Below are 72,089 nucleotides of genomic sequence, written 5' to 3'. Positions count from 1 at the left end.
AATTTGGATAATTTAGGGGACCAGTCGTCTCTCTAGATACACAAACCTTCCATTCATGATAATGAAAGTTACATCCCGGAAATTGAAGAATTACTGTAATGCTTAATTTACTGTGCATACAGTACACTATGATACAAAATCAAGGCTGATACGTGAAAATGGAGGCCCAGGGAGACAGATATTATGACAAGAAGGGTGAAATCTGGATAAAAGATGTATGTAAAGATATAGGACTATATGCTCAGCTAGAGTAAATTGGTGTAACTCCACTGACTTCAATAGAGCCATGCCAGGATCTAGCCCAAAGTTGTTAAGGGATATAACAATCTGACAAATTAAAATACTGCTACTGCTACATGCAAGTTTTTAAAAATAATATTTAATATTTCAAGCTATAGGAGCATTTAGTCTGAAAATCTTGTTTATTTTACAAAGGCCTGTTCATGGAGCCCTGACATGGATGAACACTCATGGAGGTGACTAATCCCACAGGGGAACCAGAGACTGGGATTGCTCATGTGAGTAAGTCACCAGCAATCCTGTTGCCTTTAACATTTAGTAAGGGTTTGCCAACTGCTATTATTCTTAATTTGTAATTGTTTATTTATTTATGTGTTTATTTGTACAACACCATTGAAGTGCCATTACTTAGCAGACAAAAATGACAGGTTCCTGCCTCAAGGAGTTTGCAGTTACAATTACTATTCAAAGCCTGAATCCTGAAACCCCTTCTTTCTTCCTGGGTATAATGCTATTATGAGTGGTCCCATTGGATTCATGGGAGTTAGCCCAAAGTGCTGTCCATGGGACAGTTCACAGTAACAAGCACTACACCCAGGGTTTACACAATCAGGCCCTGTGTGTGTGAAAACCAGCAAATTAATGATAATCATGATTTTTTATGAACAGGTACGAAATATGCGGAGACAGAGATATGGGACATGCAGTGTGTATCAAGGACAGGTTATCAAAAAGAAACTGTCTCTAGATTATGTACAGTTTCACTTGACTGACGCTTCATGGAAGATTAAGCTTCTTTTGTTCTCTGCTATTTCACATAGATCAGTTGATGATGTGCAGAATAATTTTAACCACATATTAAACAGTGGTTAATCTAAGCTAAGGATATGAGCAAATATGAATAGTAAATAGTGTTTATTAGTGTTAATGCTAATTAGAGGTAGAGTAAGCAGTTCATCAGAGATTTAAACCTTCAGAGTAGGAAGCCCTGCAAAAATTATTGGGCCCGTTTACTGTAGTACTGTTTACCAGCTAGTCTCCTGTGTGGTACATAATTTAAAAAGGAATCTGTAATTCCTGTCTGAATTGTAAAGAATAATTTCATAATTATGACTTCTCTGGTGACTGACTTCTGGAACTGCTGCGACATGGGAAAAAATGGGCAGAAAGTGTTAAAACCCCAGGATATTGTGTCAATGAGTTGCAAGTAATTGAGTCTGATTTTTAACAGGAGAGTGAGGTGGAGTTGTGCGGTTCTGTAGCACATAAAAATAACATTGTTTTGTCCTTAAATTATGGCATTTTCAAAATATCATACTTTAGACTTTTGTTGGCCTCAAAGGAATGCTTAAAGTGCCTTTTCTCTTGTTAAGATTTTATTGATCTCTTTTGAGACCAAGGGAGATCTAATATTTTGCAGATCTATTTTTATTTTCAGCTTTTGCCCTAATTTTTCCACTCACCTCTAATTTTCTTAATTTGCATTAATTAAACTCTCCTCAGACATGGGAGGATGATGGCATTTATACAGTCTTTTCACCAGGCAAGTTATTCATATTTCTCTTAGGCCTTATACCAATAGTTCTCAGCTAATGATGAAGGGGAACTGACAGTTACCTAAGTCTGAGCATTTTCTAAAATCGGGCACTCTGATTCGGAGGATGGACACCTGGGGGTGGCAGCTGGTTTTGCGTGAAATAAATACCAGTAGGTCAAAATACCTGTACACATAGCTTTGTTTTCTGGATGACAATGAGATCATTGGAGAAAGGAAAAATAGATTGTTATATTTAGAACCAATTAGATCAGTGGTGGACAACCTGTGGCCCGCGGGCCGCACACTGCCCGCCAGGGTAATCCACTCGTAGGCTGCGAGAAGGTTTGTTTACATTGACCATCCGCAGGAATGGCAAACCACAGCCACTGGGAGCTGTGGGTGGCCATGCTTGTGGATGGTCAATGTAAACAAACTGTCTTGCGGCCCGCCAGCAGATTACCCTGATGGGCCGCAGGTTGCCCACTACTGAATTAGATTATAAAAAGAGGAGAATCAGGAAATGGAAAAGCTTGTTCCCAGAAGAGATCTAATTCCTTCTTTACAATTGTACTATTTTTTTCCTTCATGGAAGGCTATGATAATGTACAGATTATATGACATAGTCTCTCTGACCACCTACTTATTTTTGTGTTCCCATCAGGCTAATGCAATTCTAGGATGCATCAGGTGAGGTACAGTATTTTCAGTAGCGATAGGGAAGTGTTATTGCCATTATACAAGGCACTGGTGAGACCTCATCTGGAATACTGTGTTCAGTTCCAGTCTTCCATATTTAAGAAAGATGAATACAGAATTGAACAGGTGCAGAGAAGGGCTACTAAGATGATCAGAGGAATGGAAAACCTACCTTACAAGAGGAGACTCAAGGAGCTTGTCTTGGTTAGCCTAACCAAATGAAGGCAGAGTGGAGATATGCTTGTCTCTATAAATATATCAGGGGGATAAATACCAGGGAGGGAGAGGAGTTATTTAAGTTAAAGGCCAATGCTGACACAAGAACAGATAGATATAAACTGGCCATCAACAAGTTTAGGCTTGAAATCAGACAAAGGTTTCTAACCATCAGAGGAGTGAATTCTGGAACAGCCTTCCAAGGGGAGCAATGAGGGCAAAAAACTTGACTGGCTTCAAGACTGAGCTTGATAAATTTATGGAGGGGATGGTATGTGGCTCATCTGCCACTGCTAGCAGCAAAAATCCCCAGTGACTAGAGCTGTGGCACTAGATGGGGAGGGTTCTGATTTACTACAGAAAATTCTTTCTCAGATGTCTGGCTGGTGGGTTTTGCCCATGTGCTCAGGGTTCAACTGATTACCATATTTGGGGGCATGAAGGAATTTTCCCCTAGGTCAGACTGGCAGAGACTGGGAGGTTTTCACCTTCCTCTGCAGCATGGGGCTTGGGTCGGAGTTCACTTGCTGGTTTAAACTAGAATAAAGGGTGGATTCTCTGTAACTTGAAGTCTTTTAAATCATGATTTGAGGACTTCAGTAACTCAGCCAGAGGTTATAGGTCAATTACAGGAAGAGGTGGGTGAGGTTTGGTGGCCTGTGATGTGCAGGAGGTCAGGCTAGATTATCATAATGGTCCCATCTGGGCTTAAAGTCTAAGAGTATAGGAATGGAGAATAGGCACAGCAACATTATTTTTAACTTAATGTAAGTTACCATCTGTATCCTTTAGAGACAATTTACTGTGTTTTATTGTTTGTTTTTTGTTTTCCCTGATGATATTTAATTACTGGTTTGGGTCAGATGGATTATGTCAAACTACTTCATACATGCCCATGTAAAACCCCCTTCTGTCCCCTTTCACCATCAAGAAACTACAGGAGAAAGAATGGTAAGTGGTGGGACACAGGGATTTGTTATGTGAATATGTAGCCACAGATCAGAGATCTTAGAACAATGGTGCTGCTACAGTACTATTTGCCCTGCCGTATTTCTTAGATTTACTCATATTACACTGCATGCTCAGATCTTGTTACCTCTAATGGGGATGTTTCTTTTATCTCCCCAGTTTTCTGTTCTCCACAAAACAAACAGCTTTGACCTTTGTACATTTCACTGTCTCTTTTTAAAAAAGCCCTGGTTTTACTACTTTTAAGGGCTTTAGTTAAACATCTGCGTAGCCAAACAAACTGCCCATATACCACTCACAAGCCAGGCATGTATTTAGAAGTGTATTTTCTATTTAGAGTCATTTGGGATCCTTTGTAAACTTTATTTATAACTGGTATAGAAGGCCAGATTCTGAGCTCAGTTACCTGAATGTAAATCTGAAGCCACTGAATTTACATCAGTATAACTGCAAACCTAATCACCCAGTGTCTTAATCAAATGTCAGCTGTCTCAGATGTCTCTGTGCAATTGGTACTGTGGCCTTAAGAGGAAATTGCCAGCACCCTGTAGTTGTGAGCTATATAGGTGAGTAAATCAGAAGATTCTGGAAGAACAGTCAGCTGAGAACAGTAAGCACTGGGACTTCTTGGTATTGATGAGGGAGACTTAACCAGCTTGTGATGTTACACCCTCATGCCAGCTTTCCTCAGGGCTCAGGTGAGAAACAAGACTTTCTTCCCTTCCTTTGTTAACCTGTCACGGCCAACTAGATCAAAGAGTTATGGGGTCAAGGCAGTACTGGGATTCCAAAACAAGATAATGTTGTTCTGATGCATATCCACAGGCACAGTAGGCCACAAATATTGTAGAACCACAGAATTGCAGTTACATCTAAAAGGCACGTAATCCCTTGTATTCATTCTATATTCATTCATTCTATGTATTCTATATATTAACCGTCCGTAAAGCATAATACAATAGCTATTGTCATATGCTCTAAGCCAGGGCCCAAAGACTCTGAGGGGAGTAAAAAAGTGTAACACAGACATGGGTGATAAAAACTAGAGATGGAAGGAAACTACAAACACAAGTTTCACAAACATGGGTTCTGATTCTGAATAACTATTTGTTTTGACCATATCTGTGCCCTGCATTAATTGTTATTCATCAACATCTGTATGAATAACTTTTTGTTCCTATGCTAGGAAGCGGCTGATTAATAACGTTCACTCATCCAATCAGAGAGCAGGAATGATACGACAGGATCTGAACCAACAGTCACATCCCTCAAATAAGAAATGCCAAATAGTTTAGGCAAAAGTTTGTGAATACCCTATAGGCTGAAATATATTTTGAAACATTCTTCAATACTTGTACATAACAAATACATTTGTGGAAATCTATCAGGATTGGCAAAAAATTCACAAACGGCTAATGTCATCTGATAATATATTCATAACTAATCATTTGACTGGTTCTAATAAGTACCATCATTCTTCTAGGTCACTTTCAAGGTGTGAAAATCTGAATAAGATGACCCTATCAACAGCATATATTGCTCTAAAACAACCAATAACATTTGTTATGTGTTTAAATGTACCAAAACACCTCAGTAACAAAAAATGCCACAGAATTCCAATGATGCTGTGTTGTATCGTTTCCCAGGGGTTAACTGTTCTGGATGAGGGGCTTCAGGGTATATAAACTGAAAGTAGGAGAGAGAATAAAGAAAAGAGGTGTTGTGGATCTAGGCTGTCAAGCAGATTCCTAGCCCACAGCAGGTCTTGTTGGCTCTATGAGCTATTGCTGTCATCGTAATGCTTTATAAAGCAGGCTAACCCTGAATGGATTTTGTGTGCCAGAGAGCATATAGTCTGTGTTTTGGGCTATCAAAAGCTATTCTTTAAAAAGTGATAGAAAATATTTTCTTGTCCTTTACTAGAAAACAGAAATCCTTGGTGTCTTTTATTTCTACTGATTTTCTCCATTGATTGAAAATAGATAGTAAAACTATACATTGCTCATAAAGGCACATTTCTAAAACATCAATTTTTGTTTTATAAATTATAAACAATCTCTGAAGTAGCAGAAAATATTTTTTCTATAAATATACATTATCCTATATAATTTCACTGAAAATTTGAACCCTTGATCATATATACTTGCTAATCCCTGTAGAATAAAATAAGCAAGGCTTTTGTGTGTTTTCTTAAATTTTCATGGAGAGATTATTATTAATTTCAGCCAGCCACATTTTCTGTAGAAATTTCTAAATCTAAATGTGCCTTGAAACGTCATAAATCCCCACACTGGATTGTACCTGGTGTAAATCAGGGCAGTATTTGGCCCCACGGTTTTGTTTATGCATCATAAATAAGGCCCTTCATAATTTGTGATATTGCAGGAATTGCTAATCCCGCAATATTAGGCTTCCACCAGAATTTTAATTTTAATTAGCTTACTTTGCACAGCCCACAATTTTGCATACCTTTTGAAGTTTGTTACACACACTTTTCCCCCATTAGTACAGAAGAACTCCATTTATGCAAGCTGACAGTAGTGGGGCTCCGGCTGTCAGCTGCGGGGCAGCGGGGCTCCTGCTGTCAGCCTCACACATTAATGACTGCAATAGAGTTGCAGCAAAATGTCTGTTTATCAAAACAATTAGCAGGCATAACATAATACTTGAGTGTTTAGAGTGGTCCCACAATTTTTTCTTAAACAAATAGGTCTTCTCTGGCTTTTCCAAATTTAGGTCCATTATTATTTTTCCACAGTTTTACATGTCTTGTCCGCAACTCATCTGCAATTATTTGACAATCATCCCGCCATTCAAGTTGGGCCTCAATCATAAAGAAAATGATACAAAAAATGAGGTCAGGGTGTGATCTGTTTAAAATCGGTCTTCCAGACTGACCCAAAACAGAGAAAGTTCTGCTCCAGAATGAGGAAAACTGCTACTTGCATATCATAAATACACCAGTATTTCATATTTTCCAGCAGTTATAGGCTTGTTTAAGATAGTCATGTACTGTTTTGGCAGATACTTATTAATGCATTTTAAGCCTTTTGTTAGCTATAGTCTTCAGTCATTTTAGTACATTGAGAACTAATCTTCAACTCTGTCAGTCCCATTTTGCATTACAAATCATTTGTAGTTTTATAACTGTCATTTCCAAGGACATCTGGAAAAGATGGATTTATGAAAGGTTACCGTGCATTCTAAGAAGGCCAGGAATTAGCATGACTTTGTAAAGGTTCTTGTAAATTGAGCAGCAGCCATCACTGGCAATAAGCTGTTTTCTGCTCTAGTCAAGTATCTTTATTTAAATATTAAGGGAGAGATATGACCTTTGACCTCAAAGATCACTATGATACAGCAATAGCACAATCTATTAGCTGTCAATGAAGTATTATGGCCCGGGCTCTCTCAAGACACCTATTTGCGGACAGTGTTATAATAACCCTTCCATTAGGCATCCCCAAGGCAAATAACCTTGGCTTTAACAGAGTCAGTTTAAAATTCCTTGGAGTAACATTAAGAGAATATCTGGTTTGTGTCAGTTTAGGATCAACTGCCAGCATTAGTCCCATTCTGTAAACTGTAAGTAGCTGCAGTTTTATTAGAATTATTTCATACATGACCACAGCTAAATATTAAATACAAAGAATGCAAAAACTCATATTGCTTTCTACTTCCTACACAGAATATATCTATAGTTTAATGGACACTTGACAGGTCTGAACATTTTAAAACACAACTCATTTTCTACTGTATACATTTCATTTCATTTGTTGATGGAAAATACACAATGTAATCAGAACTAAGTTCCACAAAAAAAGAATTTGTTAAATAAAATCCTGGGGCAATATACAGTAAATGTGATAAAAGGCAGTATAGATAACATTCCCATGAGCTGGCAGGTTATCCTATATAAATAGTGAGGTGCATCTACAATAAGATTAGTATAAGAACTGTATAAAAAGCCTATAAATTTTCAAGTGCGGTGTCTCATTTGTCTCAAAGTTACATTTTCTTACAATATGACCAAGACCAAAAGTTTAGGTCCACATCCAATTGTTTTTCAAAGTTGTGGGATGTTTAGAACAAGCCTTTTAGATTTTTTCAGGTAAGTAAATCTGCTCAGACAATACCAATTGCACAGATTTTGAAACTACAACAGGTTCCCTAGATCTATAACATAAATTGCAATTGTTTTTGCTCCTTTTACAAGAGAAAAGCTCAAGTCTAAAGTCATTTTCCCTCAGCGGTAACAATCAAGGTCAAACTCCATTAAAATGCTTTGAAAAATCATAGCTGTCACTATCAACTACTAAGGATCCTATTAACATTTCAAATATTTTGGCCAGTATAGTGGGTTTAGTGTCTCTTCTGAATCCCACTTTGATACCTTAATACACATGACTTTCATCATTGAAATATAGCAAACAATCAAATGCACTAACTGTCAGGAAATTATCACAACATAAAATTAAACATGGTCATTGAGGAGTTCTGGTGGCTTTGCAAGTGCAATTTGTGCCACACAATCCTACACATTATTTCCTAATGCTTTTAATAATTGAAGGCTAGCCATCCCTTATGCGGGACAAAACCAGCCATGGGATACAAAACTGCATGAGTTTCCGGACCTCCACACTGCTTCCCAGTCCATCAGGCAGAACCCTCACTGCAGAATGGCTTTGATGGAGCCAACATGCCAGGACATCCCCCTCCAGCTACTGCTGCCAGGACTCCCCCCAAAGGAGGGCTTACACACTGCAGAGGAAGAAAGCACCTGAATTAAAGCTAACACAGTCAGTATAACTTGGGGAGTTTTCTCTGCAGAGTTGCGAAGAGTCCATTGCCCACCTCCTCACCATCTGGAACTCTTGACCTTCTTACAGGGGGTTCTAGGTGACAGGTGACATGAAGAAGTGCTGCCAACCCTTCTGTGGTCCACCCCCAACTGGATTCACTAGGATTTGCCCTCTGCACCTACAAAACCAGAAGAAACAAATTCAGTTTGTTTCAGTTAGAGATATTCAAAACAACTGGCATAAAAATCTGAATTAGATTATAACATCATCTCATCTGTTATCAGGATCTTCCGTCATACTATGGTCCCTGCATGATGCCCCAGCATACAGGCGCCATGAAAGCCCCATCACCACTGGAGAGAGACTATTCCTGGTGCAGGCATTTTGTAGGGCCACCATAAGGGTCCTTCTGCTGACCCCCCACTAGCCCCAGCACAGGGACCACACCAGTGACAGCAAGTGGCAGGCCTGTACCCCATCTAGGGATGCTGGGCAGGAACTCCCGCAGAGGCAGTCAGCTATTACTTAGGGTATGTCTGCATTTCACCCTACATGTGCTTGCCAATGGTGTATGTGAGCTACATGCTGCAGTGAAAGACAAGCTATGTCCACACTGTAGTGAAAGGCTCTGGCATAGGGGAGGTAGCAGGGAAAATCTCTGGTAGTGGGATGCTAAAAAAGCAGCGTAGACAGGGGGAGGCACTGCTTGGGCATGTAATGAACTGTGTAGGATATATACCCTAAGGTTCTGGCATGTCTATACTCACCTAAACACTGCCTCACCATTTACACTGCTATTTGTACCTGTGCTACAGGGCCATGCAGAGTATGTACTCTACACACCACTTATAAGGAGTGTGCAGTGTAGATATACCCTTAACACAGCCCCCTATTTTATCCCCTGGAACAGCTAGAGTTAGGAGTGTACAAAGAGGTGCACAGTCTCTCACCCAGAGTTACATAATCCTTGCAAGCTTATCTGGAAAACAAAATGTACTTCAGAAGCAAATCATTAAGTTGTGTATTATATTTACTTTTTTCAAGCTTACAGTTGCCTTATACCCTATCATGAGCGGTAACTTGCATCCTCAATAAAGGACACTTGACTCTTGGCTCATTCTGCCTTTAATGCTGCTCTTACAATCATATTGGATACAACCCATTTTGTTTCATAGGGCAATACATGGTAGAATATAGGATGTAATTTAAGGGGTTCTATTGATATAATAAATTACAAGAGGTCTGCTGAAGCAGTTTATGAATGGTAGTAAAAACCTGAAACTCAATTACATCATTAGAATCATGTACCACATACACGTATTATTATTTATAATACAGACTGAGGGTCCCAAGATGGGGAAGATGCCCTAGGACTTGGTACTAAAAGCTGCTAAAACTTCCTCATCTCCCTTGCTCGCAGATGTGCCTCTGGAATGGAATAGGAGAACAATGCTTACAAATTTTCTGACACAAAGGAGGAAAATATTACTGGACTCTGTAATATGCCTGTCATGTTTTATTTAGGGCTAGATCCTTATACTCTTATACATTTTGAAGAGCACCTTATTCCACATATAGACCCATTTGTGGACAAAGGCACTGCTCAGTGTGAATAAAGGAAGCTGAATCTGGCACTTAGATTTCAAAATACAGCCATGAAAAGAATCTGTCCCAAACTATAGGACCTGACCAGATAATCAGAGAGAGAAATAGCAGACCTATTGCTTTTTTCTTCACAAAACCAGCTCATCTACAACCCCCAACTTCTTTGCCCACAGTTCTCACCAAATTCTAGCCCTCCCCCTGCCAAAAAATAAAAAATAGCTCACATCCCCTATTCAGACCCCAAAACACCTGCCCAAATAAATGGGTTTTACGGAGGCAAAAGCCCAAAGAAAGGCAAAAGCATTTTGCATTCTGGAAAAGCATTTTGCTGCAAAATGTACTAGTTTGTTTGTATACTACATTTATAGAAATGTGAAATAAGCAGTTATCTGCACAGAAAAACTTATTTTTACTGTCCTGCGGATAGGTACCAGGCAGGAGCCAATTGCTTGGGGTGGTTAGCATGACAATTTCTCTCCAGTCTATCTTTCCCTGCTCTTCCACTTTTTGAACCCTTCCAAGTGTCTGAGTGGGGGTACATGTACATTCAAATATGTGTATGTCCAACCATCATGTTAATTTTATAAGGGCCAAATTCTCCTCTCCTTTACAACTTAGTTAATCTCAATAGAGTCAATATACATACTGCTAAGGATGAGATAATTGCTTTGCATAACATAAGAACTGACCCTACTTCTTGCTGAATTGAGAAGAAGGTTGAATGGTTTTTAACACAATACATTTTTCATTTTCACATTCTTCTCCTCTACCCGTTGAATCTGAAAACTTGACTTTGCAAAACCTTACTGCAAGAGAAGGCACTGTAAAGTCAATAGGGCTGCTCCCATAATCAGGGAGAGTAAATTTATTCAATGACATCTAAGATGTCTGGAGCTAACATAATGGAGTCCTGGTCCATGACTGGGGCTGCTAAGCACTATGGTAATACAAATATATACAGGTCTGTCGCATCTTACGCACATTTAACATGTGCAAATTCAGCTTTACGCGGTCGGCAAAAACAAAAAACAAAAAAAAGAGAAAAATAACAATTTAAATACTGTTCCTGTAGTGCAGGCGATTGCGCCCGCCATTACACTCAATGTAATTTTGAGTATACACGGTTTTTGCTTTATGCGCTGACCATGGAACGGAACCCCCGCGTAAGATGAGACAGACCTGTAATACTAATACAGTGGGTTTTTCAGAGGGCTAAGGGAGTGAGGTAGCCAATTCCCATTGGATCCCAGTGAAATGTGGGTACCCCAAGGACCCTTGGAAAATCACAGCTTTAAAGTGAGTGTATATATATATATAAACTGTCTATGACATTTCATAAAAATGAGAGCCAGGATGAGTAAATAGCCCATCTTGATCTTTTAAAAATATGAATAATTATTATTTATGCAGTGGTACTAATTTACCTTTAGTAGCCCTCTCTGCCAGGCCAGCTGGGACAGCAGCCCCCAAACAACTGCAAATGAGGGGAAGTGGGAAAAAGTACATCTTTACTCCCTCCATCTGGGAGCAGCTTCCCCCTGGGGAGGAACAGCTCAGACACACAGAACAGGGGGGGCGGAGAGAGAGACAACAGAGCGGTGTCTGGGATCGAATGCACCTTCCTCCTCCAGGAATGCAGTTCTATTTGAAAAGGATAAGAGGAGAGACAGCTGTAGGGGTTTGGGAAGAAGCACTTGTAACCCCACCCTATGGAAGCTGAGGAAGTCCTGAGAGTAGAAGGAAATGAGCCCCCGTCTTTCTCTTTCAAAAAAAATGAAGACAAAAAGAACGTTGGATTGTGGATCCATTTTGGGAACCTGGTTACCAAGCCCAGCCATGAGCTCTCAGCTCCCTATTCTTCCGATCTCTGTCTGATCGAGAGCTGCCATTGGCCCCTCAGTGCCCCTTTCCTAGCAGCCCTTTCAGTTGCCACTGAGCAAGGTATCCCCCCTCCCCTTTAAAAGTGCAACAGATTCCAATTTGGCAGTTGGGGGAACAAAAATGCACCTTCTTCCACACTCCTTGCCCTCAGATGTTTTGGGCTTTGTCTTCACTGATGCCAAGGTTTTTTGTTTGTTTGTTTTTTACACTGAGTTAACAAACCCCGATAGTTATCGCACTGTAAAATCCTAATTGTAGCCAAGGCACTTGTAGTGCATACTGTGAGGAAGCAAGGTGGGGTTTGCACTATACTCCCCGCCAGTTGTTGGCTGCGCCTAGCTTACCTCACAGCAAAACTAAGTGCCTTGTCTCTACTATGATTTTACAGTGGGATGGCTAATGTGTTAATTACCCCTCACAGCTTTTTTGTCAACACATTTGAATGGTGTTGTTGCAGCTTTCTCAGACGCCTGTTGCTGTCCCAGTTTACCACAGCCCTGCAGTGATGTAGGAATCTACCTAGGTGGGGCTTCTACTCACAGTCAGGAGGAAAAAAGCAAGACCGTAAGAACAGCCATACAGGGTCAGACCAATGGTCCACCTAGCCCAGTATCCTGTCTTCCGACAATAGGGTGACCAGATGTCCCGATTTTATAGGGACAGTCCTGATTTTTGCGTCTTTTTCTTATTTAGGCTCCTATTACCCTCCACCCCCTATCCCGATTTTTCACACTTGCTATCTGGTCACCCTATCCGACAATGGCCAAAGCCAGGTGCCCCAGAAGGAATGAACAGAACAGGTAAACATCAAGTGATCCATCCGCTGTCGCCTGTCAGAATACATCTACACTGCAATGTAAGCCCAGGGTTAGTAGAACTCAAGTTAGCAGACCTTAGGTTTGTTAACATAGAGCCTGAGCATCTACACTCATTTGTAACCCCAGGTTAGGAATTGTTTAACTCTGGGTCCCAATTTGGGGCTCCAGCATCTACACTGCATTATATGTGCCCAAGTCCAACCACCCATATCCACTTCTTAGCGCCCTTCCAAAATGCGGCCGCTCTAGGCCTTTGTTCATGGTACAGTGTGGGTAAACTTGACTGTCCACCAAACCTGACTGTGCAGAGCACAAAAAGTCAGCCCATGGGATTGTGGTAAACTTTTGGCGGACTCCCAGAGCACAAGTCCAGTGGGGCTGCATCTACATTGCAAAGCAATAGAGCTTGAACCCCTGACTCTGAGGTTGAGCCCTCGGTTAGCATGATTTGTCTGTAGAAGGAAGGGGGAGACGGATTGAGCCTGAGTTTGAACACTGGGATTACATTGGAGTGTAGACATACCCTCAGGAGCCACTATGGGTATGTCTACTCTGCAATTAAAACCTGTGGCTGGCCCATATCAGTGGGCTCAGGCTGCGGGGCTGTAGATGTCCGGGCTCTGGGACCCTCCCCCCCAATGGGGTCCCACAGCCTAGGCTTCAGCCCAGGCCAGGGGTGAAAGTATTTTAAAGGACTTACTGGTACGCTGGAGTCCTGAGTGGGGGCGTGGCCTCAACCAGAAGAGGTGTGGCCTCAACCAGAAGGTTCGGGGCCTTTAAATCACCCCAGAGCTACCAGCTGCAGAGGCAGCTGGGAGCCCCAGGGCTCAGGGGCAAATTAAAGGGCCCAGGGCTCCAGCCACCGCGGAGCTCCAGGCCTTTTAAATCACCTCGGGAGCCCTGCCGCTGCTACCCGGGTGGCAGGGCTTGGGCGGAGATGTAAAGGCCCCGATGCTTCTGTCACTGCAGGGAGCCCCGGGCCCTTTAAAGCGCTGCCGGAGCTCCGGGCCTTTTAAATCCCCGCCCAAACCCGGCTGCCAGAGCTCCAGCGGTGATTTAAAGGGCTCGGGGCTCCACGTTGTGGCGGGAGCCCTGGGCCCTTTAAATCACCCCCGGAGAAGCCAGTCCAGTCTGGCACGGCATACCGGACCATACCGGCTTACTTTCACCTCTGGGCCAAGCCCAGACATCTACACTGCAATTTTATAGTTCTACAGCCGAAGCCAAGTGTGCCCGAGTCAGCTGATGTGGGCCAGCTCTGCATGTTTAATTGAAATGTAGACATATTTAATATTTTTTTACATCTAGTGTAACAATAAGTAACAGTAAAAAAGACTAATGTTGGCCATTCACTCACCCTGATGCTTAGTTTTATGGTCAGTTGTATCAGTGAGTTGTACCACACTTTCAAGCACATCTAGCTGGTATGGATAACATGCTGAACCAAATCATCGGCCAAAAACTTCCTCTAAAGTACCCACCACAATTGTGCTTCTTTGGTAGTTCCAATGCACTTTCCATTGGATCTACACTGTCACAAGCAAACAACTTTAAAGATTAAAGTGAATGCATAGTTGTAAACAAAATAACATCTGAATGATAGATAGCTAAACACCGTATAACAACTTCCCATTCATGCAGTGAATGGGAATGATGGTTTCATTCAGAGGAAGCATGACATTCTTATACCAAAACACGGAGCTGAAGAAAAGGTGGCATTAAAAGCCACTTACATCTTCTCTTCAATAGGCAGTTTATTGGCGTGCGTCCCCCAATCCATCTGATTCCACCAGACACTGCCAGTCTCCTCGACTGGGACTCATTACACTTTTTGCTATAGAATAGGACTGGTGGAAACATATCAATCAATTTCAGTGAAAAATTGGAAAGGAAATTAACATTTTTCATTTGGTTCAAATTTTATGGCAATTTTCAATGAACGTTTTTTAAATTAAATGAAAATTTGTTTTGTATGTAAGAAATTTTTCATAACCATTGAAAATTACTAATTATTTCTTAAGATTTTGGACATTTTCCCCTCTCCTACAAACATAGAGTTACTCATCACATAGACAAGCATAGGAGTCTGCAACGTTGACTACAGTATTGTTTTCAGCAATCTGCCTTTTCCTAACATAGCCTCTTATTCCATTATAATGCTTGAATGATTCACAGGCAATGTTTCCAATCCACTTTTCCTAGCTCATGAAACTTTTTAACGAAATGTTAGCATTAGCAGGCACCAGATGTTTTGACATAAGGAGAAGCAATATGTAAATTTTAATCCATGCTAGGAACAATAGCCCGCAGGCACCTTTTTCTTATTACATGAATCATATACTTAACCACAATGTGGTGGATTATATCAAAATCATCATCATCCGGAATACAGTACCCTTGTCTTGTGGTTGCCAATTAATGAAACTGATATATATTTAACTTGATGGGTATCAGTGATTTAACCAATAAGCCTTAGCATACTTCACTATTGTACCTCCCCCCCCATAATTAGATTTTTGGCCCTGCAACTGATTAGTATCAAAACTTCTGGGTTTTCCTTTAATCTCCCATCGGTTGTCAATACAAGTGATGCTTACATCGAACCTGATTGGCTATCATTTGCTAACATCGCCATTTTTAATCAAGCAGTCTAACACACAGTGTCTTTCCTAATCGTTTTAATAACTTCTGATTGGATTTCCTGATGCTATTTATTTAACCATTAGGAGATTGATTCTGCAAGATGCACCTCCATTCTTCAAATGGAATTGAGAGCTCTCAGCACTGCACAGAGAATCTTTCACAATCAGATCTGTGTATAATGTATGCACAAGCAAAGTTTCCTTCCTTTTAGCTAATCACAGAACTTTAGTATGCAAGTAATAATTAGCCTGTTCAGTTTTTAACATTAATTAGGGAAATCTTAATGAATGGACTAATGGAATAATAATAATAAAGATGACAATACTATCTTCATTTTAAATAAAATGTTTATCTAGTGCTGTATAAAACAACGAAAATCCTTATTTTCAAAGAAATAAACAAAAATGCTACCAAAATCCTAGAAATATATATTCCTATTTAACAATATTTGTACTATTCATGTACATAAATGCCAGCTATATTCTTGAGATGGCACTTCTGATATTAGTAATTCAAAATGTTCAACCCAAATCCTAACCTAATTAAAAATGTTGCCTAATTATCAGCTTTAAAAATGTTTTACATCTTAAAACACAACATTCTGTTTATCCTAGGTTGTCTGGGGAACTTCTAGTATAGTAAAAGATTTTTGTAGAGCATCTTAGTGATTTAACAGATACCATCATGCCTGCTAGCAATTTTGCAACATTCTGAAAACACTTTCCATAAATCAAAGCCTTAGCAGCAGGAATAAGCAGACGGCAGGAGAACATATTAAAGAATATATCAATTATATTCATTAATGGATCATGATGTATCCTAATGGACTAAATGTTTAGCAGTTGTGAAGTCTAGTAGGTATCTCCTCAGATGCTCTTGGCTGATGTTATTATATTGTTTTGCAGTGAGTTCTTAGTGAGTCTGGACAGTGAGATTTCACAAGGGATATATAAAAAAAATGTTTTAATTTTAGTTCTTTAATTGTATTAATATAATAAACATAAAATACCAGGACATATCAAGTGTATTTTTATAAAGATTGCATGTACAGTATGTAATAAAGTATATTCTGTCACATACATTTACTTAGAAAACAAGATACTGTATGGTTAACAATGAAAAATAGCAATTATTATAAAAATATTCTAGTCTCATGCTAGTAATGTAAATGCCTTTACTGATCTAACAGATTTAACATAATTTTAAATTACAATAATTTTACAACCTCCATTCATATATACAGCCCTATTAAAGTCAAAAGGAATTATAATAACAATGTTCTTATTAAGATTAAATGACTGAATTATATTTAGTCCTTTACCCTATAAAGCAACTGCAGTTCTGTTTGTTAAAATGTTTGCACTTACTGTACCTTTTCAAACAGTATCCCCAGTGTAGATAGTGAAATAATTTAGGTCTCATTTCTTAGTATAGTATCTATATCCATTTCATGAATTAAACAAGATGGTAATATTTCAACTCCCTTTCCTTTTGTATAATTATCAGTTCACTGGTTCATGTATACTGTAAGAATATGACAACCAGCTTTTAATATGAAAATGGGCAAAAGCTCCTCATTTAACATATCTGTAAAAAATGAAGATAGTGGCAGGGGTGCTGGAACAATTTGTGTAGTGGGGGTGCAGAGAGCCATTGAACCAACCTGTAAACCCTGTATATGATGGAAACCACTTCAAACCAGAGGGTGCTGCTGCACCCCCAGCACCCCTAGTTCCAGCACCTGTGGATAGTGGATATCCTAGAAGAATTGTAGGAGTTTTCTTTCTTAGGGCCTGAGTCATAGACACACTCCACACCTCTTGTATAGACTTCAACAAACAAGGCTGTATTAGAAATAATTTGGACATAGTGCTCATGCACCAAAAGCTGCAGTCCCAATACATAATTTACTCATTGACATCAATAGGAGTTTTGCTTCAGGATTTGTCCCCATATTCATCAAATCCCTTTCCTCTGCACAGGTGTGCAATGAAGAAAGTATTGTGCCCTGGTTTAAAAAGTACTAAGCTTTAGTACCATCTCCCTAAAGCTGAGCTGACACAGAGAATTTGTTATTCTAGGAAGTTTTGGATAGTGAGACCAACACAGAGATAGCTCTGGCCAGCTAGCCTTCTCTGAAGCTTCCTTAACTCAGTAGGGCACCTCTCCATTGCCTTTTTTGTAAGCATTAACGTGTTTGTATTAATAGATCAAACCAGGAAACTATAGACTCTGCCACTAAGCAGCCAACTTAATTTTCTTTTTCCCCCAAAGATTCATCCCCTAGCAGATGTGTCGGAGAAGTATTTTCCACTCTATATCACTGATTTCAGGGGTGACACTATATCTTTTATTAAGTTGTAGTAATTCATGAAAATACCTAATGATTATTTGAAATGATGAATTTCTACTGGAAAAATGATTTGATGGCATTGACATGGCATTATCATCATGTGCATTAACATAAGCATTTTCATGAATGACTACAGCTTGATGAGAGTGTAGTTGTTGTCAATATATTTATTTGCAGAGACAGCAGTCAGTATCTGGAAATAGAAGCACCGCCTGTTAGATTTCTCATGCAGAAAATACATCTGGTGTTTCATATTGAGGGCATTGTAAGATGAATAAAAATGAACTTTAAAAAAATTCATGGATGCACTGTAATACTTTTTTAGGGCAGCACTTGTAGAAGTGATTAAATTCAGAATCTTCCTTAAAGTCAATATGGTTCCTAGGTATGGTCTAAAAATTCAATGGGAAAATCATGTAACACATTCATATTTAATTTCTTTTTCTCCATTATGAGCAAACTCACATTGGTGTATTTAAAACTAATGTAGTAGAAACTACAGCACAAAGACAAATGAAAATACTTGACATTAGCCAACAATTCCCTCCCTTTGGCGGTTGAAATGGGCAATACACATCGTAAATTAGGAATCTGTGCATGAATGTTACTTTGGATATATCCTATTTTGTATTTGACTTTCACTACAAGTTAGTCCAGTGGTTCTCAACTTATTTATCATTGTGGGCTACATATGCGGCCCACAATGTATTACCTGGGCTGCAGGGGCCGAGTGGCAGCCCAGACCCCGACCCCAGACCCCTGGAGCTCACGGGACTGGCTGGCTGCCCGACCCTCAGAGCTCGCAGGGCCAGCCGGTGCCTGACCCCAGAGCTCACAGGCCCTGGCGGCTGCTCCACCCCAGACCTCCAGAGCTTGTGGGGCTGGGCGGCAGCCCCAGACCCTGTCACTGCAGGCAGCCGGGAACCCAGATCCCACCACATGGAGAAGCCGTTAGCACACAGCTGAGCTAGGCCGCAGCTGTGTGCTAATTGGGTCGCATGCAGCCTGCGGGTTGAAAACCGCTGAGCTAGTCCCTGACAAAACTGTGAACTCTAGTGAAGTAGGCTCTTCTCCTGATGATCCTAGTTTACTGAGCTATTCTAATTAAAATGGCTCTTCTTCCTATATTCAATTCCCTTCATGCTCCCCTTCCCTATGTTCTTTAAAAAAAATACTTAACATGTCAGTTGTTATTATTTATTATTTGCATTGTAGTAACAACTAGGGGCCTCAATCAAGGATCAGAGCCCCATTGTAATAGGCACTCATACACTCATATAACAAGAAGAGAGTCCCTGCCCCAAAGCACTAACAGTCTAAATCATTTGATTTATATGAGCTAATAGAACTCCTTGAGTTGACAGAAAAACTCAAATGTTTCCTTTAGACAGATAGAGATGGGTTTTACTACATGTCTGCAATGCTTTCTAGACCCTTGGATGCAATTATACAATTTATAAATCCTTGTCTTAAACCCCTAGCAATGCACTGAAGTCAGTCCAAGTGAAATGGAATGAGAAGATAAAATTCCATCAAGAGTACACCAGATAAGGAAACTATAGACCTCAAACTGTTTGGATATGCTGTAGCTCACTAGTCAGGCCTGGGCTATGGCCCCTGTAAAAACATTTACCTAAGGGAACTATCCATTTAGCAACCTGAATGGATATTCCAGGAGGTCTCATTTGACTTCTGGGCACAATTTGTTTTTTTTTAAAGAAAATGAATCTATCAGGGTAAAGACTTATTCTTGGACAATAAATGTCCATTCACTCAACTAGCAGCCCAATTGACTCTCCCTTAGCTACTCCACTACCCATATCTATAAGATACCTTTTTTAGGCAGGCTCTGGCAGAGCAAAGTGGAACACAACACTTTTACTTTTGAAACATTTTTTGACTTGCACCAAGACCCCCACAATGATCTTTTGACTCAGTTGAGGAAAGCTTTGAAGAACTTGGGCCCGCTCAATTTCCAGTGTATTATGATTAGAATTAGAATGATTGCACATCATCTATTCCAAGTATATACATCACTCTCCAAAATCCCACTATGTACAAAAATCATGTGTCTTCTACCTGCCCTCCAACTGCCAAACCTCATGTTTTGTGAGTGCCCAATACTAGCATGTTAGAAAGCAGTGGATCATATCAATAGGTATCAGGAATATCCCTTATGATTCCAAGGTCTGCCTACTTCATTTTTATAGTGAATCTAGAGACGAATTTAAAGTGAAATTCTCTCTGACAAAATGTATATAATGGGAATCCAATGCATTGCCTTCCATATCAACTGGCTCATAGACGTAGGTATCAAATTAGATATAGTCCATTTAGAAAAACCTTATTATGCCTTAACAGGAAACATGGTACAATTCACATCTGGAAAAAGCTTTCTCAAGAAAAACAGTAGAGAGAAGAGTTTGCGACAAAGAGCTGGTGTTAGCCAAATTAGCATTAATGGCTGTTTTTATTTGTACTAACTGTAACACTGAATATGTTAATTGTGTCTTGAACATACCTGCATTCTTAGTATGTTCTGTTGCCTGAACAGAATCTGCCTTGAAGCTGCTTAAACCTTGCATCTGTTTCTGTCTAATTAATTCTTTTAAATCACTATCATTATGTTAGTTTTTGTTTTTCTTCGGTTGCAGTAAAGTGTTAGAAAATAAACATAAAATATTGGATACTTTTCTAAATGGGAATAAAACGGAAATTATAAGGATTCTAAAAACAACTTTATGGACTTTGTGGTTTCATTATAAAAAGGAAGAGATGCAGTTCATGAAGCACTGAATTTATGCTGACTTTACTCTGACAAGAGCGCTGTGCTCCCTTTCTTTTGATGTTTGTAACCTCTCTATTGCAGGAACATCACATTCAAACATTTCCTCATTGTTGTGTTGCAATTGTATTCATTGAAATTTCTCCTTTTCACTTAAAAAGAAATTAACAAATATTTCTGACTAAAACATCGTTAAATTTGAGAGAAGCGAGTGGTAGATTCAACAGAGCATTTGAATATGTTTTTGCAACGTGGATGTTCATTTTCCTGGGAACCATCTTAATACTGCTGTGAGAATGCGGGGGGGAAATGGCTAAAGCCTTCCAAGTGAATAAGGAAGAGTTTGTGCAAATGCTAGCTCTGAACAGATGTAGTCAATTTTGGGCAAAGAGATATGAATCCATGTCCATCTTTCGTCTTTCTGTGAAATATGCACTCACCTACATCCTACCCATGCAGCAGCTTACGTGCACAACAGTTCTCCACCTTCTTTGAACTGAGTACAGACATCACACTTAAATTCATAACACAATCTCTTAGCACCAGCAAATGATTATAAAAATTAATTATGCCCTTTCTAGTTTTAGAAATCATCTCCATCATCTGTGCTAAAGCTACTTCTTCTGCTGCTCTCTTTTGATGCAGCAGGCGATATTGAAGACAAGAGTGGATCTGTTCCAAATGGCGATATTGTGTCATCCAGCAAGATTTCCTCCAACCTTTGTTCTTCTTTTGAAGCAGCGCTAAAAGACAAATCGGTGAAGTGCGAGAGAGGATCAGAAAAGGCTGTTGATCCATCACAAAGGTCAGCACTTGGTCCATGTACCAGAACCAGTTGCTGAGAATAGTCTATGGAATTCTCCTCTGGATATGTCTGTTGCTTGATGACCTGGGCAGCTACATCCACAGCACTGAATGAAGACATGAGTGGTAGCCCATGTGCACGAGCCTGTATTTCTAGTTCCTATGGTTTCAAACAAAAAAGATTTAAATAATGATTTTGGAAGGAAACTTGATTTCTTTAGAAGGTAAGAAATAGACATACATATTGTACATGCACATGCACTGTAATTTTTAATCCAGTTGTGGCAATATGTTTCAAAATACAATATATGGACAATCCATGATAAATAGCAATAAACAACATGGGCTGGTTTTCTTTTTAATTCTCAGCCTGTAGTTAAGTGGATGCCCTATGGGAATATAGGAGATATGACAGCCCCCATAATACCATTACCTACAGTACTGAACCACTTAAAAGTGATAGAAAAATGCTGCAGACATTTCTACTTATTAATTATCCACAAAAATTCAAGGCTGCTATCTGGAGAGATAGCAGGTACCTTACCTGATGATATATTTCTTTAAATCTTGCATTTCAAGCTATGGAGACCCAGATTCTGATACTTTATGTCACATGAACAGATGATGTGTGACTTAATATAACATGGCACAATGTACCCCAAGGCAATGCAATGCCGTGGAAATTTTACAAAGAGAAAAAGAAAATATGGAGGAGGATTTAGTGTTCAATATTGTTTTAGGGAAACAAATGATTTTTTTTCTGTAGTTATAATGTAGATATACTACATAAGAAGGCAACATTTCTTCAAAATATTGTATTAGTTCTCTATAGATATGTTACCTTGCATAAGGCCCAATTATCAAAGGATTTTTCTAGAAATCTAAAGAACTTGCATAGCAATAAATATGGACTCGTAAAATTATGTAAAATTGTACCATTCCTGAAATGGCCAATCCACTTTTAATAAATGGCATTTAGAAGAAAAAATGATATAGATGATGTAGATGATATAGATGAAAATATGGAGGAGGATTTAGTGTTCAATATTGTTTTAGGGAAACAAATGATTTTTTTTCTGTAGTTATAATGTAGATATACTACATAAGAAGGCAACATTTCTTCAAAATATTGTATTAGTTCTCTATAGATATGTTACCTTGCATAAGGCCCAATTATCAAAGGATTTTTCTAGAAATCTAAAGAACTTGCATAGCAATAAATATGGACTCGTAAAATTATGTAAAATTGTACCATTCCTGAAATGGCCAATCCACTTTTAATAAATGACATTTAGAAGAAAAAATGATATAGATGAATTAAATTTGATGATGGATAAGTAGTGAGAAATCTTTGTAGTTCATAGTGACATTCTTATACAAACCTGAATTCGAAGTAGAAGTCTTCTGTTAGTCTGCTCTAATTTCTTCTGTCTGTGTTCTAATTCTCTAGCTCTCTGTTGTTCTTTTTGTAGCCACTTGATGTACTCCACTGATGCTTTTAAAATAGTTCCTTTGTTCCAGCGCATATCACTGCAGAATGTAGAGATAACCTTTTCACAATTGTGCATGTCAGCAGAATTCATAAGAACTTACAAAATCTTTTACATTAATATGAAATAATGATTTACATGACTATTATTCACTCTTAGATATTATTGCTTCTGAATGGAAATTTTAATAGAATAGTTAAGAAGCCCTTATATAGTAAAATTAATCCCAGAATGAAAATAAGTGTCAAAAGAAAGTAATAAAGTGACTTTTTGTGGGAGAGCTAAAATGCAATATCATGATTCTACCATTACAGTTTTTATATTTTTAGTGAAAATTGCTTTTATTATTAACTCTAAGATTAAAATCTCTGTGCAGTATTTCTGCATTAATGAACTAGGAAATATACATTACTGAGGACTTAAGCCTAAATTTTTAAAGATCATTTCAAATATACTACTCCTTTTACCTGACTTTCTAATGAGGTAGCTTTTATGCTTGTCGGGAAAAAAATGGTCTGGACTGAATGCTGGTCCTCACTGATGGTGAAGCAGACAAATTATAGTTTAGCCATCACAATCAAACCCTTTGACCACACTTGAAACAATATATAGCTGGTTAAGCAGCACAAATAAAAATACACCCGAAATACTTCTTCTCCAAGTATCAGACTGACTGTGGGACTGATCAAACAAAGATCTTAAGCACATGCTTACTTATAAGCACACAAGTAGTCCCATTAAAGTCAATGTGCTTAAAGTTAACATTGCACTCAAGGACTTTGTGGATGTGTGGCCTTGAAAAGAAAAAGGGGTTTATGAAGCATCCAGATTTTTTTATATAGTTCTAAATCTTATAATACAGGTATGGGTACAGCCTGCATGACAGATACAGAATGCAAGATTTTAGCAAATCCGTGTTACCAATTTCAGACAGAATGCCTGTAGAAGTCCATACAGAGGAAAGAACTCACATGGCCCCGGGTCCTGTATATGTAATAGCTGATTGTGACAGATATGATAATTTCCTGTAATATTCTGAACAAACCTTATTGAATTAAGTTTTAGGAGCTCATTGTATTACATATGCAAATGATTACATATTATTGTGGGATTGTATGTAACATTTCTAGTAGGGAAACATGGCTAATGTAAACCCTGGGAAGTATTATGAGCTTCCAAGGACTATTTGAAACAATGGACCAGACAAGTATGAACTTTTAAAGTGGAGTCTCCCACGAAATCTCTAAGGGGTGGTATATACTAATATACCTCTGGTTATGTAAGAACTCAGCCTTTTGAAGCATTGCCCAGCCCCTGAGATGGGGACCTTTGTCCACTGATCGCCTGTTATATGAGGACAAGATCAGAGGCCCAGTCCGTATACAGGAGTGGCTCATACATTCATGAGTGTGCTCGTTCTGAGCCAAGGAGGTTATGAACTTGTAACTTGTATGAACCACAGAAAACCCCCTTAGTGGGGTTTGAAGGACTGTTTCCTACCAGAACCCTTGCTGGAGTTGCAATGAGCTCTGATAAGCATGTGTGTAGGTTTCTTTATTGTTTACAAATATTTTCTCTATAATGTTTTCACCTTAAGAATAAATGGCTTTATTAGGAAAATGTGTGTAGTACCTTATAACTATGGGCAATTACACTGATTAAAGCCTATGAGGAGAAAAGCAAAGCAGGCCTGCTCAGGCAGTCTGACTTGCTGGGGAATTCACAGAGCAGGCAAGAAACTGTGCCACCTGGAAATACCCTGGTCAGGAGGGAGTGAGACGCATGTCTCTTCCCAAGAGACATGACAGCCAGGGAGTCACAAGCCTGAGAGTGGGTGCCTTTGGTGTACCAGAGAGGGGCAGTACTAGTGCTGTTGCCATGATCTCTGACACTGATTGGATGTAGTCAATTCGGATCTGAAGGTGGGGTAAGAGGTAACCCCCATATAGGCTGCTTTGCAGGATCAGGGCCATTAATGTATACTCGTATATGCTCTGTAAATGGTGAAAATGAAATATAAATTTTAAAACAAATCAATAATCAGTTCCCATTGATTTTTGGACTGTAGGCACCAAAAGAGCACAGAATGAGACTTCTTTCGACTATTTCAGAGCTAACCTTGGAAAACTGTACTCACCCACTAACTTGTGGTGACTAAAATATCATTTATATTTTCTCTATGTTCAAGGAAAAAAGTGAGTGCCTAGATCTTGTGCCTGATTTGGTAAATTTTCATGGCAATTTTGCAAAGTGATACCGAAATAAGAATACTTATAGCATATTTTTCAGAGAAATACATCCAAAATGGGTTTTGCCAATCATCCTATCCACATAAGATCAGCCTATCCTATAAAGGAACCAGAATAATACCATGTGACCACTCACAACCAACTGGCTCAGCTTGAAAATAAAGAATATAATGCTGCAAAATTAGGTGCCAAGATACTTCAATGTTCAACAAATTAGAAATGATTAAGATAGAGTCATCCTCACAGTGGAAAAATAATTCATACAAAATTCCAATATTTTTTGCAACAGTTTCACACAAGTGTTGTTATTCAAAAACAGGCAAATTTTGACAAAAAAGTTTTTTCAGTGTATATTCCTCCTAGACATTAGAATAAATCATGTGTTATAGACTGTGTTTTGAACCCACTAATCAACAACTGGAAATCTTTTTTTTTTTTTTTTTTACAGTATAATGTTAGTAACCTTAATATCATGTTCTGAATATTATTTACATTTCCTAATTGTGCTGGCTGGACATTTCTACTGATATAATGGTGCTATTTTTATCTCTTTCTTTAAGTTAGATCTTCACTGAGAGTCTAATTGCTACATTCAGATTTACAATGGAAATAGTTAACTGCTATATGGCTCACAAATGTTAAGGCACAAATGCTAGACAGTTCATAAGGTGACGTTAACAAACTTGAGGGGCTTGCCCACCAGTGTGAACTCTGATGAAAAGCTTGCAGTCCTTCTGATATCATTTTAGTAAAGAAATTTGAATCCTTGCTTTTAAGTCTGGAAGTTCTGGACTGAACGATTAGGTCACAATTTCTTAAGTGTGATATCCAACAAGCGTATTATTCAATACCTGATAGTAAGTACAAAATTCCTCCTAATTGGCAAATATATGGTGGGATGTCTTATGAAATAAGAGTATTATAGCTAATCCTTCCAGTGCATGAAATAGAGACAGAAGTTCCCTCATATACTAGGACTTATGCAGGGAGGGAAAGGCATGCAACAGCAAAGGATTGGTTTTGGATCAGCTGGTGTATGACAGCGCCATCCATAGGCCCTTTGCTCCATCCATACTTATTTATGTCAGCAGCAGAGGAGAGATGATGAAATAGCTTCTGTGCTGGCTCTACATCACAGAGGTTCCCCTTCCACTGGTGTGATTTTCCTGGGACAGCTATGCCCACGTTAGCACCACCTTCTGCTGGCAGCACAGCATAAGGCAGCCACCTCACAGCTTGCGTAACAATTACCTGCAGTATGCCTAGCTCTAGTTAGTACTTGGCCTTCACTTCCTTGAGAGGTGAGTTCCTCAACATTAAGAGGAAAAAATCATAGAATCTGAAAAATATTGTCACTTAAAAAAAAATAATATCAGTATAATTTAGCAATTCCCGTAACAATTTCCTGTTCTTCAAAACTTCAAAATTTGAAGTTGAAATGCAGTTAAAGTTAAGTGAAAAGTGACTGAAAGTGGCATTGTAGAATTCCATGTTTATTCCAGTAATTTCTATATCAACCTCGCTCAGTTTACAGAGAGAATTGTGATTTTCTAGCTACCAGTGCTGCAAACTCATCTGAGAATCTGCAAAGTCAAGCAGTTGATGTTAGTTGTTATTTATTTGATTGATTTTGTAAATAATATTTTAAAACAATGTTTAAAAACGGCTACATTTTAAATAATTCAGAATCATCAAATTGTGCATATAACTAGCCTGTAGACCTTCAGACCTTACTTGTTATTCTTGTCCTCTTTCCCCATTCTTTTCTATTGCTTGTCATACTAATGTAATGTCTTAAATTAGGCCCAAGTCTTGTAAATACTTACATATGTAACTCAAGACACAAGAGCAGGTCACTTAAGCTCAATAAGCACTTGCAGGACTACGACCTCAGATTGTAAACTCTTCACAATAAGTACTGTGTCCAGGGCCAGCCCTAGACCTAATGGTGCCCCATGTGAGGAGCATCTTCAGTGCTCCCCTTCCATTTATTAAACTTTTGAATACCTTATTTTTATTACATATGTAATATATAGCCCATTTCACAATTTTGATACACCATTTGCATGCAAGGTTTTCCCTGTCATATAAGATAATAAATCTGCATGCTAGGATCTGTAAATCTTTATTTATTCATGCCATATATAAGCAAATAAAAAGATCGTTTCCTCTAAGTTTATAGAAACTTTTTAATTTTAAGAGTAACTGAAATGTACTAACAAAGTAATTGAACTGTGCACCAACATTGGGTGGACCAGTATTAAATAGTGTTACAGTAGGTGACAGCCTTAGAAGGTTAACCCTAGTCCAGTGTTTCTCAAGTAAGTCTCTCGGCCCGTACGCGTCCAGCAGCTCCCATTTGCCTGGAGCAGTGAACCTCGTCCCGTGGGAGCCGCAATCAGCTGGACCTGCGGACAGGGCAGGTAAACAAGACGGCCTAGCTTGCCAGGGGCTTTCCCTACACAAGCGGCAACCTCAGTTTGAGAAAAACTGTCCTAGTGTTTTAGTTCAAAAGGTCGCTTTTCTTGCCTTTGCCCGCACAAACTGAAGCACAGCGTCAGAGAGATCCAAAGACTAGCCAATGGAATTTTCAAGTGATAAAATAGCAAGCAATGTCAATATCTTGTTGACCATCATCGATCGAAGATAAGTTTTAATGAGCCTGAGCTTTGAAAAGCTGTGCTCATCACTCGTGGCTGTGACTGGCAGCATGAGCAGAATCCTCAAAGCTATCCACACAGTAGGAAAGGTGTCCTTCAGCTCTGCATCATGAATGAACTGGAGAACTTGGAATGGAGAATGCTTCCCATGTCGCAAAATGTAACAGATGTCTAATTCGATGTATAGGTCTTTATCATTGATGTCCGAACATTCCCCATGTGTCAGTGTCCAGTGAAGGTAGTACAATTATTCAAGAGTGTTTTCCTGTCCACCAGCAGCTTACTAAGGTCATACAAAACCACCCAGGTCTTTTTGTGGTGCTTCATTTATCTGAACCTTTCTTCGATGGACACTCGAGTGGTGTCAACAAGTGAGCAAAAAAACTCCCTCTTCCTAGTTTCCCATCACGTCATCTCTGCCCTCATAGCCAAGCTATCTCTTCTTCTGAGGAATACAAGTTTCCTTGAAGATACATTCAACTCCTAAGTTGTCTGCCATTTCTTTGGCAGCAGTGATGGTATCTTCAAATCCATTGTCTCTGTAGGCCACAACAAAAGCAAGGCAGCTTCTCATCAAAGTAGTAGCAGTCGCAATGTCCATCGACTGAGTTCGTAATACCTTGCTTATAATGTTTACTTAGAACAGGAGATCATGGCAAACTATAATTGAGACCAGAAATTTGAAATCGGTGTTCTAGTTTGCCAGGCTGTGCATCTCGTGTCAGATTCCGGCCTTGGCTTTACTTGACGGTGCCAATTCCATCAGGGCTTTGTAAACCTCTGTCGTTTGGTACCTCACTGGCCTTATGCTGACAATACAGCTCTCCCAGTGAGTGTCACTTAGTGGCTTCACAGGCAGATTTGTAACATTGTTCATGAGGATTTTCTATCTAATAGTTGATGCTGAAAACAGGAGATATATATTTTGCTGTAATCTAAAGATACTGAATCTAAAGAAGACGACACTGCATCTGACACAACCAGGGTGAGGGAATGGCATCCAAAAGGCATGACGAAAGCTCTTGGATTCAGTGCAAGGGTCCTTGCCTGGACAACCCTGTTTCTTCCCTTCATTTTAGTGCCATTGTCATAGCCTTGGCTGCAGCAGTTCGAAGCTTTATTTTACTCTCATTCAAAATGTTCATAAATAGTTCTGTTAGGCCTTTTCCAGTAGAGTCATCCATGGACTGGAAACAGATAAAGTGTTTTTACTTGGATACAGCCATCCTCATTGTCAACAAATCTTACTGTAAATGACATCTTTTCACTGTGACTAATGTCATGAGTGCATTCCATTATTATGGCATAGTACTTCGCTTTGCCAAGCTGCATCAATATGTTATCAAGCACCTTCCTTGCCATAAGGTCAATCAATTCATTTTGAATTGTTTTGCTGCAGTAATGGTCCATAGCTTTTTTACAAACTACTTGACGTAGGTGCTCGTGCATGACATTGTTGTATTTCCATGGAGTTCTACCAAATTGAGGAAATTACCATTATGTTAAGTGGACAACTCACCTGATGAGCTCCAGAAAGCCAAACTATTAGTAACTACTTCACTGTTCAAGTCTTAAAACACAAGTACACTTTCTCAATTACACAATAAAACAAGGTTCCCAATATCGCAGCTGGGCTTTCACTTCAGTTTGTTCTTATATCTCACTGACTGACTGGCAATACCTTGTCCCTTATATACCCGCGAGGGCATGGCTGACAACATTATAGGAGGTTTGAGGAAAATGTAGTTCTCAGAAAGTCTGGTAGGTTCCATGAGATTCTACAAAGATCCAGAACGTTCTAGGAGGTTAGTGAAAAATGAAACCGCATATGGAATACCTGAAACATTTACTTCAAACATTCTAATTTTCCCTTTTGTCACTAACAACGAAAACCAGCACCCCAAGCCCAGTGCTTCCCAAGCCCAGCACCCCAGACGGTCGCTTGGGTCACCTGCCCCTTAATCCAGCCCTACTGTGTCTTCCTATGTGTTAGTCCATCACAGTGAAACCTCAGTACTGCCCATGGCATCTATGTGCTACTGTAACAATAATCTGACCCCAGACTATTATATTATGTGTATGGTTAAGATTTTGTCACTTTTATTTTTAGTAAAAGTTAGGCACAGGTTATGGGCAATAAACAAAAATTCACAGAAGCCCGTGATCTGTCCTTGACTTTTACTAAAAATAACGGTGACAAATTAGGGCTGACGGGGGGATGAAAACCCGAGCCCTGCTGCCGGAGGCAAGGAGGGGCAGGAGTCCAGTACCTGCCGCTGCTGCGGCTCACGGCTCTGGAATAAGAAATATTCTTTCCATTTCTTCTTCAGTTTCACTGGAGATACCATGAGAGAGATAGTTAGTATTTTGGCACTTCCAGGTTCCAGCTGGAGCCTGGTTTAACCAATCAGAACTGGAACTTTGAAGTGCTGAGACACATGAAAGGGAAAATGGAAAAAATACATATATTTAAATGCACTGGTTTTGAATTTTCAGCAAAATATCAATGTTTGGTTGTGTTTTTATCCAGTTTTATTTTTAAATGATTTTACTTACCTGTTAATAGTTTTGCATTTTGAAAGTACCCATCACTTGGATATCTAAGCACTTAAAATTAAACTAAAAAGACAAAGTATTTTGTAACTTAATAGAGACAACATTCCCACCTCAAGTTTTCTCCCACTGATAAAGCAAATTCAAAACATCTATTCCATTAAGCAACATAATCCATGCCACTAAGCATAAAATTAAACTAAAAAGAAGAAAAGGGATTTCAATGCAGTCAGAAGTGAGTCCCCCCTGAAGTTCAACTGGATCAAAACAAGTTCAGCAAAGACACAAGAAAATAAAAGTGAGATACAAACACTTCTAAGAAGCAAAATCTGCCCTGTAAAGGTAGATCATAGAATCATAGAAATGTAGGGCTGGAAGGGACCTCCAAAGGTGATCTAGTCCAGCCCTCTGCACTGACTCAGGACCAAGTAAACCTAGACCATTCCCTGAAGGTGTTTGTCTAACCTATTCTTAAACACCTTCAGTGATGAGGATTCCACGACACTCTTTGGAATCCTATTCCAGTGCTTAGCTATCCTTAGAGTTCAAAAGATTTTCCTAATGTCTAACCTAAATCTCCCTTGCAGCAGATTAAGCCCATTACTGCTTGTCCTACCTTCTGATGACATGAAGAACAATTGATCATAGTCCTCTGAATAACAGCCCTTAACATAGTTGAAGACTTATCAGCCCTTCCCCCCCCCCCCCCCCCACACACACACACTCCTCCCAGTCTTCTTTTCTCAAGACTAAAACATGCCCAGTTTTTTTAACCTTTCCTCGCAGGGCAGGTTTGCTAAACCTTTCATCATTTTTGTTGCTGTCCTTTGGACTCTCTCCAATTTGTCCACATCTTTCCTACAGCATGGTGCCCAGAACGGACGCAATACTCCAACTGATGCCTCACTAGTGCTGATTAGAATGAGACAATTACTTCCCATGTCTTACATATGACACTCCTGTTAATACACCCCAGAATATTAGCTTTTTTTGCAACTGCATCACACTGTTGGCTCATATTCAATTTGTGATCCACTGTAACCCCCAGATCCTTTTCAACAGTACTTCCACCAAGCCTGTTATTCCCAATTTTGTAGCTATGCATCTGTTTTTTTTCCCTTTCTAAGTGTAGTACTTTGCACTTGTCTTTACTGAATTTCATCCTGTTGATTTCAGACCAGTCCTCCAATTTGTCAAGGTCATTTTGAATTCTAAATCTATCCTCCAAAATGCTAGCAATCCCACCCAGCTTGGTGTCATCCACAAATTTTATAAGGATACAATCCATTCTATTATCCAAGACATTAATGAAAACATTGACTAGTACCAGACCCAGGACAGACCCTTGCAGAACGGCTCTAGACATGTCCTCCTCATAAGAGGCCTCTATAAATATCCTTTTTGATCCTGATTTTGAATGTGATCTTCTCAAAGGAAGCAATCCAGGATAGGCATTCTAATCACTCTGCCTCAGTTGCAGTAGCATTGTTCTTCCAATGCTAAGGATGATTTGCTTCACTGTTATTAGTCCAACTATCATCCAAGCTTTTCCCCTTGCAACCAAGTTCCCAGTGTCAGAAACATCTTTTAAAATTAGTAAATATGGTGACAATATTGATTTGAGGAAAGTTACAGACTGATAGTATAAAGCAGTGTGTTTTAAAGAAAGAGGGCTGACTGGGAGAAGAGGAAGGTGGATGGTAGGCAGAACAAGAGCCTCAATAGAGGGTGTAGGGAGTTGGTGACGTACCATGTCACGAAGCAGTAATTGATAGATGTGATGGGCTCAAGGCACAGGATAATTTGTCATTACAAATAAAGGGAACTTCATATACATTAATTCGTTGAAGCATTTTAATCTGACCAGACAGTAGTAAATTAGATTATGGCCTATATTTATATACATAATATATTATATTTGCTACATTTTCAAAAGTGATTGTGGATGCCTCAATTTTGGGATGCTTAACTAAATTGAGACACTTTAAAGGGGCCTGATTTTCAGAAAGTACTGAGCACATGCCCTCTGAAAATCAGGCCCTTTCAAAGTGCCTCAATTTGGGAACTTAAAAATGGAGGCACCCAAATCCATTGGTCATTTTGTGACTGTCACGTCGTTTAACCAGGCAAGTACCGAAAGAAACAAAAATGTGACATATTCATTATTTTTTCCCAAAAAACTGTAAAGCGACATCACCAAAATACAGGTGCATACTCTCTAGGCTTCACTGAGTGACATGAGTTTAAATCCATCATGTGTTTGTGGAAGCACCACAACAGATTTAAGGCCAATGTATGTGTTTTAACAGGAGATCAGTATAATGTATGAAATCAAAACAAGACTTGAATCCAAATCAAAATATTCAACCCAAACACCCCTACATACTTTTGAAAAATGTTGATTCATATCTGGAGTTTGCAGCTCTCGCCCATTTCTAATCACAGTTCAAGACTTGCACTTCATAGCTGCAAACCAACAGTGCCATCCACTGTTTCTCAGAGTAATCTTTCCTCACAATCCTTTATTTAAATGGTCTAAAGTACTGTCCAATATAACACTAAAATTAAAACCAATATTACCAATACGTCTATACAGGACATCTGATGTGAACAAAATCTTCTTTGGGGGCTCAGGGGTGGTCTTACTTTATCTGAATTGGTACACCCATCATTGTATTAGTAGCATCAACAACAAAATACCCATTTTATCCATTTTGGATTGAAGCCAGAGAACAAGATGAGCTTGTGAAAATGTCATTCCCTAGAAAGGACTGTGACTGTGTTAACTTTCTCATTGGCGATTTCACTCAAAGTGGCTTGTCATGCCACGCTTATACTTATGTAAGTCTCACACAGCTTTATTAGTATTATAAAAATCCTTAATTTAATAAAAAAAACTTCTTAGCCCTGAGGAAAAAAGGCTGAAGTGTCAACAGAAAATTTTATTTTGAGCATCACAAAGCCAAACTGACGAACAAATGAAACCCACAATATTTGTATAACCAATTATATCCAAGTCACAATCATACTGGTGCATACTCTTTAGGCTTGACTGAGTGACATGAAAAATCCAAAGCTAAAAGTCTAGGCTTTAAATAACTTACTGAATTGTTCTTGCTAATCCTGCAATAGGCTTTACTATGGTGTGTCTTCCCTCCTCCCATTTTGTTTACTGAAGAGTTTTGAAAGTTTCTATGTTAAAAGAGTGAAAGTCGACTCTTTTAATAGGCCACGCTGATTGCAAAGACTTTCCAAAAGCTAATCTTTAGATACTATCTATTAAACAGAACTGTTGACAACACAAACTATTTTCTTACAAATAAATTAAAAGGGATGATGAAAATATAAACATTAAGAGAATGCAGTAGGGTTTAGCAGCATAACATTTGAGTTACCGTACATTTATTTATACATTGGTATAAAAATTATAGCCATTTTTGTATCAATTCAAAGTACCTGATTTTCCCTCGCCTTTCAGCTTCTTTTTTCAGTGAATGTAGTTTTTTATGAAAGGTGCCAAATCAACAGCCTTAGAGACTGAATTATTCTGTTTATCTAAAGAGCAGGTAGCAGCAGTGCACATGCTGCTTCATCCCATTAAAGGGACCATTTCTAGGGATGAGAAGGGAGTTCATTCTCCATTATCATTCTACCCAGGGCCTCGCTGGTGAGACTCCAAACAGGCATAGCAATTATTCCCAGATGTAATGGTAGTTTTTGTGGTGTGGAGACTTCTGTCTGAGGAAATGCAATAAGACCACCAACTCTTTTCATTACAGCCATCAGAGGTTAATGATTTTTGCTACCTATCTGACCAGCTGGGCTGGATTTGAACTAGTGACCTAGAAGGGAAAGTCTCTGTATCCTATTAGCCATTTTCATGGTTATCTTATTGCTCCTTCTCCTCTATATTTATACTATAGACATTATTATAGAAATGACTGTTGAACTCACGGATCATTAGATTTTGGAATAAGCGTGCCAAGCTCCTTGATTCGGTAATTAATATTATACCTTCTTCTTCTTTCAACTGTTTAAAAAAAAAAAGAACAATTTACTATTTTCATTATGAAACATTCTTTGGAAAAGGCCTAATGAAACATTTTAATTAGTTAAAAACAGCAGACCAATATAAGGACCAGTGCAATAGATTCTGATTTACAATGATAGAATTAATATTGTAGTTAGCTTAGAAATAATAAGTTACCGAATCAAATTCAAAACCTGTATTGCTCAACATCCCTTTACCTACTTGTCTCAGGGTCTTAGTAATGTAGGTTTGCTTTGATTTTTAATGCAACTGACTTACCGCTGTGGTCCAAAAGGGAGCAAATTCATATTCCTCCACCCACAGGGGCAGTTCTCCCTGCAAGGGCATTACTTCAGGGCAGATGGGTTAAGGTTGCCACCATTTACTATGGCTGGGGTTCCATAGAAACCCCAGTATCACATGTACTAGGTGCCTGTGATTGTCCCCTGTCTACATCCATTCTCCTGCCTGTAATGGCCATTTCTGGTCCTCAAAGTAGCTGGTGCACTTGCCTCCACTGTGGGCCCACAATCCTAGGAATGAATTGGGCTCATCTTGCTTATAAAGTCATACTTAACTTTCCATTTCCCAAATTCTTCCTATGTAGGACTCAATCCTGAGAGCCATATATTTTTGCCATTGATTTCAATAGGAACATTATGGGATCCCACAGTCCTTAATCAGTAAAAAACTCCCTTTATGGATTGTGACCAACAGCCCAACCAACTCTTGTTTCCTGGTAAGTGCTTCAGCTTCTCCCTTTGTGTTCACCTGCTGCAGACTGATAGCCATGTGAATCACTGGAAGAGGACATCTCTGACCATGCCCCTCAATAGAGACGAAGTAAAGGTTGCATTCCAGAAAGTTTTTACCCTTCAGCACCTCTCCTTAGTTATGTCTATAAAACTTACCCACACAACAGCAATCTTAAACCAAGATTTATCAGAAACAAAGAGAAGATGAAATGAAAACAAAACAAGCAGTTTGCTTAACATATCTAGATTTACACTACTCATAAGATGAGCTAGATAAGACATTCTCAGTTTAGTTACAGAGGGGAAAAAAAGAAAAGTAAACAGCTTTGATCCCTTAAAAACTCTCCCCTCTCTCTGACTACTCAGGTCCTTTCATCCTCATAGCATTGCGGTCCAGTAAGATATATGAGAGTCTCCCTCAATCAACAGTCTTGTCACCCTTTCTCCTTCTTCTTTCCCTCCCTCTCCCCTCACCAATCTAGGGAATCCACCCTTGCTTTCCAAACCACTTTTCTCCAGTTACCTACACAATGAAGGCGTGTCTACCCAATGGGGTAATATAATCTAGGGGGGTATGCTTTCTAAAGCACACTGTGTTGCACATTAATTGGTCCATGGACACCCTAGTGGGGAGCACTAAAGTTACCCTACTGCACTTTATTGTTTCAAACGACACTTCATTAAAGTGCACTAGCGGGGTCTATGTGGGCTAATTAATGAGCAATACCTTAGTGAGCTTTAGAAAACACTCCTGAATAAAGCATGTTAGCCCACTGTGTAGACAAGCCAATGGTATGGTTCTGGGGATGCCTGCCACCTTCTAAGAGATGAGACTCTGAAAATGCACCTGGCCGCTTAAGCCAAGTATCTGGGTCAAAGCATCAGGCAACTTACACTCCCTCACCCTATTAATTCTTTTGAAACAATAAGAAGACAGACATAAATAGGATGTCTAGTCTACTGGTTAATAATTTTACCCAGGAAAGGGTGTATTCTCCCTTTTATGTGTTGCCAATGGGAGTGCACATTACTGAGGAAACTAGTTATATCATCAGCATGTCTGTATTACAAGGACAAGGAGATAGAGCATTTTGTTCCAAAGTGAACACATGGAATTTATTTTTGAGATAACTAAACAAAACACTGCATAAAGCTATCAACCACTACACCTTCCATTATGGCACTTGCTAAGAAGTGACTGTTGATCTGGTGTAGCATGAAACACCTAACAAGCTTCAACATTTATTTTAAAAACAAAGTTAAAAACCATAGGGACCCGTCCAAAATCTTACAGTTTCATATAGGTTAGAGTTGATTTCTGAGATCCAAACCTATCTCCATGATTTTGGTTCCAGAAATTTATGCGGCCTATTTTTCCAGTTCCTCTTCAGATGTACTTGCAAAATTTTGATCATAATTACAAAATGTGAACTTTAATTGCGCCTGGTATCTGAATGCTAGTGTAGTTCAAATCCTCTTCAGACCATCTCTAAAAAATATGATCCTCATAAAAGAGCTTACTTTAAAGAGTTATTTTTTAAATCAGACCAGCAAAACCTTTATATTCAATACCTTAATATGTACAAGCAAACAGATAGTAGGGTTAGCCTCCAGATAGAGTCTAAGCTCTAAAGTGTACACACAAAACCAAAGCAATGTGAAACATGCCCCATGGCAGAATATTGTAGTCATGACATATAGCTAGGCTTCAACCCAGCCTCCAATATTGTGTACAATTAAATGCACCCTTCTCACCCACTGAGATGCCTAATTAGCTAATTTGCATGTGGTGATTATGGTCTAGCAGTCGGAGGGAGCAAACTAAGCAAAGACAAGATTTGGCACCCCTAATGTATGCTTGCTCCTCTCTTTCCTCCCTCTCATTAATCCAAACAACTCAGCAACACCTGGAGTTTCCTACCTGGGTCTTTTCCTCCTTCAGAAGGAACTCCATTTCTGGCCAATCATCTGAAACAAGCAGTGGCTGCTGCAGGGCTTCAAAAAGGATGCCACAGCCGCCATCAGAAAGATTTCCAGGGTGTGTTTGTAAGCCAAAGGCCCCATCCACAAACATCTGGGTGGAAACAAGGATACCTTCTGGAGGGCGGGGGGAGGCTAAGTGAGCAAAAATTACTCTACAGCAAGTGAAGAGTAGCTTGCATGGTGGGTGGGTGATACTACACTCCCAGTACCATGTCAGGAAGTATCCTGCTTAACCTACGTCAAAAGTTATCTGAGCAGATGGAGAGATAAGAACTCCTGAGATCTAATCCTAATTTGATGCTGACCACAGAATTGGGAAGTCATTGAATAGTTGGGTCTCAGTTTCCTATTCTGTAAAATGGGGATAATAATACATACATAATTCACAGAAGTAAGGAAAGCAGTATGGTCTAGTGGACAGTGTATCACACTAGGAGTCGGCAGACCATGTTTCTCATTCCAGCTTTGTCACCAGCTCACTGTGTGACCTTGGGCAAGTCACTTTATCTCTGTGTCCCCTCCCACTCTTTACCCGTCTTTGTTTGGACTGTAGGTTCTTTGAGGCTGGGACTATCTCTTGCTATTTATTTGTACAGCGCCTAGAAAAATGGAGCCTCAGTCTTGGTTGCCACCTTAAATCACTACTATTATATAATTTATTATAAGTTTTTATTTATAACTATATGCTGTAAGAATTAATTCATGAAAATATGTAAAGTACATCAAAGGTTAAAAATGTTAAACAAGTGCATGGTATTATTTTATCATCTCAGGAAAGAAAGCAATGTATTTGTGGAGTTCTTTTGTGTCTTCCCTCCAGAAACAGATCCTTTCTGTTAGTTTTGGACAACAGCAGATAGCTGATAGGTGGCACACTCCATTTCTGTTCTCTCTGTACACAACATATAATGATATAGAAGTAGAACATATACTCACTGAGGTTGTGGTTGTCCTTTTTTTGCCTCTCCTTTGCCATTGCTCGTGTATCTGCTTATGACAGAAAGTAACATATATTAAAGCAGCCTTGGGTCATAGTTCTACTACTTTCTCCCTGCTACAGGTCCTCTTTTCATTAAGACAACATTTATAGGCAACAACTTTAGCATTTTTATCAATTCCCACATTACTAAAGAAGACTGCGCATTTGACCAGTATTGCATTTTCAAGTGCATCTGACAGGTTTCTTAAGACTTTATTGAACATGCAATTTAATTTAAAAAATTAGTGCTAAGAAAGAACATTACATTTAGTACTTTTTTCTCCAATTTGCTGTACTTTACAGTAAGAGGAACCCCCACCCCCAACCTTTACAATAAACTAATGTGAATCTGAATTTGTATATCCCATAATGCAAGAGTTAATCAGATGTCTAAGATATTCATATTGAACAAACTCACTGTTTCTTTTGAGTGACACTAATAAACTGTACATGGTTGTTAGCATTCTTCGGATTAACTGAATGTAACTTTTAAAGTCTTAATCCATTAATATAGATTCTCCTTGAATAGACTTATTGTAAGCTTTTAAAAGAGCCATTTGTTCAATCCTGGAACAAATTTAATGGGCAATAATTTATTTATGCTATTGATTAGGAGCCAAAATGTGGAAGAATCCTCTATGTTTCCTAAAATAATTAGGTTTACTAGAAGCATGATGTTCATAAAGATGACAGAGTACACATTGTTTCGGAGTTGCTAAAGTAGAGGACACAGTGTAAACATTTCCCTTGCTCTTTGCTCAACTCCTTAAAGGAAAGAGCATACACTTTGCAAATTCTTAAGCAAAAAATACTATGTATTTCACAAATATTTTATTGGTAAGGTTCACTGAACTTTTAAAACAAACATCACTGCCTCCTAAATTATTACATGCCGAAATCCCAGAGCTATATTACCTGTGATTTCCCTTTTTACTGGTAGAGAAGATGGGCAGGAAGCATTTGTAAGACCCATATTAGAAGGTGACAATCCTTGGTCCCTGTTGTATATATCCAAAATGCTACTGGACAGCTTAAGGAAACAAAGGAAAAAATAGGGGGGAAAATATGTTACAAGCTTAAAGGGTAAAAAGCATATGTAAATGCTAAGAGCAAAATTCTCTATCAGATGCATATTCATGTCTCATGTTCTTCAGTGTGAGCTGCATATATGCATCTAAAGCAGAATTTGCATTATCTTGTTTTAAATAAAATTAAAGGTTAAGGGTCAAAGCCTGCCATTGTTCCACATGCAGAACTTTGATAGAAGCCAATGTGAGTTTTGTATGTTGAGTGATGGCAGAATATGGCTCTTGGTGTCTGATTTTGAAATAATACTGTAGCCTATTTTCCAATAACAAGATTACTGCAGCTACACTTCAAACATGAGGTAAGTTGAAAGGGAAAAGAACTTTGCTGGTCTTTACCTAGTCCCCAGTGAAAATTTAACCACACCATTGAACTCAGAATTAGTATTTCAGATTGTTTATGCTTTAACAATATAAAGAGGTTAAGGCCCGATTGCATTTAAAATAGGAGTGAACAGAGCACTGAAGAACATGCTGTTGTGGCAAATCTTGCAAAGTGACAAGGATAGACCAGATATTCTAATGGCCTTGATTCAGCTCTACCATGTCTGGCTGTACATGATATCGTATTGTTCCTTCCTTTGTGAAATGTGATATGATACTTGAAAACAAAACAAAAAATGTGTTAAAAGGGAGTGAAGGTTGAAAGAGTGTTTCTATGGATTCCTGCTAGCACCCCAAGATATTAACTTTTCTTTGAATAATTCTAAAACCTTTTAAAATAAAACCCAGATCTGGAAATCTAGAAATGAACAGTTTAGACTCCAATCCCATATAATCAACCCTTCATCACTCACTATCCCTGCACCCGACTTACAATTAAACACTGTTGTGTGTCCATGTGAAAAAAAGCTGTGTACAAATGTGACTCAAGCCAGCCCCACAGACAATAAGACAGGGAAAACGAGAAGAAAAGATGCCAAGTATTGTATTCTGCCATTGTATGGCACACACAACTACTGTGCACAGCATTTCTCCACCCATGGCCAATGTACAACGAGCTAGGGCTGGGGCTTTTGTCAGTCTGGTCCAAAAAAATTAAAAAAAGGTAGATGAAAAGAGCAAAAACAGTTTGTTTTAGTTGGGGGAAAGTAAACTGTCCTTAATATACAAAGTCTCTTTTAAACTGTGTAGACCTTCATTGTCCCAGTTCTTTCTTGCATCTTGATCATGGGATTGGGCTGGGAAAACACTTCCAGTTCTTCTACCTCTTTCCCTCAGGATGTCTCCTCTAGATTTCCCTTGCCTTCCCTTTACGTTCCTAAGCCCCTAATTAACTATTTCTGTACCTTCTCTAGGATTGGGCACGTACCTCACTGCAAGATGCTTGGGACTAAGGTACTATGGTAAAGATTTGTTTAATGCTTATCTGTCCCATGCTAGTGTTACTATATTCTTTCGTGAGTCATTTTATGTATCTAATTACAAAGAAGCTTTATCTTCTAGGGGGAGGAAATCTCTTTAATTTTAAAGATTTTCCACTTGAGTGTCCAGTTCACTGCAAATGCTCCTAATAACCAGTGGTAGAATGAATCTACCATTGCACATGTTGCACACATACAAATAATACCACCTGTGTACTTCAAAGCGCCTTATCAGAAGACTAACACTTCAGAGCACTGAACGTTCCTAAACACAGTTAGAAATCACCACGCCAAATCACTTTTGAAAATCCGCTTAAATATTTGATCTCTCAATGCAAATAAATTTTAAAGAATGTTCGGAATTCACTTGAGTATTACTCAAGAACAAGCTACATTTAATATGTAGGATTTGAAAGCTAAGCACATTCCCATCTTAAGCACCTTTATTTCATTCCTGAGTAGTGAACCAAAGAATACTGAAGTATTTATTATAGTTTTAAGTTTGCAATGTCTGTGTTGCAGTCATACTATAACTGAACTATGACAGTGGATTTTGTATCAGCTCCAGGTGTATATTTAGGGACTCCTCTGAATTACATTACTGTAAATTAATGCAGAATTTGGCCTCCTGACACTAGATTAAATCAATAACTTCCAACAGCCTAATCCAAAATCTTCCAAATGGGAATGTTACCATTCACTTCAATGGGCTTTGGATTGGGCCCTTATTGGGATTAGTCTTATTGTTTTAGTGAAATGACGGGGAGAAAATAACTATTAATAAAATAATAGTTTTCTTACATACAAATAGTCCAACAAATGAGATTTGTTCAAATAACTGCAGTAAAATTCTCATACACCTATGCATACATATTCAAAACCAGGTATTAATATCGTAGTAATGGAAATACATTATAATTTGTAATGTTATGTAACAGAGTGCTGAGGGCTAGCACCAAGCCAGCACTCTGCTCACCATTGGTACTGATTAGGTTCTCCTGGAGAAGGCCTAATTAGAAGAGGTGCACCAGATTACCAGGCCAGATTGGGAATAGTCAATAAACCAATTAGCCCCTCTAACAGGGAAGCTATATAAAAGGTTACAGGAAGGAGTGCTCAGATGGAAAAGAGAAAGAGAGGAACAGAAGGCTAGGAAAGCCTGGCAATGGGAGGGTGGAGGGCAGGGGGTTCCTCTGAGTAGAAACACCTTAACCCCCTCCCCTTTTGGAGACTGGGTCAGGAAGTTGAGATACAGTGTGTAAGTGTGGAGACAATGCTATGTATTTGTAGAGGGATTAAAACTCTGTAAATAAACTACACAGTGGTGTTTACAAGCAAGAAGATCTCAGTGTAGTGTGTTCATGGAAGAGGTAGGGGTGCACCATGCTGCCCTGTCACAACCTGGAGGCTTGTCTGGGATAGTGCCTGTATCTGTGTGGACTGGAAATCTGTAGAAGACCTGTAGAAGACACTGAAGGCCTTCCAACAATTGCACCATACAGAGAAATAGTCCTTGCTTGCCTGGTAGGCAGAGCAGCAAAAAAGCCGGCAGGAATTTATATGGGAGCAAATCCAGGTTCAGCAACAATTCCTGCAAAGTTTAAATTGCTGAGTCCTACCATGGAAAAGAGAAACTAGGCACAGGGCATAGGACTCGATAAGATGGAACAGGCAGACTACCCTGATGCATTTTTGATTACTTTTGAAAGGGTGACAGTGGGAGCCAGAACAATGTGGGACTTCTGGCTAGCAGCCTATTTAACTGAGGAAGCACAGGCAGAATATACGGGTTTCGGTGATGAGCATCCAAGAGACTATAACGTGGTTAAAGCCATCTTGGATCTGGTGGGCCAGTCCGCAGATAAATATTGCAAGAAATGTAGCGTGGCAAGAGTAGTAGATGGAAACAGAGGTCCAGGAGCCAGAGGGGCAAGTATGACCACCCATCACCAAAGAAGGTGTAAATGGGGGTGGGAGGAGAGAACAGCTCAACAGGCTGCCCTTGGTTTGATGACCACAGGCAGAGAAAGAATTATGGGGAGAACCCCCACCCACCAAATGTGAGTTTTGTGAGTGCAGAATGGATAGCCCCTGTAATAGGATCCAAGATGAAGACTCTGAGGGGCAAGGAGGGGCAGATGCCTGGTAGAACCCCCATTAAAGGGGGAAAAAAGTAATGTTAGGGGGAAGAAACTAATGCTAATTAGGTTGCCCTGGAGAAGGCCTAATTGGGCAGAGGTGTACCTAATTACCAGGCCACATTGGAGTTAGAGAGTCAATGAGCCAATTAGCCCATTGACAGGGAAATTGTGTAAAAGGGCATAGCAAGGAGTGCTCAGGGGAAAGGAGAAGGAGAGAAACAGAAGGCTAGGAGAGCCTGATAAAGGAGTTCCTCTGAGCAGAGACACGTTGACCCCTTTTGGGGAAAGTTGAGATATAGTCTGTTAAGGTATTGTGGCACTGCTATGTATTGGGGAGGAATTAAAACACTATATATAAACAATACGATGGTGTTTACAAGCAAGAATGTCTCAGTGTGGTCTGTGTTCATGGAAGAGGCAGGAGTGCAGCATGCTGCCCCATCACAGATACCAGTGCCATTAAATAAGAATGTGTAGATGACAAAGAATGGGATGGATGATATGAACAGATGACTTAAATTGAAGAACACATCTAAAACTCAAGAGTTAAGCCATCTGTCATATAGATATAATCAAATCTCCACCATCTAATCACAAAGGCATGAGTTATAATGACAAGGTCCAACTCTGAGAAAAAAGATCACAGGCATCTAACTAGATGCTGATGAAAAATGATGCATTAACCATGAATTGCACATGAGAGCCCAAGAGCAGATGGGGGTTCAAAAGTACCTCTGCAGTGACAATCACCTCAACAAAGGGTGGACAAACTCCCTGAGGGCATGCCTATACTACAAAATTAAGTTGACCTAACTTATGTCAGCATACAGCTGCACAGAAATTACATCACTTGTACATGTCTACACTTTGCTCCTTTTATAGATGGCACACGTCCTCACCAGGACTGCTTGCACAGATTGAATTGTCAGTGTGGGGCTTTGTGGAACAGCTTCTGAAAGCCAGCAAGAAGTCGATGTAAGCAACAGTGTCTACACTGACACTGCGTCGACCTAACTACATTGACATTGACTCCATAGCTCTCATGGAGCTGGAGTTATTAAGTTGGTGTAGTGTGTGAATTACATCGGTTGGAATGAAATTTTAGTGTAGACATTTACATAGTTAGAGTGACATAAGCTGTCTTACATCAACCTAACTCTGTAGTGTAGACCAGGCCTGAGTCTCCACTACTGATATAAAAGGCCCAGAATCATTTCCCAACCCACTAACATCACCTTTGTCTCACAGAGATTAAACTTCAGACAGTTTTTCTCTCCTCTATGTTCCATTCTCAATGAAGCACTGGGAAAGCAAAGCCACCACCCTATTTGTATGTGATAAAAATGAGATACAGAGCTGCATGTCATCCACAGACTGATGGCAGTACTGTCCAAATAATCTCCCCATCTCCCCAAAGGCTTCATGTAGGTGTTAAAAAGGAGTGTCTAAAAGAAGGCTTGTGGAGAAACACCTTGGGAAGATGAACAGTTGCCCCAAATCGCCCTCTAAAACCACTTTGAAAGATAACAACAAAGCCGTTAAAGAGAGAGACCACTGAAATCTGGTCCCCATTGAAGTCAATGGCAAAATTTCTATTGACTTTAGCGGAACCCGAATGTAACTTACCATTTTCCAGCTGAGGAACAAGGTGATTCTATGAAACCTTGTGGTCAATGGTATCAAAGACAGGGAATAGACCTAAAAGAATCAGCATAGACATCTGTCCTTTGTCAGTCGCTAGGAAAGCATTGGATAAATAGCATTAGCCCAATCACTCTGCCATATTCAGGCAAAATAAACAGCAAACAAACAGGACTGAAATGTTCAGACAGGGAGAAGAAAAAATAGTATCAAGAGGTGGCTTCTTGAGCAAGGGCCTAACCATCACTAAGATAATGGCACCCTAACCTCCCAAAAAAAGATGTTAAAAATTCTGACTTATAATTGATCCCATAACTCCCTGCTTGAATTTATAAGCCCCGTGGGACGAGGAGCCACAGGTCACAAGTAAAAGTTTCCCTAAAACCGCCAGCATTTTAGGGAGCAAAAGTATCCTAAACTCAGTAAGAAAAGTCAGAGAAATCCGCACCCATGAAAGCAGTCAGACCAGTTCTATCAAATAGAAGTACTGTGAAGTGAATTGTTGTTTCCACACAATGCCCAAAGTCAGCAAACTAAAATAGCGGTAGATTAAGTGCCAGCTTTGTATTAAGCAAAAAGATATGAAGGTGGATGTTCCTGCAATGTAGGTAGGAAAATATTATTAGCCCTTTTGTACAGATAGCAAAACTATGATTCAGGGACCTTGGAGCCCAAGCTCTAGGACACCCTCCCAGGAGAGTCACAGAGCCTGGGCTGCAGACAAAGCTTGATCATCTACACCATAATGAAACTGCCCCATGGACTCACAGGGCTTGGGCTGAGTTAGCTGACATGGGCCAGCCATGGGCGTTTAATTGCAGTGTAGACATACCCAAAGTGATCTCGCTTGAAGACACTAGGTTTGATTCTGAATTACCCTGCACTTGATGTAGACATTTACCTCAGCACAAAGTGGGTGTAAAACACTAGGTCAGAATGATAACATTTGATATCCACTTTGCACTGATGGACGTGACTACACATGCTGCAAGGCAATAGAGACTGACATCCACTATGTACTAAAGGGGTTGGGAGCATGCCTCAGCATAGAAAGTGCTGGGTTCTATTCCTAGTTTTGGCACTGACTTGCTGTGTGCCCATGTGCAAGTTGTTTGACCTCGCTGAGTGCCAATTTCCCCATCTGTAAATGAGTATAAATATATTAATTTTCCTCACATACTGGTGTTATAGTGCCTGAATTAAATAATGTCGGTAAATGCTATATAAATACAAAATATTATCAAGCCTGTCAGTAACAAAGATGGGAGTAGAACTCCAGGGTTCAGGGCTCCCTTCCTCCATTCATACTCTAGATGCTTTCTTCTAGAGTGGGGGGGTTCTGCTTCCTCCATCAGGATATATAGGCTACTAGAAATTTTAAACATCCTTACAAGCAGAGATTGCACAGTGCTCTCACAGTGTTTGAAGCTGCTTTATACAGAGCAGAAAAAAATAATAGCAAAGTTTAAAGCAGTTATGTGTCCACAATACTACAAGGTATAGATGAAGCAAAGCAAAACAACAACAAAAACCTCAGGAAATCCTATTGTACATATCTTAAAAAGAAATTGTCAGTTTTCTTAGTATTAAAGCTTCGGAACTAGTTTCCTTCAAATATGGCTTCTTGTTTAAATCACATTAGGATCTACAAAGCAAACAAATTTGATGCCCCTTTGACATGCATACACATTTCTGTTTATTTGGGAGTTTTTCCCCCCATATGAAAATTCCACAATTTGTTAAAGGATTTTGCTGAAACTCTCTAAACAAATTCACCTCTGGCATGGTACCAAGGATGGAAAATTCTAGTACCAAACAAATAGGAGATTAAAATAGAAATTTCATTGTAACCTTGAGTGGTCACTCTTGCTGTAATAAGAGATGATAAATTTTGTTTCCTGGTTAAATGTTAGTTTAAACGTGACCCAAAATGTGGGCATTTTGGAATTAAATATAAAAGAAAAAAATATACCCCAAAATATTGTACAAATTATTAGGCGTCATTCACATTATATCAGGCCACTTGCATATATATTAAGATGCTGTATGTCACAACAGGATTTCATGATGTTATATGATGTAGCACTGAAAGTTTATACACCATTGTGGCTTCAACCAAATATACTCCAAATCTGCATTTCAACCTCACAAAAACCTTTGTAACCTTACAAAAAAGCACAAATACTTTTGCAATGATATAATTATAAATGATGTGTATGGAAGTGACCTTACACTGATATAGCACCATTAAACGTGATGAATCCAAAGCACTTAAAAATTTCCTAATTGTACTAAATATACATGCTTGCTCTCAGTTTTGTGTCTGTGTGCACTTTGCAAATGACATGTATATCATATACATGTACAAACACATATAATAATTTCACCCACTTAAAAAGTGCAGTCGGAGAAAGATAGCAACTGTTAACACAGGAAATGATTAACCAGGCACATCCAGTGACAGTGTATTACTGGAAGTGAATAATACTATATCTAACTGAAACTGCAAGGGGAATCAATGAAAGCAGAATGTAATTAACCAAATCAGAATTTGGCAAGGCTTCACACTCTTGCTTTTATAAAGAAAAGTGTCACTGGATCGTCAATGACTGTATCAGAATATTGGTTTTTCATCTCATTTGTAGATGGTGGTTCTCATATGTAGGGCTCAATCCTGAAAGGAGCTGAACAGTGCACTCCAGCTTAGACCAATACAGCACTTCAGTCCATGCTTACCTTTAACTGTGGGAATGAGTCTCTGGCTACGACTCAGCAGCATTTTGCAAGATCAAGTCCATAGTGCCCCCAATCGCACTCTCTGCAGCTCCAGTACTTTTGCTAGGGCTCTCCCATCCAACTACTGAACAGGCCTGACCCCAGGGGTGCTGGAAAAATTTTATAATGGGGGTGCTGAGAGCAATTGAGCCAAACTGTAAACCCTCTATATAATGGAAACCACGTCAAGCTAGGGGGTGCAACAGCACCCCCCTGCACCTGTAATTCCAGCACCTATGCCTGACCCTGAAGAATTTGTGCTATCTAATGAGATTAGAGCTTGAATTAGTATGGCTGCAGACATGAATGTTATAAAAATGTACTTTGTGGTTGCTATTGAAGAGCTGGCAGTTACCACAATTCAGTATCTGAAATACCATAGTTCCTTTTCTAAGGAAAATATAATGCTGCTAAACAAACTAATTTCCCAACGTAAGGAAATACTGTGGTATTCCAGATATCATCATGGTAACTGTTGGTACAAGTCTTTTTAGTGGAGACCACATATATGAAACATATAATATATCAATATTACACACACACATACATAACCAATGTCGAATAAAGGGGAACGATTACGTTCCTCAATCTGCTGGCAATGTTCCTACTTATACAGCCCAAAATGCCGTTAGCCTTCTTGGCAACAAGGGCACACTGTTGACTCATATCCAGCTTCTTGTCCACCATAACCCCTAGGTCCTTTTCTGCAGAACTGCTGCCTAGCTACTTGGTCCCTAGTCTGTAGCAGTGCATGGGATTCTTCTGTCCTAAGTGCAGGACTCTGCACTTGTCCTTGTTGAACCTCATCAGATTTCTTTTGGCCCAATCCTCTAATTTGTCTAGGTCTCTCTGTATCCTATCCCTACCCTCCACCATATCTACCACTCCTCCCAGTTTAGTGTCATCTGCAAACTTACTGAGAGTGCAGTCCACACCATCCTCCAGATCATTAATGAAGATATTGAACAAAATCGGCCCCAGGACGACCTTTGGGGCACTCCGCTTGATACTGGCTGCCAACTAGACATGGAGCCATTGATCACTCCCTGTTGAGCCCAATGATCCAGCAAGCTTTCTGTCCACCTTATAGTCCATTCATCGAGCCCATACTTCTTTAATTTGCTGGCAAGAATACTGTGGGAGATCGTATCAAAAGCTTTGCAAAAGTCAAGGAATAATACGTCCACTGCTTTCCCCTCAGCCACAGACCCAGTTATCTCATCATAGAAGGCAATTAGGTTAGTCAGGCATAACTTGCCCTTGGTGAATCCATGCTGACTGTTCCTGATCACTTTCCTCTCCTCTAAGTGCTTCAGAATTGATTCCTTGAGGACCTGCTCCATGATTTTTCCAGGGACTGAGGTGAGGCTGACTGGCCTGTAGTTCCCCAGATCCTCCTTCTTCCCTTTTTTAGAGATGGGCACTACATTAGCCTTTTTCCAGTCATTCGGGACTTCCCCCGATCGCCATGAGTTTTCAAAGATAATGGCTCTGCAATCACATCCGCCATCTCCTTTAGCACCCTCGGATGCAGCGCATCCGGCCCCGTGGACTTGTGCTCGTCCAGCTTTTCTAAATAGTCCTGAACCACTTCTTTCTCCACAGGCTGATCACCGCCTCCCTATGCTGTGCTGCCCAGTGCAGTATTCTGGGAGCTGACCTTGTTCATGAAGAGAGAGGCAAAGAAAGCATTGAGTACATTAGCTTTTTCCACATCCTCTGTCACTAGGTTGCCTCCCTCATTCAGTAAGAGGCCCACACTTTCCTTGACCTTCTTCTTGTTGCTAACATACCTGAAGAAACCCTTCTTGTTACTCTTAACATCTCTTGCTAGCTGCAACTCCAAGTGTGATTTGGCCTTCCTGATTTCACTCCTGCATGACTGAGCAATATTTTTATACTCCTCCCTGATCATTTGTCCAATCTTCCACTTCTTGTAATGTAACCTTATGATTAACGTTAAGATTCTGTCATGGGTATTTTTAGTAAAAATCAGGGAAAGGTCGCAGGTAATAAACAAAAATTCACAGAAGCCCGCAACCTGTCCCTGACTTCTACTAAAAATACCCTGGGGATTGGGGGAGACTAAAAGCCAGAGCACTGCCGGGGGCTGACTTCTGGCAGCTGCTCCAACCCCAGCCACTGCTTCAGCCCAGGGGCCGCTGGTCCAGCGGTCAGCCCACCAATCAGCTGCTCTGGCAGCCCCAGGGCTGACCCCTAGGGACTTCTGCTCTGGGGACCACAGCTCCAGCAGCCCCGGAGCCGGCCACCAGGTGCTGCTCCAGCCCCACCGCTGCTCCTGAAACAGGGGTAGACAGCCGTTGCTCCAGCCCTGCCTCAGAAGTCACAATGATCCCAGAAAGTCACGGAATCCATGATCTCCATGACAGAATTGTATCCTCAATTATAATACAGTCTTTAATTGCATGATCACATTACTATTTTTCCGGGTTACCTTTTTTTTTGCATTGCAGTAGCATCCAAAGTCTTCAGTGAGGATCAGGGCCTGATTCTACTAGGTCTTATACAAACACAAAGTAATGGTAATTTCTTTTCCAAAATAAACTAGATTTTCTTGCATTTGTAAAGTCCTACTGAATGCAGTAAAGCCCAGCTCTAAATAGAGTTTTAATTTCTTAATAATCTCTATTCCACTTTAGTCATCTGCACTGGTGTATTTCCACCCACATGAGTAGGCCAAAATCAATAATCCCTGATTTATCCTAAAATTAGCTGGCAAGAGGCACTCATATTGTGAGCAGCCATCATTGTTCCATTAGACCTTGAAATGCATGTCACCATCCATTGAGGAGGAGTCATACATGTTAAGAATAGATACCTTCCACAAACACATGTATCTCTAATAGCTATACTCGTTTGGTCCGTCTTCTTGAGAATACAGTATCATAACAATACCTGCAATTGTAAAATTCCATTTCTGCTTGATAGAAATTAATACATAAGATGACATCTAAATTGCAGTGCTTGCATGTTAAATGTTAGGACATTCTGTCATTCACATTTACACCCTAACGATACACCTGTTAAATCATATTAATATTGGACCTTAAATTATAGCACAATTTTGTAAAATGATTCTTGTTGGTCTACCTTATTCAGGAAAAAGAAGAACAGGAGTACTTGTGGCACCTTAGAGACTAACAAATTTATTAGAGCATAAGCTTTCATGGACTAGAAGTGGGCTGTAGTCCACGAAAGCTTATGCTCTAATAAATTTGTTAGTCTCTAAGGTGCCACAAGTACTCCTGTTCTTCTTTTTGCGGATACAGACTAACACGGCTGCTACTCTGAAACTTATTCAGGAAAAGTATGTTAGCACCTTTCTACTTAAAAATGGCGTTTGCTAATTCTTTCTAATTATAACTATAGATGGGGCCTTAATAAAGCTTTTACACTGGTGTTACTTGTATCCTTTAAGTGGAAGGAAGTCTAAAGTTAGAACCATTTTGATTGTCCATTTCATGTATTATGTAAAATGTAATTTGTTTTATTCATTCAGATTCGTAAAGTAAAAACAAAGTATTTCATTCCTTATCATTTACCTCTTGTTTGTTCAGTGTAATCAGGTGACACAGTTGGCTTTAATCTCTGGAGTATGAATATGAATTTCAAAACATGCATTGATTTTTTTTCTGCACTTTAGTCCATAACTATCTAGTGACTGAATTGTTGCTCATACAATTACTATACAATAATATCTGAAATGTCAGAAATACTTCCTATTTTTAAATAGAGGGGGAAATCGGGATATCTGAAATACTTCTCAGTATTTGGCTTAGTGTGTGCTAACTGCTCACACAATGAAAAGGATATATAGATGGGACATATAGTCTAGTGACGCAGGACTGGAACAGGACTCTGAAGATCTGAGTCCAACTTCTGGTTTTGTCATAGAATTGCTGTGTCACCTGGGAAAACTCAGTAAACCTCTCTCTCTCTCTCTCTCTCTCTATATATATATATATATATATATACACACTTACTCTAAGATCACAGATAACAATACTCCCTTTGCCCAAATCTTTGTCTGTCTGGTCTATTTAGACCAGTGGTTCTTAACCTTTACTGCAGCCTGAAACCCTTTTGTTCTCAAAATATGTTCTCGCACCTCTTATCAAAAATCATTGAAATAGGTCAGTTCTTTAAACCTAGATATATTTTTTGTTTGTATATTGCAGTAATTGTTAAAAATGTCTTGGTAGTCCATCGATCCGATGATGATAAAACGTTAATGTATAATGTATAATGTTAATAAATACATAGGTTTGATGAAACTAAGTAGTTGTACTTATGTGCCTGTGCTTAATTTGTGTTTTCGATGATTTACCTTCTAAAAAAATCTGGCATGTCTCGCACCCCCAGAAAGGGAATCTTGCACCCCAGAGGGGCTGTGCACCCCAGGTTAAGAACCACTGCTTTAGACTGTCAACTCTCTGGTGCAAAAGCTCTCTCTTACTATGAGTATTTACAGGGCCTAGGGATCCCTTTTGCAGTTGGATGTTAAAGGTGCTCCCGTAATTAAACTTTTAAATAATTACTTATTAAAAATACTGACTTTTAAATGACAATCACTGTATATTGGGAAATAAACTTGCTTTGTTGCTAACTAATAAAAACTATACCATTTCCTTTTTTCTTTATTGCCGTGTAAAACATCAAATTAGCAAGTGCTCCAAGTTTCAGTCCTCTGTACTTGCACCCAGCACAAATTCCAGCACCTTCTACATTTATCTTTAACCTGGTTAATAATTGTACACTGCTTGACCTGGTACTTAACGCTCAGATATATAATGTATGAAAACTGGCTATTTTTATCTTTGAATAATGAGCCGCAAGCTTGTTCATTATTCACAAGAGAAAAATGAACTAGTTTCAGATTCCCACATACAGTATATGCCCAGAAGAAATGTTAGTACCTACCGTATATATAAATGTCCATGGGCTAGCCAAAGGCTTGGCCAAAGAAGACCAGGGCCTCATGTATCCCGTACAGCTATGGAATTTGGTGTGGAATCAACTCCTTGATGTAGAGTTGTGTGCTGGACTATAAATTTAAATCCTTTTTTAAAATGTTCCTGGCCCTTCTGGGTGCAAAGATAACCTGAGAATGTGAATTCAAAGCAAACTAATGAAGTGATGTCTGATTACTGTGAGGTGGACCTGTGTCCCCTCGCCTGGAATACACCCATTTTAGTTTTTGTACTGGCCTCTGTAGAGCTGTTATAAAAACCTATTCTGTGGCAGGTTGGATACATAGGCACCCTTGCTTTGCCACTTCCTCAAAATAACCCCCATGCAGCCCTTATGAAGGGTTTGACTCGGACAGAGAGCTGTGTACCAGTCTTCCACACCATGAATGAGTTTCATCCACAGAGTCCTGCTTCAGACTGGTATAACTAATGAAAAACTGGTACTAAACATTTGTTTTGGCAGCTCGGTTACAAACAGAAGAGAATGTCCTCTCTGATATCAAGAGAGGTCTCCTCAAAGATTGCTGCAGTAAACAGTTCTGAGGCAATCTAAATTAACAAACTGCATTATTGGTTCTATACATATTAGACAGTTCCTAACCCAGTACTTTATCTTGTTTGTTCTAAGATTAGTATCTCATGATCCACATGCTTTATATATTTTTAAAGTCAAAATTATTGGAGAAAGACAAAGAAAATATTTGCTCACCAGTTTTATTTTTGAAGAGTCTATTATTTCCACAATATCAATAGTTTGGTCTTTCTCCTTCATTTTTCTCTTTCATTAATCTTGTAAACAATATCCAGGAGAGCTATGCTGAAGCTTATGTACCAAGGTGAACTTTGAGTCTTCCTTGGACTTTAAGACTAATCTGGTGTAGAATGTGATTGACAAAGCATTCACATCGATGTTATGCACTTTTTTCAAGTTACCCACAGTAAGCAAAGAGGGCTGTTAATATTTACTCTGGCCCTTTCTCTAGAATGGCTTTGAACCCTAGCAGTTTATGAAAATTGCCAATGACATCAGTGCTTACTGACTGAAAACTACCCATAGAATATGCAGCACTGGGCTGCCTACTCCAGCATTATTTTGTGCACCTTTTAACAGAAAGGATACCTGCCTGAATGATCATCGTAGTTATTAAATAAAGTACTCAGAGAAATATCCTGATATTTTTTTTTTCTGTGTGGTTTCTAGCAATGGGACAGACTGTAATTTTTTGTAATCCATTCAATTACCAAATTGTAACCATCAGTATTTGCCAAATAATTAAATACAAATTATTAATGCCATGATGATCAATTGTGACCTCAAAGACCTTGTGATAGCAATGGGATTTTGCAGATAGATAGCACTGTGCATTCATCATGGTTCAGAGAGATTTAATGAGAGCTTTTTATCCACTGCTGTTAACATATAGTCATAAAAATTACAGATTGGTAAAGACCTATCAGGTCATCTAGTCCATACCCCGGTCAGGGTAAGATTATTCCCTACAGAACATTCCTATTGCTTTGCAGGTTATCAACATCACAAGGACTAGCCTGGATTGAGCCACTAGGCAACTGACAATTGCTTAATCAATTGTTTCCCTATAAGGGCTACAAGGCTCATCTATGTATTTTCTTCCAGTGGTTGCAGGCCCCTGTGAGACTGCAGCTACCTCTCTCTTTAGCAAGGTGAAGCAATTTTTACAGGTGGCCTAATGGGTTGTAACACACTAGCTCACTTTTGTGGGTTCTGTTGTTCTTTTCTGCACGTGTATTATCCCCGTGTGAAAGGGTGTACCTAGCCTTTGCAGCTCCCTATAGAAGGCATAGCAGTCCTAATACACCCCACTCAAGAAAGCAACAATATAGGAGAAAAGGTGCACAAAAAGTAAGACTGCCAGGCCTACCTAGAAGAGCCTCACTGGAACAGCCATCTTGAAACTACAGAGGCCTGGTCCTTCTAGGGCTAGAAGGGCTACCAACAGCCAATCAGAGCCCAGCAGACTCAGATAAAAGGAGATGCAGGGCCCTAGTAGGCCAGTCCCTGGTCAACACCAGAGGATTAAAGAAGTATGCTTCTCTCTGGTTATAGGAGCATGAAGATTAGCCAAGGTTTATTGCTGACTGGGTTTGCGTAGAGAGAGAGACACCTGAGAACTTTGGCCTTAAAGTAAGGGTGAAGATAAAGAGGCCTAGGGAAGTAGCAGCAGTAAGTTGAATTGAGAAGTATCTGTTTGTTGTTTATTGGGTTCTTGGGTCGGAACCTGGAGTAGTGGATGGGTCCAGGTTCCCCAAGAAGTGGACAGGGCTCACTTGGAAGCCCTAGAGAAAGATTAAATTTAAAGGACCCAGAGTTGAGGCTGAAGATCTTGGAGAGGGCAGATAGACCCTTAAGCCCCTATAGAGATTTTGGCCATGAGTCTTGTGGTATAACTGTAGAACTGATATATTAAACCTCTTTTTCATTCATGAATATTTTGGGCAAGCACTTTTTGTAGATTTTATGAGAAGAGGTTGTTTTCAGTAATCAGTGAACAAGGTTAAATTTGTCTAGGTCACATGGTTTGTTTCTATTCCCTAAACGAATGAGCATAATTCCTACAATCATGTTTCTGGTGCAAGTACTTATAATTATGAATTCAAAATGTGCTTTTCACCAGTATTCTCCAGTATTTGCTTATAATTCACTGTTCTCAGGAAATATTACTGCTAGCAAATTAATTGACTAGAATATTCACAGAAAAAATGGACACAAAATAAAGCCATTTCAATTTGTGAAGGAATATTTTAAGGCTTTTTTTGCTGGCTTTGCTCAGCACTAGAGGTGGTCAAAAAAATTGACAAGTTTTTTCCATCTAAAAAAAGTCATTCTCGCTCTTTCTCAAGTTATTTTCTAGAGCTGACACTCAGGCCTGCCCATGAGGGGAGCAAAGGGGGCAATTTTCCAGGGGCCTTGGTGATTTAAAAAGGCTTGGGAGCCCCGGGCCCTTTTAAATCACCCGGGCGGGTTGCAGGGCTCCTAGGCGTGCGCAGGATGGTACTAGCGGAGCCGAAGGCAGCCAGGTGAGCATGTGGAAGCCCTGTCGGTGCTGGAAGAGTGCACCCAGCAGCGCAGCCAGCAGCAGCAGGCACGGCTTGTGTGTGCGTGCACCAGCCCCACATGTGGTCCAGCGCCGCACGCACATGGTGACACCACACCAGGCCAGCAGCAGCATGGGGCCCGTCTCCAGCCTGCCCTGCATGATGTGCAGCAGCAGTGACTCCCCACCCCAGTGACCCTTTCTAGGGGGCCCATTGATTGTTCTGTCCTGGGGCCCAGAATTGCTGTTGGTGGGCCTGGAGACACTAATAACAGTCAGAATAACAGGTTTCATCATACTGGATCCTCATGATTATGGAAAAACGAGACTTGATCATATTCTGTTTGACTTTTAATTTTGTCTTTCTAATTAAAGTTCTAGATTATATCAGCAAAATGGTGTTTCGGGTTTGTTATTCTTTCATTGCTGTAGTACTGCTGAAACAATGCTAGTCTTACATTTCCTTTGAGTAACAGATGATAGTACTAGATATGCTTTATTTGAAACCAATGTTTCATGGTCAGAGACAGAACTGGGGTCTACAAATACTTGCATAAGTATTGAGGCAGCTAGACTAAATGTTCTCTGTCCCCTTATCTTTCTTTGCATAAGTGATTTAAAAAGTTGGTGATAAAAGATACCTCTGATCTAAAGTAGACACTTTAAGTGCAGAAGAAATACAGCTAGTGCATTCTCCACTCTGAGCAGTTCTTAATCAAGGGGCCAGGAATAGATGGTTTTCTGATACAATGAAATTTAGACCAAATTTCAGTAAAAGCCAGATGACCAGCTGCTTTAGCACAGGTGGAACTGCAATGAGCACCTACAGGAAGAAGATGGAAGAAGTATGTTCCTGTTTTCACTTTTCTGACCCTACTAATACCAAAACTATAATTCATTAATTAAGGGGAAGATTATGAACCTCTGATCAATTATTCACATACATAGTCCCATAGACTTTAATGTAATCATTTAAGTGACATATGGATGCATCCAACTAAAACAAACATCAGTTTAGAAATACACACAATGAGCAGCAATACAAATTCCCCAACCACATCAACCATCCACTAAGAACGATTAGGAAAGAAAATGGTCTATGGATTAGATGCTGTGAAGCCAAAATTCATTGAAAAGGTAAGCTTTACATGGTATGTGGAAACCTAACAAGCTGGGTTTTAGCAGAGTGTAAGAAGGAATGTGTTCCAGAACTGAGGAACAAACCATAGACAATGACATAGGAGCACAAATCTAAAGTGTGTCTCTAATGTTTCTGTAGATCTCAGCTGCCGCAGTGGAGTATAAGGAGAGGGGAGACCACTAAGTGAGCCAGGCCCATAGTCACCGAGGGCCTGATTCTGATCCATCTGACAACAGTGTAAGAGTTATGTCAGGCCCTTGTGCAGAAGCACAGGGGAAGGCACAAGGATTCTCCCTTACTGCTCCTTGTGACACTGTGCACAACTGAAGTCCCTCTGCTTTGGGGCATAAAGATGATAGCTAGTGTGGGAGATACCTTCCTCTTCTGGGAAACTGAAAATCCTGAGATTTTAATCCTGGCTGCTTCCTCCTCCCTGTCTCTGGGGCATCTTTTTATAACATAACCAAATATAGAGAGATGTTTTAACTCAGGAAAATAATATATTCCTCTGTTTTACGTGATGCTGGACAATAGTGTACCTGAAGAACTCAAGAACTGTCATCTAACCACCCAAAGGGGGCAGGTAGGAGGCAGAGCCAGGTGCTCCATGGGGAGCAGGCTGTACTATCCTAAAGGACACACACCGGGCTGTTCAGAAAGAGATTGTCCCTGTCTGGCCTCCCAGCGTCTTCTCCAACAGGAGCCAACTGCTAAATGGCATTGTTTGGCCCTGTGGAGTTGCAGCGGTGTCAAAACAGTGTAACTAAAAGAAAACTCATCCATAGTATTTGACAGATTAAAACCAAAATGCTGACTTGCACCTGCAAGAAGGGAGTAGCCATGTAGACAATGCACAGAGTAGACAATGCACAGAGTTTGTACTTCATGACTGAAGCTAAACATTAATGAGGCTGGAATTAGCATACCTAGTTAATGAAAAATCTTCAGTTTTGAAGAAGGATTCGAATCCTGCTTGAAAACCCACTTTTCATGGAGCCTTTTACACTCTCACTGACCATCCCTCCATACCATCTTGCAACTGTAAGGCTCCCCCTGTTCATCAGACTGATCTGAGTTAGAGTATTAACTCTGCTCATCAAGACCATCTGTAAAGTGTTCTGCATATTTACAACGTGCTATAAAATAAGAATTTGAACTCTGTAACTGGCATAGAGCTGTTTGAACACTCACTCCAAGTTCTAATTGCCAATCTGGGCGCTATCACTTTGAGGGTGAAGTCTGGAAATAAGGATCACAACATGAGTCGGGGCTGAGAGGAGAAAACAGATGACATCTTAAGTAAAGTTTGCACACTCAAATTATTTCCCCAAATACACAATGCTCTATGTTATTTACTACCCAAATTTTGTCCACTCTCCTTCCTCAAACTTGTAACACATCTGACAATGTAAACAGACTGTTCATCACATTTTCTAAAAATTGAGTCTATTGCTTTAATATTATTATTCAACGGTATTTTTCATACAAGGGATAGTATTCTTACCTCAGTGCTTATTATTATTCCATATGGGTGCTGTTTACCCTTGTTAGAGGGTCAGCTCAAAGGGCTCTGCAACAAATAAAGCTCATCCCACCTTCTCCCCCTTCAGAGTAGCGTGTAGGAGTAGCTGCTACACTGAGGATCTCTGAACTCCTTGCATGCTATTGGGGGTGGGGTGGGGGAGACTTTATACTGGCTTTCATGGATCTATTTAGTCATAAAACCCCTGCATAGGGGTATTGAGAAGCTGAAGATACTATTCCATCCCAGAGTCTACAATAATAGCAATAGAGGAACTGTGCTGGAACCCTCTATCCTTATCCTGGCCACATCCTGGGGCTGTGGATTCCCTCAACCCCTATGGCATTTCCTGGCACAAAGACAAATAACTCAGGACAATGGGGAGGAAATTTCACCGCTTGAAAAAACTGCTTATTCCCTCAAACTACAGTTTACAATTCAATTCTATATCACAAATGTATATTACTAGTAGCAGGATTAAAGTCCATAAAATACTTACAGTTCTTTGCATTAGTAGTGTAGCTTCGGAGCAACCTATCCCTTCGTCATTAAAACTTGATTCCATATTGATGATGTCATCAATAACCTCCTCCATCTAAGAAAATAATAATAATAAACTATTAATGACGATCCATATTTTTGATAATATGAAACTAAAGAGAAAATAAACTACAATCAACAAAAGTGAATTAAAAACAAAGATCAAATTCTTAAGCCTCATACAAACTTTACTATCTGTGCAGGATTTTTATGTATATTCGTTCCCATGAGTAAAGTAAAAGTGGTTGTGGTTCACTACGTTACTTTCTTCCCTGAATACCAACAGCCCTCTACCCATTCCCCCTTTCTGAGCCTACCACATTGTCACATCAAGATCTGATGTTAGAAGGGTTGTGGGTAACTAGTGACCATCAATCCCAACCCCTCTCAAGTGTGTCACATCCGTAACACATTTGTCTACTGGTCCAGGAAGGCTGCCAGGAATCTGTGGTTGTTCAAGAATCCGGGTCACTCATGCTGCAGCATATAATGCTGCTGCCAAAATTCAGCAGGTTGAGTAATGTGTTGTGTGTTGAAGCACACAAACTCATGGTACCTCAGTTTAGATATTCATTCCAAAGATTGGACACATATCCAGAACAGCCTGTCTGGTCCTAAGCCAGAATCAGAAACTGCTGAAACGTGTGATATTGATGAATAATTAAACAGAAAAAAAAAGTTAAAATATTTTTTGAAACCTCCATAAAAGTTCAGTTTGGGTTCAGTTTGAGTTTTGAGTAACCGTCTGGATTGGTTCACAGATGCCTTGTTTTCTTAACAAAGCAGCCCTGAAGAAGGCCTCATAGTCAAATACTGTTGCTAATTCTGTTGTCTATAGATAAGATTTACTCATGCTCTGAGGGTTTGTACAAGGGGAGCTTGTCCCTACACTGGGGTACTGGATTCCACTTCCCCAGCCCTTTCACACTCCACTGACATAGAACTCTACTACTCAGGACATATGTAGGCGGAAAGGATTTCACACTGTGGTAACAGCATATTTGTCAGTCTTTTTTGTTCTATTTAAATCCCATCATGGGATAAAGCTGCTCCCTTTCTTATGCCATTGGATGAATTCTCCTTTTGCTAGTATGCAACATCTCTTGAAATCTACTGAAGTACTGAAGACCAACATGATCTATATCTGATTGCATAAGATGTACAGGCCAGGTCCTCAGCTGGTGTAACTAGGTGTAGCTCCATTAAAGTCAATGGTAGTGCTGAAGTCAATGGAGCTACACAGATTTACACCAGCTGAAGATTGGGCCTATATAAAATACAGCAATTAACTGAAAAATTAATGAGTGGGTTGTTGCATCTACAATTTAGTCTGATCTGGTGTTTAACTTCATTATATATTTGAAATAATATTATTAGACAGAAATAACAAGGGATTGTACGTCCAGGTGCATATTCAAAAAACAGACAGTAATATACTACTGTCAGATTTTGCATTTGACATGCATTCTGAAAATACAGACTATCCAGGTATATACTGAAAGTTTAAGTGTCTGATCCTGCAAGCAGCTAGTCACACTGGCATTCAGAATCCATGCACTTCAATGGGACTGCTTGTGTAAGCAAAGCGTACACAGGTCAACAAAGGCTGCAAAGTAAGGCCATAAGAAAGGGAACACTGATGAGCTGCAGGAAAGAACTGGTACACATACATTTAATTATTATTCACAAGTAGCACAAGGTGTGCAAGATAACCACCATTCTCCCATACTTTCCCTCAGCCCTGCCTGTATCTTAAACATACATGCCATACCACATTTTCATGTTGTCCTCCAAGACCCAGTAACTTGGTAACCGGACTTTCTGGAGCGCCAATATCGCTGACAGGAGGCATATGTCCGTTTCTTGGTACGGGTGTAGCTCCTGCAGGCTGGACTGTATGGCAGTGGGACAGTGAGAGGGTTTGGCTGGAGAGCTTGGTGTCAAGTGTCAGGTATTGTTTCACCTGGTGTTTCTGGCTTTGCTGAATGTGATATCTAGATTGATTTTCCAAGTGTGTTTGTACCTGTGGGGAAAAGGAAATAGTTTTTGAAGTTTATATTTATCAATACAATTATTTATACATAATGTTGCTTTATAATCTAATTGTGGTAAAGAAGAACATAAAATGCCAGATCTTCAGTTGGAATAAATAGATGCATTTACTTTAATGAAGCTATGCTGACTTAAACCAGGTGAAGATCTGGCCCTTCTATCAGCATTGTAGAATTATTATAAATCTCAATCTTTGGTAGATTTCACTCCCTTATACATTAATTAGATACTTCACATACCATTATTCCCCTCCCCCTTCCTTAGGGCTACATAATTTGTTTACATGACCGGACGGGGGAAAGAGGGGAGAGAAATACAATCACTATACATAATCTTGAGAATACAGAGTAACTGTGGTACATTTCTTTCCTTTTTTCAAACTCATTGTTCATCTCTAATTAAAAACACTGACCATACCTGCAAAAAATGGCAGTCAAATGTTTAAACATGCATGCACAATAAAAAATATTGTTTTATACGTGTCACAATGAATAAACAGAATCTAAACCAACATGAAATCTGTGTTTCAGTAATTAAACAGCAGCATTCATTCATCAAATCTCATAGTATATTTGATTGGCTCACCTTGTAGTAAGAACAGTCTGTTAAATGAGGCATTTTTGTATTTTTGCAAAAGGAAATTTTCAGATACAATCCTAGATGGCTACTAACCAACCCCAAACCAAACCGTCTTCTACAGGCTCCGCTTGAAGAATGACAATTTTTGAAGACGATGGGATTTTATAAACTAAGTGGTCATGCCAAAAGAGCTAATTGAGTAAGACTTTGGGCCATCCTTTAATTGCACAGATTGACAATTACTACTTCAAACGGGTCCCATTTCAGATCAATGTCACATTCCTACAATTCAACCACCACAAACTGTACTGTCATTTCAGCCCTGTGGCTCTCTTTCTATGCCACGGTATGACTAGTCACAAATTTCTTGTAATCAATTTTCCTCAAGTGGCCTTTGTGCAGGCATGTTTAATATTTCTTACACAGTAGTAAATCTCGCTTTGCAGCCCTTATTTTCTCTATTTTTTCACTCTACTTAAATAAACTTCTTTTTAATTCCCCTAACATATATCAGCACAGACAAATAGCCCATAAAAAGTGTTTTGCATTTCAATTAGCTGCATTTTGGTACAATATTGCAGCATTTATTTTATTTTAATAGTGTTATGCTGGTACTTTGCAAATTATTTTAATTGTGGCTCCCATAAACTAATTTTTCAGGCATATAAAAAGATTAAGATTTGCAATAACAAATATACATCTACATTGCTATAGTGTACATGATATAGGCTTTAAAGACATTAAATTGCATTTCAGTAGAACATCTCTGTAAAATTTTAAGAATGCTGTTTAGACAATCCTATAATTTTAAATTATGAATATATACATCCTATGAATAGCTGTTGTATATTCATATATATTTTGGAGTCATTTAATTCACAAGAAATATTCATAGATTCCAAAGCCAAAAGGGATCATCGTGATCATCTAGTCCAGGGGTCGGCAACGTTTGGCACGCGGCTCGCCAGGGTAAGCACCCTAGCGGGCCGAGCCAGTTTATTTACTTGCTGATGCGGCAGGTTCAGCCGATCGCGGCCCCCACTCGCCGCGGTTTGCCATCCCGGGCCAATGGGGGCGGCGAGAAGCGGCACGGGATGTGCTGGCTGCGGCTTCCCGCCGCCCCTATTGGCCCGGGACGGCGAACCATGGCCAGTGGGGGGCCGCGATTGGCCAAACCTGCCGCGTCAGCAGGTAAATAAACTGGCCCGGCCCGCCAGGGTGCTTACCCTGGGAAGCCGCGTGCCAAACGTTGCCAACCCCTGATCTAGTCTGACCTCCTGTAAAATACAAGCTATAAAACTTTCCCCAAAACATTCAATCTTGATTTAAAAATTGTCACTGATGGACAATCCACCACACCCCTTGGTAAATTATTACAATGGTTAATTACACTCACCATTAAAATTTATGGTTTATTTCCAGTCTAAATTTGTCAGCTTCAACTTCCAGCCATTGGATCGTGTATACCTTTCTCTGCTAGACTGAAGAGCTCGTTATTAAATATTTGTTCCTGTAATGGGATTTACAGGACATAGGCAGAAGAGAGAGGAGCACCTTCCTCACTGAGAGGCAACCAGGTTGAGCACACTGGCACAGAACTGCCAGAGACACAGACCCACAGCTAAGACCAGTAAAGAAAACAAGCCCAGCTATATGAGAAGGAGAACAGGGAGAAAGGAGGCAGAAGGGCTTGAGATGATGGAGGGGCTACAAACCTAGGCTGCTCCAGAGAACTGATAGGGAGGTAAAAGAAGACTGCAAGCCCTGGGGCTAATTTGAGTTAAACAGAGGAGAGACAGTTTTGGGAAAAATGGGACACCAAAACAGAACTACACACAGAATCTTTAACAGTTCCCCATATAGGTACTTATAGACTGTAATCAAGCCATCACATAACCTTCTCTTTGTTAAGCTAAATGGATTGAGCTCTGATTCCACCACTATAAGGCATGCTTTCTAATTCTTTACTCATTCTCATGGCTCTTGTCTGAACCCTCTCCAGTTTATCAACATCCTTTTTGAATCGTGAGCACCAGCACTAAACACAGTGTTCCAGCAATGGTTGCACCAGTGCCAAATACAGAGATAAAATAACCTCTATGCTCCTTTTTATGTATCCCAGGATTGAATTAGCTCTTTTGGCCACCACATCAGAGGGGAAGCTCGTGTTCAGCTGATATGCATCATGATTCAGTGTCTCTGCTTCACAGGATAGAATCCCCCATCATGTAAGTATGACCTACATTCTTTATTCCTAGGTACATACATTTACATTTAGCTGTATTAAAACACATCTTGTTTGTGTGCAGCCAGTTCACCAAGTGATCCAGATCACTCTGAATCAGTGACCTGTCCTCTTCGTTATTTACCATTTCTTCAGTTTTTCAAAAACTGAAAAATTTGTCAGTGATGATTTTGTTTTCTTCTAGGACATTGATAAAAATGTTAAATAGTGTAGGACCAAGAATCAGGCCCTGCAGGACCAAACTGGAAACACACCTGCCTGAATGACAATTCTCTGTTTACAATTACATTTTAAAACATATCTGTAAACCAGTTTTTAATCCACTTAATGTGTGCCATGTTCATTTTATATTGTTCTAATTTTGTTGTGTGGTACCAAGTCAAACACCTTAAGAAGTCTAAGTATATTACATCAACACTATTACTTTTGTGATCCAAACTTGTAATCTCATAAAAAAATATCAAGTTAGTTTGACAAGATCTATTTTTCCATAAAACTATGTTGATTTGCATTAATTACATTATCCTCCTTTAATTGTTTATTAATTGAGTCCTGTATCAGCTGTTCCATTATCATGCCTGAGATCAATGTCAGGCTGACAGGCCTATAATTATCCAGTCATCCTCTTTACCCTTTACAAAAATGTATAAAAGCTTCCTTGCAGTCTTCTGGAACTTCCCAGTGCTTCAATACTTCTTGAAAATCAGTATTAATGATCCAGAAAGTTCCTTGGCCAGCTCTTTTAAAACTATAGGATGCAAGTTATCTGGACCTGCTGATTTAAAAATGTCTAACTTTAGTAGCTTTTGTTTAATGTCCTCCAGAGATGGGAACAGAAATAATATTATCACCATATGATGAGATTATATCATCCATTTTTCCCCAAATACAGAACAGAAATATTTATTGAATACTTTTGCCTTTTTTCTGCAGTATTATTGATAATTCTGCCATTTTCATCTAGTCATGGACCAATACTATTATCAGGATTCTTTTTGTTCCTAATATATTTTTAAAACTCCTCCTTATTGTCCTTAACTATGCTTACCATAGATTTCTTCTTGTGCCCCTTGGCTTCCCTTCTCAATTTTCTACAATTCCTAACTTCTGATTTATATTCATTATTATCAACTTCCCCTTTATTCCATTTGTTAAATATTATTTTTTATTTTGTACAGCTGCCTTCACTCCCCCTTGAAACCAGTTATTTATTTATTTCTTAACTAATAAAGCCTTCTTCCTTGATTGAGGGCTCTTTGAGAGTCCAGTAAGCTGTTATTAAAATATTCCAATTATCATTCACATTATTCTCATTAAATTCTTCCTACTACATAATTTGGCTCATAATTGTTTTCAGTTTTGTGAAATTGTCCTTATTAAAGTATCATAAATATATTAATTGTCTGGACTTTATTCTGTGTGCACATTATAAATTTGATCAAGCCATGATCACTTGTACCTAAGCTACCATTAATTTTTAGTTCTATGGTCAGTTCCTTTTTATCTGTTGAGACAAGGTCTAATAAAGAATTCTCCTGTGCTGGCTGCAACACTTTTTGAGTTAGGAAATTGTCATTTATAATGTTTAGAAATTCCAAGAATATTTTAGTATTGGCAGTATGAGACCTCCAGCAGATGTAACTCAAACTGAACTTCCCCATGATCACACAGCCTTTTTTCCCTACACATTATAGATAGGTATGCAAGAAAGTGGTCATCCTCTTCCCAGATATGATTTTTGTCTGTGGCAGCCACCAATATTTCATCTTGTGCTTTATCTGTTACGACATTGATCCATAAGCATTCAGGATCATTTTCTTCTGAGTTATCGGTAACTTAGAAACAGGTAATGCCATTTTTGACATAGTGCCATTCCCCCACCCCTTTTGCCCACTCAGTCCTTCCTAAATAGGTTATAATCACTGATTTTAACCCTCCAATAATGTAAATCATACCACCAGCTTTCAATAATACCAACTAGATCAAATGTGTGCCCATAAAATAGGCATGGAATTTTCATGGTAGTTTGGGAAAGTAATGTGCCGGTAATTAGGGCCTCAATTCATCAAATCACAAAAGGACATGTTTAACTTTAAACTTAAATCCATCCCTATTTATCAAAGTACTTAAGTATGTGCTTAAATCCCTTTAACTTCATTTGGATTTAAGCCCGTGCTCAAATTTAAGCATATGCTGCTGAATTAGGGCCTAAGTGTAAAAATCTACCCCATGCCCATTAAGTTACGGAATTTGAACACTCTAAGAGTGGAGTGCAGCATGGTTGGGAACTGACCCCCAATCCAGAACCAGGGTACAGAATTACTGTGTAGCCTTCCTTTATGCTGCCATTCCACAAAGAGCCACAGGTCCTCCATACTAGTTACACATGGTCCTAGAGCCACTGCAAAGGAGTGAATGTACATACCCTCTCCTAGCCTACTCGAACTTCCACACTGCCTAGGCTGGTGCAGAAACACTTCCTGTGGTGCACAGACACCCAAATTCAGCAGTTTTGCTAGTAGAACCCCCCCTCCCCCCGAGTCCCTTTGCATGGCATAACAGATGAGGAGGACTTTGCACAGGCTCTCCATACCAGTTTCTTCTTAAACTGAGGGGGAAATCACTCTATCATGTATGAAAAAATGGCTTGGAGATTCAACATTCCTGCAGGAAACCACACTACTAGATGTAAAAAATAAACAAAAAGGAATGTATAAAGCATTTGTAGTTCATTAGATTAGTCTACGTTGCCTTAATTTAAATTGTTCTTGCAAACTAGGAGATTTAATTAATTAGTTGATTTTATTACCAGGATCTTTACTGGAAGGATGATGTGGAGGAGGAAGACACTATCTTTTTGTTTCTTAGGCTTTTAGGATGAAAAATGAAAGCTTGTGGCACCTGATTACCAATTGTACCACCACTTTTGTCACTGTCATATTGCATTGTGGTTTCCATAGATGAAAATCTACTAACCATTGAGCAGTGGGGGAGGGATAGCTCAGTGGTTTGAGCATTGGCTTGCTAAACCCAGGGTTGTGAGGTCAATCCTTAAGGAGGCAATTTGGGGCAAAAATCTGTCTGAGGATTGGTCCTGCTTTGAGCAGGGGGTTGGACTAGATGACCTCCTGAGGTTCCTTCCAATCCTCACATTCTATACTTGAAAAAAAGTTGTAATTCAGAAATCAGGCTTGTCATCGATGGTTTTCTTTCAGTGGGAGCAACAAAGATCCTGACAATGTTGTAGCAGACGTGTCACAGGCAGGAAAGCATTTAAAGCTCCTCCAGTGGGAGATGGTGATTAGTGCAGCTATAGTTTTTTCAAACTCTTAGTGGCCTTGAGTATTCAAATTACAAAAGCAGTAAATATGACGGTAAAACTGTTTCGGTGGGAAGGGATTTAGACTAAGATTTTTAAAAATGGGTACTTGAAGTTAAGGTACCCAGTCCATCTTTAGGCACCCACTTTTTTTTAAATCTTGGCCCTACTCTATATTCCATAATTTTTCTTTTTATGTTAAGAGAACATTAGGGTTGCAAAGTCAAGCACTCAAAAGAATTAAGAATATCTGTGCCACATGAGTAAAATAGGAGAGAAAATTGAAGACTTAGGAAAAATTTTATCCAGTCTGAGGGTAATAGAGCAATTAACCACAATATAATTGGAAACCCAGTTTTATTCTCTACTGGAATGAGACACATTATTAAATGTTAGTGATATTATGTTCGGTTTAGATTTGTTGAATAGGTGAGACTGTAGAATAAAATAAACTCTTTTTTTAGTGTTTGTAATTTCAGCAACAGTTATTTAATTTTCAGTTTGATTTTGAGTTTTAGTGTAACTGTTGGGTACAGCTCATTATTTCTGTGGCAGTTAAGAATAAAAACGTGGCCACAAGGATAGGATCCACAGACTCTGGAGAAATTTGAATCTGAATCTAAACTTGGACACTCTAGCCCAGTGTTCTCAACCAATCTACACAGCTGTGGCCCACGTGACATCCTCAGGGCCATTCAGGTAGTATATATATTGTGTGGATGCGGCTCCCATAACACGTATACAGCTGCATATGTGGTCATAATGGTAAATAAATGGAGAACCACTGCTCTAGCCCATTTTTAATTGGTCTTGATAAAGGCATTGGCATTGAAATACTCAATCCAGAGGGTTAGGAAAAGGGTCATTGGATAAAACAAGCATTCCTCTTTGCTCCTGGGATCCCCCACAGCCTCATCGAATTTTAGAACCAAGCTCAAAATGAATTTACATCCATGAGTAACTCCTCTAAGTTCACTGGAACCATTAAATTGAATGGGACTATTAATGTACATAAAGTTTCTCACGTACAGTAGAACCACAGAGTTACGATCACCAGAGATACAAACTGACCAGTCAACCACACACCGGAAGTATGCAATTAGGCAGCAGAGACAAAAAACTAAAGCAAATATTGTACAGTACTGTGTTAAATGTAAACTATTAAAAAAATGAAGGGAAAATTTAATAAAAAGATTTGATGAGGTAGGGAAACTGTTTCTGTGCTTGCTTCATTTAAATTAAGATGGTTAAAAGCAGCATTTTTCTTCTGCATAGTAAAGTTTCAAAGCTGTATTAAGTTAATGCTCAATTATAAACTTTTGAAAGAACAACCATAACGTTTTGTTCAGAGTAACGAACATTTCAGAGTTACAAACAACCTCCATTCCCGAGATGTATGTAACTCTGAGGTTCTACTATCAGTAAATAAATTACAGAATTCAGGCCTATGTTTACATTTATCCTATTTTTCTTGTTTAAAATACTTGTGAAAAGGAAATGTAAATGATTGAATTGTGGGAAAGATGAGAGGTAGGGTAAAGTTTTTGGAAGTGCCTAAATGATTTAGATATGTCTACACCGCGATAAAAGCCCCACAGCATGGCTGCCGCTGGCCTGTGTCAAGTGACTCAGGCTCACAGGGCTTGGGCTGCGGGGCTATCAAGTAGCAGTGTAGATGTTCAGGCTCTGGCTGGAGCCCAGGCCTGGGCTGAGTCCCCACAAGGGAGGGGTGGGGCTTAGAGCCTGGGCTCCAGCCCAAGTCTGTACATCTACACTGCTATTTGTAGCCCTGCAGCCCAAGCCCAAGTCAGCTGGCCCAGTATGTCTACATTGCAACATAAGCCCTGTCTCAGGCTCAAGCCTAAACCCCCTTCTGTCCATACTCAAATCACATTAAGCCAGGGGTCAAACCCAGGGTCCCAGGATCCGTATGGACTGCAAGGTCTGAGCCCAGGTCAAAACCTTGACCCAGGTTCAAGACCTATTGCTTTGCAGTGTAGATGCAGCCCCACTTGACTCAGGTCCTGGGAGTGCTCTAAAACGTATCTCAGAATCCCAGGAGCCAACTTCCTTTGTCCTCTCTGTTCCAAGACTCTTGAATCTACACTACTGAAAACAGAAGCAACCACCCTGGGTGTACTGCAGCAGCTCAGTGAGTCAGCATTAACCCTTCTGGCCCCTAAGCTTCAAACACACCATCACTGAGTTTTCAATGGAGACTGACCAGAAAAAGCCTTTTACAAATTGTGCTGCTTCGTGGTCACAGGAGCTCAGCCTGATTTTGGTAAATCTCTGCTGTGAGGCCAGCAAAACTGTGGACTTTAGTAAGAGTACCAGGAATGACCACAGGTACTAGCAAATAGCAAAGAAGCTGGCAGCTTTGCAAATTTACTGAACCTTTGATCAGTGCGGGGTACAGGTTGAATGGATCAAGAGAGTACTGGAAAACCAAGGACCAGAACTGCACCTTGGGCAACTTGCCAAAATCATGCCTCTTTTATGAGGAGTGTGCCTGGGTGCTGGGTACTGTGCCCAGCATGGAGCCAATTGTAGTACATGATGACCTGGTCAGCCTGAATGGAGCCATGCTGGCCCCAGAATCCAGCATGGGGGGCCAGCAGCAGGCACCAAGTGGGGACAATGAAGTCACTCTGTTGCTGAAACTGGTTCCAGAGCAGGCTTTGGAGCAGCACATTCTGGGCCCTTACTCAGAGGAACTGATGCACCCCACAAGGAAAGCCTGCTGTGGAGCTGACAGCAGACACAGATGGGACTGAAGCCTCCCCAAAGCCCTGTGAGTTTTTCAGTGGCCTGAAGCATCCCTCTCTCAATATACTGAAGTTCGGGTTTTAAAAGTATCATTTTATGTCCATGAAATTCCACAAGGATTTTTTCTCTGCTCCTGCACTGGACTATTTGAGACAATAACCCTCTATGTGCTGTCCTGTTCCAGGCCTCTCAAACTCTACTGGCTGCAGCACTTCCACAGTTCCCACACACTGCAGCAGAAGCATGGCCCAATGTACCCTCAAGGACTGTTCCAAAAGGACGCTTTTCTGTGATTAACTTATGGTTGAAGTTCTGAAAAGGGCCAACAAACAGGTCTAGTACCAAAGACAGAGGGACTTGTGGCTAGAGAAAAGGCACCACAAGGCAAGAGTAAAGGCCCAGGCTGGCTGCACAGCTTGAGGACAGGGTTTCAGCATGGGAACAGCCACTTGCTTTGCAGTTCCTGGAACGATGGCTAAGGGAGGAGGACAGAGCTCACCAGAAAGAGCTGTTTGAGTGGCTCATACCACTAATGACTGCAAGAATAGAGGCTCCTGCTGTATCACTCATAACATGGCCTTAGTCTCCTGAGCGCTACCCTGTGCTACAATCCAGAAGCAGCTTGGAAGACTCCATGGCTGGGTGGAGTGGAGTGCAATCAGGCCCCATGAGCAGCTGGGCAGGGCAACCTTGCCTCTGCAGCCGTCCATCTTAACCCCTTCCCCTGTGGATGCCTCCACCTCTCTCCTACATACATGGCAAACAGAGAAAGAAGGGAAAGGGAAGAGGTGGCCAGGGGACATGCCATGGTAGGGAGTTTCTGCCTTGCACTTGGTTTCACTGGTTGCAATTGTTCATGCATTTTGTTTTTATTCTCTTTTTTCCATAAAGTTCTGTTGTTATGGGTGTTCTGGTATGGTAATGGTAGCTGGCCGGCCTGGCAGGCATGAAGGCTGTCTCCAATAGGATTTCAATCTGTCAAAAGCAAATTCAATAACAATTCTACACCTGCTGAGAGTTAATTAAACTATCTTTTGCCAGGGCCTGTGAAATCAAGGTACAGTTTCATAAACCAAGGCAAAAGGAGGTTTGAAGAGTCCCCTAGGATAATGCAGGGGACAATAATTCCATCTATGACCATGTCACTTGGTGGGAAATGTCCTAAACTGTCCAAGAATGTAAACTCCTGATTGGTGGAAAACCCTGGCAGCATGACCTTTTCCAGTGCAACTCAATGTTGATGTTCATAAAGCACCATGTTCACAAATCACCCTCTGTGGCCCATGAGGCCCTCCATAACAATGGATTAGTTTCCTTTGCATTTATGTGCTCCTTGAGAAGGGCAAACTATGAGCACATCAGTCCCACCAGTAGCCCCAGCACAGTTTAGAAACCCCATTATCTCAAAACCAGCAATTACTTCAGGAATACATTTTATGTCACAACCACATGCCTGATTGCCTCAGAAAACTCCACCACCCCTTTACCCACAGTCAACTCTCCAACACCAAACTGGTTTGCAACACGCCTTTAGCAGTCTGGAGTAGCCAGCGTCCAGATGGCTATACCAATCCGCTTCTCTGGACTGCCTCAAATGTGCAAGGTGAACAGTCAAGTTTTCCCACAGTACACCATGGTCAAAGGACGAGTGGCCACATTTTGGGTGGGTCCTAGGGAGTCTGGCATATGGTTGGTTTGACTCAGGTCTGTGTGCTGCAGTGTGGATGCCAGAGCCCCAGGTTTGAACCCAGGTTAGAAAATTCTTAACCTAGGGTTAACTATCAGTGTAGATGTTCCAGCCCTAGGTTCTCTAACCCACAGTCAATGGACTCAAGTACCACTAATCCTGGGCTTACGTTGTAGTGTAGACAAGACTTGGTGCCTCAGGTTTTGTATCACAGTGTAGACATACCATTAGAAGTCTAAGTTCCATTTTCAAAAGTGACATAGGCACTTAAGCCCACTGAGCCTAGCAAGGCAGAACCACTACAGGTATGACTATGCTGCAGCTGGGAACGAGCCTCCCAGCTCAGGCAGACAGATTTGAGCAAGTGGGGCTCACGCTGGGACACTAAAGGTAGTGGTGTGGATGCTACGGCTTGGCCTGGAGCTCAGGTTCTCAAGCCCACCTGACTCTTGAGAGCCCAAGCTCTAGTCTGAGCCGCAACATTCACATTGCTACTTTTAGTGCAGTAGCACAAGCCCTACTAGCATGAGTCTGTCTTGGCTAGGCTGGGAGGCTCTTTCCCTGCTGCAGGGTAGACATACACTAGGTGGTATGCAGCCTAGCAGACTTTTAAGCTTAATATTAGAAAGCTTTGTGCTGCTTAGGCTTCCTACGGGCTCACACGCATGTGGCGAGTGAAGCACCTAAGAAAGGGACTTTCAGGGCTTGGCTACACTTGCAGCTGTAGAGCGCTTTGGGTTAAACCAGCCTTCGGAGAGTGCACTGGGGAAAGTGCTCCAGTCTGTCCACACTGACAGCTGCAAGCGCACTGGCGTGGCCACATTTACGGCATTTGCAGTGGCATCGGGAGCAGTGCATTATGGGCAGCTATCCCAGCCTTCCAGTGGCTGCAATGTGCTTTTCAAATGAGGGGCGTGGGGTGGAGTGTGTTGTTTATATGTGGGGAGAGAGAGAGAGAGTGGGTTTTTGGAGGGCTGAGAGTGTATCAGCACTCTATCTTGTAAGTTCAGATCCCGCTAGCCCCCCTGCCTCTCTCTCACTCACTCACTCAGTAAGCAGTAAACCTTTGCTTTGCCCCTTTGCAGATAAGCAGCTGCTGTCTGAACAAAGCTCTGA

The 72,089-nt window shown here is 40.0% G+C and overlaps 1 protein-coding gene across 1 annotated transcript; it reads right to left on the bottom strand.

The window, feature by feature from the left end:
- Positions 1-16,343: 16,343 nt before the first annotated feature.
- TFEC (transcription factor EC) lies at positions 16,344-52,875 on the bottom strand. Its single transcript, XM_034769001.1, has 6 exons — positions 52,755-52,875; positions 38,964-39,078; positions 38,006-38,059; positions 34,256-34,331; positions 22,732-22,879; positions 16,344-21,509 (listed from the first exon to the last, which is right to left on the bottom strand). Exons 1-6 carry the CDS (start codon positions 52,815-52,817, stop codon positions 21,129-21,131), a joined length of 837 nt encoding a protein of 278 aa, XP_034624892.1. The 5' UTR covers positions 52,818-52,875; the 3' UTR covers positions 16,344-21,128.
- Between the last annotated feature and the right edge of the window lie 19,214 nt (positions 52,876-72,089).

Source organism: Trachemys scripta, chromosome 1 (assembly GCF_013100865.1).
Source record: "Trachemys scripta elegans isolate TJP31775 chromosome 1, CAS_Tse_1.0, whole genome shotgun sequence".
Lineage (NCBI taxonomy): Eukaryota > Metazoa > Chordata > Testudines > Emydidae > Trachemys > Trachemys scripta.
The sequence above is the reverse complement of the archived record's forward strand: the minus strand, read 5'-3'. Positions and strand labels throughout refer to the sequence as shown.

Excerpts from the sequence above, each read along its gene's own strand:
- TFEC (XM_034769001.1), bottom strand. The coding sequence starts at position 52,817 with ATGAAGGAGAAAGACCAAACTATTGATATTGTGGAAATAATAGACTCT. Across the intron at positions 39,079-52,754 it reads ACTCTTCAAAAATAAAACTG|CTGTCCAGTAGCATTTTGGA; the intron begins GTGAGCAAATAT and ends TGTTTCCTTAAG. Across the intron at positions 21,510-22,731 it reads GACTTCTACTTCGAATTCAG|GAACTAGAAATACAGGCTCG; the intron begins GTTTGTATAAGA and ends TTGAAACCATAG.